Source organism: Dermacentor silvarum, chromosome 9 (assembly GCF_013339745.2).
Source record: "Dermacentor silvarum isolate Dsil-2018 chromosome 9, BIME_Dsil_1.4, whole genome shotgun sequence".
Taxonomy (NCBI): Eukaryota; Metazoa; Arthropoda; class Arachnida; order Ixodida; family Ixodidae; genus Dermacentor; species Dermacentor silvarum.
In genome coordinates this window covers 142,994,134-143,066,222 of record NC_051162.1, presented here as the reverse complement: position 1 = coordinate 143,066,222, position 72,089 = coordinate 142,994,134, and the positions used below count along the sequence as shown (strand labels likewise).

At 45.7% G+C, this 72,089-nt stretch overlaps 2 long non-coding RNA genes and 1 other non-coding gene across 3 annotated transcripts in view; 2 read left to right on the top strand and 1 right to left on the bottom strand.

Moving 5' to 3' along the window:
- Positions 1-6,129, top strand: part of LOC119465037 (uncharacterized) — a 24,943-nt gene extending 18,814 nt beyond the window's left edge. Inside the window, exon 5 of the long non-coding RNA XR_005194699.2 lies at positions 5,825-6,129. This is a non-coding gene — a long non-coding RNA (uncharacterized LOC119465037). The remainder of the gene's footprint in view (positions 1-5,824) is intronic.
- Positions 6,130-34,542: 28,413 nt separating this feature from the next.
- LOC125940242 (uncharacterized) lies at positions 34,543-51,702 on the top strand. The gene is made up of 3 exons (XR_007463473.1): positions 34,543-34,676; positions 43,675-43,783; positions 51,605-51,702. It is a non-coding gene; the product is annotated as an uncharacterized LOC125940242 (long non-coding RNA).
- On the bottom strand, positions 41,760-41,950 carry LOC119465462 (U2 spliceosomal RNA). The gene has a single exon (XR_005194883.1). It is a non-coding gene; the product is annotated as a U2 spliceosomal RNA (small nuclear RNA).
- Positions 51,703-72,089: the final 20,387 nt, after the last annotated feature.

Genomic DNA, 72,089 nt, shown 5'->3' with positions numbered 1-72,089 from the left:
TAACAGTGGGACAGTATATAGGAAGCATAAATGCCGAAAATTAGCATATATATAGATATAATATATATATATATTCGACCTTTACATTTTAAAGCGGCGTTTAACAATATTATGATTTACCATATATATATATATATATATATATATATATATATATATATATATATATATATATATATATATATATATGGCCATTCGCGTCATTGTTTGTTGGCTTCCTATGATATAGCTAACAAAACATTCAGGCCCTCGTTTTCCTTTCTCCTCGATATTGTTTTTTTTATGAGTGAGGCACAGCCGGCCGAATCTTGACCTGACTCGCACGAGCACCGACTTGCTGTGCGCCAGCAACTTGCGAGAGGAACTACCTAATCAATGCCTATACGATCTTCACGACCTTTGTGAGCATATTCCATGTACTGCGATATCGTCTCACTTTGTTATGGCACTCACTTGCCTATAGGTCGCGCTTAGTATGAAGGCATGGCAACGACAGCATGACGGTGACGCGCTGTCGATGGAATGACGAAGAAAGAATGATATTGATCGAATAACAAACACATATACCGACGATGGCGCGACGAGAATGCGATGTCGTTTTTTTGCGATGTCGAAAACGTGATGACAGAGGACTCATGACGACGATGACGTCACGACGATGGTATGACCACAACTGGATGAAGAAGCGGCGTTTACGACGACGGTATGGCAACGAATGCGTGACACTTAGAACGACAGAAAGCTGAGCTAGTTTGCAAGGATTCATAATGCAAAAAGGTAAGGCGTGCAGAAACGGACACAAGAGAAGAAAAGCGGACAACACAAACGCTGACTATCAAATGAAGGAAGCAGCATTGAGGCGAAAAAAATGATCGCCATATCCACGAAGTGAATGATGATGAGTGGGCGAAGCTCCGCAGGAAATCTGGTAAACCGTGAATCCTCCGTAGATTTTGCCCACTAAGATCATCATACAAATATGTGACACAGAAACATGGGGGTGTGGCGTGATTATATATACAGTATATACACAATGTTTTGTTATTTACATACTTGATACAGTATATACACAATGTTTCCTTATTTACACATGGGGTAGATGATGATTTTGTTCAAGAGCTCTACCGACCACAAGGAGGGGGTTCCCCTGATTCTGTTTTAGTCATATATGACATTAAGCTCAGGAGAACGTTTCCCTTTCGAGTATAACGGTATTGTGGTCCGTAAAGTACAAAGCCAAGGGATCGTGAATTGGATGTAGTCTAAAGTTTGAGAAGGCGATGTATATACAAGTTCCTCTGATGGTGGTGGGACGTTTGTATTCATATGAAATGCATCAGAGATCGTAGCGGGACATCATGTGTTGGACTAGCCAGTTGTCGTTCATGATGTCCACGTTAAAGTCTCCGGTGAGCACGAAGGGGCCGAGTTTGTATTGAGTTTCATATTGCAGCTACGCCTTCTCGAAGTACGTGAAGATGTTTCCCTTGGACAGGTTAGGTGCCAGATACATAGTACTTGCCGACAAGACCGCAGGGTCTTACCGGCGAGCGCGCGCTCCAGCCGCTTTGTGAGCCCTCCACTCCGCCGCCGCCTTGTGGACCGAATGCAGCCGCGCCATCTAGTGGGCGACATTGAAATCAAACGAGAGCACAGCTGCACCTCTAGTGGGAGCGGCGAGTACTAGCGTGGCTAAAATAGCGCGACGGGGGACAAGTCTCGACCCTAAGGAGCTTCACCCCTAAAAAGAAAGAAGACACAAAACTCATCTGCGCATGCTTGGGAATGGTGGCACCACGTGTCAATCAGGTTCACGTACCGGCCTACGTGAGAGATAACTGTTAAGGCACATGCACTTCCACCAATATTGATATGCCAAGCCTCAACCATAAGAGGTGTATCTTCATCCTTGTGCCTGTACAATATCGCGCATTCATCAAACTCGGGCATGCAGTTACAATCTTCGCATTCTTGGCAATGCAACGAAAGATTAGAAGGCGATACACCGGTTAAGGACCTTTTATGTTCCATTACCCTCTGATTGATTCACCCCCTGTTTGTGCTACGTAGAAATGGCCACAGCTAAAGGGAACTTTATCTTCTTCTTCTGATGTTTTACGTGCCAAAACCAGTTATAAAGGGAACATTATATACCACAGCCATACGACAATCAATAAATTGGTTGTTTATGTTCTTCACTGCGCAAATATCTGTTCTTTTATTGCCTTTCACCTGCTCCTTTTTTCGCTGCATGGCAGCGCATATCTTACGTAGCTTATTGGGAGCAGTAAAAGCAACATTAACACCATATCGACTTGCAACTTTCTTAAGCCTGTGCGATACTGAATGAATGTAAGGAATAGCCACGACTCTTTTCTTGCTATTACTGCTTTCTGTAATCACATCCGTCCCCTGCCAAATCGAGTGCGGATATCTCAGTGCTTCCTCCAATTCATAGTCGGCGCTCGTGTTGTCCACTTCTCTCCTCTTGCGTCCGTGTCTGCATGCCTTACCTTTCTGCATTATGAATGTGTGATAGTGCCTGCGTGACGAGCACACTGACGACGACAACGATGACATAATCACGATTTAATGACGACAGCGTGGTTACGATAGAATGACAAACAAGCAATGACGTCCACGGATCAACGAAAGTGGTATGACGACGACGACGCGGTGACAGTGGTATGTCTATAGTGAAGTGATGATAATAATGACACAGCAACGTCACTACAATGTCATGTGGACAAAGGTATGACAACGGTGGCATCACGAGAATCGCATGTCGAATTTACAATGATGCTGATGAAACGACCGCAACGGCATCCCGTCGACTGTATGAGAACGACTGTATGACAACCTGTATGACTATCATGGTGTCACCACATGACAAGAGTTTGATAACGGTGCTGGAGTGGCGATGCTGGCATAACCGCGACGGCATTATGACGGCGGTCTGACGAATGAGGCATGACAGTGGCTGTCTGACGATAATGGCATGAAATGCGCGACATTATCACAACTGAACGACGACAGTGTGGTCCAACACCATGATGAATTAAGTTTGACGTCGGTGGAACGGGAATGTGGAATGAAGACCAGTGCATGACGACAACGAGATAACGTTATTGATGTGAGGACAATGATAAAATGACAGTGTGACAACGACAGCATGAAGGCGACTGTGTGACGACGTTGGCGTGATAACGACGGCATGACGAGAGTCGGATGGGAAACCTGGAATGACGACTACGCAACAACCACATCAGCATCACCCCACCCTAAAACATACCTAATGGTCCAAGCTATTCGACAATTTGGCCCACTGGGTAAGAGTATAATCAGTGACGACGGCAGAATAACGAAAGCCAGATGACGAAGCTAGAACGACGACAATTGAACGACCACGGCGGCATCACTATGGTGGTGTGACAACGAATGCATAACGACTGTACGGCCACTGAATGACGACGATGATGGCATGACGAGGATCTGATGATAAAGCTGGAATTTTGTAGATGCAGCGACCCCGAAGACATCACGTCCCCGAGTCCATACCTAGTGGCCAAAGCTAATAGACAACTTAAGTCACTGGATCGGACTAGAAGGCTTGATGACGATGGCATGACGAGAATTAAATGTCACGAAGCGGGAACCATATTGAATTGGAACGACCACGTGGCATTACGACCAGGAGCATATACCTAGTGACCCAAGCAGATCGACAACTTGGGGCACTGGGTCGGCGTAAGAGGCTAGCTAGCTAGCTAGATAGATAGATAGATAGATAGATAGATAGATAGATAGATAGATAGATAGATAGATAGGCTCAAAACGGCTGAAGTGCCCAAATAATGCTAATCGAAAAGAACGGATACTGCAATGACGTTGGCCAGCACAGCTGATATGAAATCGCAGGTTAGGTTGTATGGAAAAAGTATCTGTAACATGCTCGTATAACCCATATACTTAACTTTTTAATTATACGGTTTTACGTGCCCAATCCACGATATGATTATGAGGCACGCCGTAGTGGGGGGTAGAGCACTGCACGGGCCGGCCCGGGCCCGTTTTTACGTTGGGCTGCCCGCCCGAGTCCGATCAAAACTTTTATGGCGAGACCCGGGCCCGGCCCGGGCCCGGAAATAATCTACGTTACCCACCCGGCCCGGCCCGCCACCCCTTTACCTTAGGCCCGAGCCCGGCCCGAACCCGGCCCGAGACCGAAAAATAATGTTTTCAGAGTTGAGACGCCGGAGAATAACTCGCTGCACGTTACATGCACACCACCAGAAAGCCTGAGCCCAGCCCGGGCCCGCATCAAAAAACCGGAGCCCGGCCCGGCCCCGTCAAAAAGCACAGCCGTGCCCGAGCCCGGCCCAAGCCCGTGAAAAACTCTTCTACCCGGCCCGGCCCGGCCCGTGCGCTTTCGGGTAATCCCGAGCACGTGCAGTGCTCTAGTGGGGGGTCTCCATCACATTTGGACCACCTGGAGTTCTTTAACGTGCACCTAAATCTACAACCCATATATGCGAAACACCATTACATAAAGAAATTAGGAAGACTTAGGCAAAATATGTTAGCACGGGGCAAAAAATAGAGTTTGATTCTGGAGCCAAAGATCCTACAAATGGACTTATCTGCGCCAGCGCAATAGCTGTTTTTATTGCAAGCTGTACGTGTAGCTCCGCCTTCCCAAGGGTAGGCAACTTAAGCTGGTATTAAATAGTAAGGTAATGACGGCAAAAGAGAGGTAGAAATTTTCAGAAGGGAATGCTGGTGAATGTGCAAAGCGGCTACAAGTGTTTATTTAATTGATGGGGGAGGTTCTTGTAAAACATTTGGCTTTAGTATATAAGCATTCATTTTCACGTGGATCTTGTGATAAGAGTTGCAGGTACATTGCTTCTCAGCTTTTTAAGTAGAATATATAATTAAGCTTAGATTTGAATAGCTATCTGCACATATTATGTCACCAACTGCAGAATTTTACACCACAGTTGCTCACCATTTTTTTCTTGCTCGCCCAAATTAACAAAAAATTGCCTGTGACACATAGCACAATTTTAATCCTTGAGCTAATTTACGCGATGAGCTGGCCATTACTTCGAGTTACGTGCAAACAAAAGGCCTAATTGAAAAATTCACCTAATTACACTAATATACTTTTTATTTATTTCTTTTAAACACATATTTTATTCTAGGAATTATTCCGGGAGATTTCGTCAGGCGCAACCACTTAGAACGAATTTTCAGGGCTACACCAGTTCCCATGTAGTAATTTTCAAAGCATTCGATGAAATGCAGTGGCGTTCCAGTTACTTTTATGCTTCAATGGATAAAGAACTATTGTGATCTAAAGTAAGTGGCACAAAAGTGCAGTTTGATCACAACGCTGACGACGCCACCTAAAGAAAGTGCCAACTTTGGATCTCATTTCAAGTCGATATGTCTTCACGATCACTAGCTACAATTCGTAAATTCAAATATTTGTCTTAAATCAATACCTTTATCATAAATTAGTGTAATAACAATCATTTTGATTTCTCGCTGATGTAATGGCTTCTTGAATAATTTAGATGAACGGTTACAGTACTGTTATCTCGCACAGGCACTTCTTTTTTCTTTAATTTGGTGCCGCTAAAAAGAACGCGCGATATTTAGTTGCCTTAAAAAGCTTGGTTTTCTGACAGCATTAAACTCACTGTGTTATACTCACTGTAAAGCTGTGTCCAATTCTATAAAACAATGTTTGACGCAGCCCACACAAGCACTTTTGCACGGATTGAAAAGTTGATTCCTCTCGTTTTTTTTTTCTTATCAGAGGCTACTACGAAAAACCAAGAGAGAAGCCGCCTTGTGAACTTTGGGTGAGCGTGAGCAGGATAACTAATGTAAGCGAAACAGATCAAGCGGGAAGATGGAACTTGTGCCAAGACTTCTTCAATCAAACATGCAACACACATAAAATATACACGGTGTATAATGCTGATCTATGCGGCCCGATGCATTGAAAGAAACGCCATCGAAAGGAAAGATGATCTGCAGTTTGCCAAAAATATATTCTTTCAGAGCAGCCATCCGACGGTCAAAACAACTCAGCTGCAATAAAATTCACTTCATCAGTAATTTTGTTCAAATATTCTAGCCGTTTGTAGTTGTAAAGCTTAGTGAAATAACATATAAATATGACAATGTGGGGCATAAATGATTTTCATAATTCAAGTCAAACCGAAAGCCACAGCTTTTTAGTAGTATCTCTGTTGTGAGAAAAAAAGTACAGCAAGAACACAGTAGTAATACAAAACATTTATTTCAAAGCACTATTTAGGTCGGCTTTTCCCAAAACTGAACCTCAGCGCAATTTTTCAGGGAAGAGATTACGCTTTCTGTAGTGGCTTACAATATATCAGCAATAACAAGGTAATAATATTGCTACGAGTGGCGCCTGAGTAACTTAATAGCTATCCCCCTCGACATCCTTCCTTCTAGCCGAGGCGTCCGACCTCCCGTGCACTCCACCGCCAAGCTGTTTTCGCGAAGACCTTCGCAATCACGTAGTTGGTCGTAACTAAGCATTCGATGTCGCAAACGGTTGCTGATGAGACTATACAGCTTGCGTTCGAAGACATCCGCGTCAAAGCTTCTATTAGGACTGTCGATGCGTTCATGCCATACATCCTATACACATGAACGCGTTCGCCAGCGCAATTTGTTCACTGCTGTGTGGACAAGCAATGTCGGAAATGTCCGCTCATAGTTCATTCAATCACTTGCAGCTTTTTTCCTGTCGGCCAGGCCTTGCGTGGTCTGACAGTGTGCCATTGACCTCTACGGCTTCTTCCCTTAACGTTGTTATGTGTGTTTTAACGTTTGATGAGCATCACAGGCCATTTGAGCTGCAAGAAAAGGTGGTCAGTATAACTTTTGCTTTACAAAGAACGCTCTCCTTGGGCCCGACTCTCTTTGTATGACATTCGCTAATAAAATCATGACCAAAAATAGCGAGCTGAGTGTATCCTTGGCGCAAAACCGTGCTGTTGATTTCAGATAATACTGTGCTCCTCTAGGTAGTTGATGACCTGAGTGTGAAGAATGAGTTCCAATACTTTTCAGATTGTATAAATTAAAGAGATGGCACAATAATTAAGCGGCAAAGAGCCGTCACCTGACTTGAAAATGGGAACGACATTGGTCATCCGCCATTCGAGAGGAGTGATGTAATGATTGAGAGAAAAGAGCGCACAGAATGGAGGAGAGGCTAGCTGAGATATTTTTAAGTATCTTGTTGAAGCCGAGATGGTCAGATGCGGAAGAGAGCTTAAGATTATTTAATTATTAACCAACTCGTCATTCTGTAATAGTTATTTCAGGTATCGTTATGTCAGTGTGAATACTACTGAGAGGGCTGGACGTTAAGTCCTCGCGTGTAAAGACAGAAGAAAAAACATTGTTTAGTAATTCATCACTTTCAAGTTCAGAGACAATGTCACCATTATGTGATTTAGGGATTGGTGCGCGGGTTGAGAACACGCCAATAGCGCAGAGGGTTAGCTGTGAGGAGGGTTGAAAGGTCATTTCCAGAAAATGTAGGTCTCGATGTTTTTACCGAAGATTGGTACGTTTTTCGCATAATTGCTAGCATTTCCATGATTATGACAGACGATTTGTGTTGGCCTTACTATACAGCCATTATTTTATTGCTGAGGCGTTGAAGCCGCTCATTGCACTAAATCGTCGAGTTTAAACACCTTATATTTGCATGAGCAATGTGCATGTCATTAAAAATGATAAGTGTATACTTTAACCACATTCAATTTTCTTCAACTGTCCGCGTTAGGTAAACGTCTAGGAATTATTACAAAAGGTCAATAACATGAGTTGATTTTGTCAAAGTTACCTTTCTCGTAAGACCCAATATACTTATTAGTAATTAGTCTTTGTTAGCTAAGCCAGAAAGGTTACCGATTATAAAGCCATGATGAGACAGACCATCCACGTCAACGAAGTTAAAAACAGATTACAGGAGCATTAGTTAGAATAAGGTCGAGAATGAATTTGAACTACCGAAGGGAGGCTGGGCCTTTGTTAGCTGCTGCAAAACACCTATAGCCCAATATTCGTCGGAGTGCAGTGTATGCTGTGAAACGAAATAAAACATTTGTAGTTTTAAAAAATGTTGGCAGGCCGAAGCCAACTTTCGCGTGGGACTAGTTTGAAAAAGACAATGCTTCTCTGTTGGGGTTGGAGCGACAGATAAGCTATTATAGAAATAAAATAGAAATAACATGTACTCGCGAATTCCGTAACGTAGAAAAATATGGGTGCTACAATGACAGTGGCTGGCACATGTGATATAAACCTGTATGTTGGGTGAAAAAACTTTCTGTGGCAAATAATGCATATTTGCGTCACACTTTCCCCAGTAGATCATAGGAATATTCTGGCATAAATGTGTTAAAGGTGGCCAGAAATGTGGGTTTCATTTTTTAGTCATAGTTTCGACAAGAAGACTTCGCTGCCCCAGGGCAATAGTACTTTTTATTACACGCTGTACGTGCGCCGTCTTCACAAGGAAAGGCAGCCTATGCTGTTAGAAAGTGGTCAAGTAATGACTGCAAATTAGAGGTAGAGGCAGAGGCAAATTAAAGGTAGAGGAACAAGATAGAGAAGCGCCAACTGTCTGCTTCACTGTCTTCTTTCTTTTATCCAATTTTCCCGACAGGTATGTCGTGCCACAATCAAATTTACCAAGCGACTCATTAGGACACTTACTAAAGTGGGATGCCTTTTCTTCTGCCAGTGCTTCCAAACGCAGGGACAAAGGAGTCCTTATAGCTGGGCGACTGCGATAAAACCTGGCAGTGGATACATCGCAAACATTTGAGAGACGTGGATGTTCAACATTTGAATCTACCTTCAGGAAGTACGAGAGAACTAAATGTATCCTTTGGAGATGTAGGGGCCTTTCATTACACAGAACACGCAGGCTTTCTACAGGACTAGTCCTGAAGGTACCTGTAGCCAGGCGGCTACCTATGTGGTGAACAGGATCCAGAATCTTTAAAGCACTAGGCGCAGCAGAGTGAGAAACTATGGTGCTGTAATAAAGACGTGATCGCATCATTCTTATACAAGCTCAGGAAGCATTGTCTGTCACTTCCCTAGGAGGCGCGTGGTAGAAGCTTCAGTAGATTCATTGTTTTCAGACATTTCTCTTTAACCTAAATATGTGCTTTGGAGATGTAGGAACCTTTGATTAGAATCGACTCACGGGCTTTCTGCAGAACTAGTCCTGAAGGTACCTGTAGCCAGGTGGATACCTATAGGGTGAACATGATCCATAACATTTAAAGCACTAGGCACAGCAGAGTGATAACTATGGCGCTGTAGTCAAGACGTTATCGTATAAGACTCTTATACAACCTCAGGAGGCATCGCCTGCCACTTCCTCAGGATGTGCGTGATAGAAGCTTCAGTAGATTCATCGCTTTGCGACATTTCTCTTCAACCCATTAGGTACCAGTGTGACCATGTAGTCCCGCTGATGCACACCAGTGAGTGAGTACGAACTTTATTTAGGTCCTGAGGAGAAAGAATTAAAGCGAGGCCGGAGGCCCCGCCAATCTATCCGGTGGCTCCACCCAGGTCGGGGCCGGTAGACATAGTCCTTCGGCGACGGCCCGGGCCCTCTGGACAGCCTTGAGCTGAGCGATGAGCTCTGTACTTCTGAGCGCTGAGTCCCAGGAGGACTGGTCAGGAAAGTCCGTGCCCGCGTTGGCAGGGCACAGCCAGAGCATGTGTTCGAAGTTGTATTCGTGGCCGCAGTGTGGGCATGCAGTAGGAAAGTCTGGATTGATCCTGCTTAGTGTTGTTGGTGTGATGTATGTCCTAGTCTGCAACTGTCTGTAAGTGACGGCCTGCGCTTTCTTGAGGTTTTGGTGAGGAGGAGGAAAAATTCTTCGTGCTAACCTATGATTTGAAGTGATTTCGTGGTATGATACAAGCGGGTCTTTGTTGTCTAAATCCCTCCAGGCTGGGTTGAAGCGAGGGGGCGGACCGCAGACGCGGAATGTGAGTTCTCGCGCCAGTTGGTGTGCCCGCTCATTCGGATTACAGTCAGGAGGTCCGGAAATGTTGCCCATGTGGGCCGGGAACCATGTGATGTGTGGGGACATGAGGTTATCTCCTCCCGTTTCTTGGAAGATTTTGTTGACCACCGTAGCTGCTTTCCTAGAGACGAGGGCCGCCGAGAAGGTTCTGATGGCTGTTCTTGAGTCCGAGTAAATGACGGAGGCTTCTTTGCAGCTTCGAAGGGCCACCGCGATGGCCATTTCTTCTGCTTCGTGAGTGAAGTTGGTAACCACCGTGGCTGCGTTGACGAGTGATCCATGGGCGTCCACCACAGAGACCGCGTATGCGCCTCGATTCCAATATCTGGCCGCGTCAACGAAGAGGACTTGCGTTTCGTTACGATTAATGTTGCCAAGGATTGCCTTCGCTCTCGCTTTTCTCCGCCCTTCGTTGTGGGTCGGGTGTATGTTTCTTGGGATTGCATCAACGGTTATTGACCTCTTGGCATTTATGCATAGTTGCGATTTCTCTGGTGGCATGAAGAGGGGCTGTATGTCTGCTTCTAGTAATATCTCGATGCCCGCCTTTGTGAGTGAGAGCCGACTAATTTGGGCGTTTCGCTGTGCTTCAAAGAGTTCTGTTGCCGTGTTGTGTAGCCCCAATTGAAGGAGTCGTTCCGTACTAGTGTTTCTAGGGAGGCTTAGGACCTTTTTCAATCCTGTTCTGATTAGTGTGTCGATTTTGTTCAGCTCCGTCTTCTTCCAGTTGAGGAAGGGAGCGGCGTAAGTTACGTGGCTGATGAGGAAAGCGTGAAATGCTTTCATGAGGTTGTCCTCTTTCAGTCCGTCCCTTTTGCTAGCGACCCGTGATATGACCCTGGTGAAATTGTGGGTGCTCTTTGTGATGCGTTTTAGTGCCTCCGCGTTGTCACTGATGCACACCAAGCTTGTCAATTTATACAGGTTCAAAAACCACGCCCAACTTGCCCCAACATTTTCAAGAGTTTAGGATACAGCTTTCAGACGCCATGTGGCAGAAATTTTCTGTTTATTTGGAAGCTGCTCAAAAAGGTGGGAAACAGTGTTTTGCAATTAGGCACGTCGAGATGCAACGCTAGCATGGGTAAATGTTATTTTTTTTTTGCGGTACTCATTTCAGAAAAAGTATGATCCACAAGTCTCTGTACACCTCATGTAATATGTGACTTCCGGTGATAATTTGTGAGAGATTAATGTTCGTTTATATTGTGTACGAGCGTGTTATTGTACGTGTTGCCATATGGACACGGCTGGGCCTTTGGGCTCCCTATATTGTCCAACGCCAGCCCCGCGGTTACGAAGAGCAAGCGCTTTCCGACGACGGTGATAATTCATTATGCGCTGGATGGGCAACCCTGTTGTAACAATTCCAAGCACCGTACACGGCATAAAGCCAATGTCATCTGCAGACAGGTATCCCCATGCACGGAAGAAGAGGATCAATGTGCCTCATCCAGATGCAGTTGTCCAATATAACTGCTTTATGGGAGGCACATACCAGATGAAGGCAAACAAGGGGCCTACCGGATTCCAATTTGTGGCAAGAACTGGTAGTAGCCAATATACAGTTGGCTTTGTGATGTGGCCATAAGCAACGGTTGTGTGCTTACTCGCCGCACATCGTCCAACATCACTCAACTTGAATTTCGGAGGCAACTTGCCCAAATCTATCTTACAAGATGCGGCAGCAAGCCGAAAGATTCATGATGTGTTGAATTGACCTGGTCTCGAAGAACATCAAAGCTTGGTGACGTTGCTTTTTGTAGTACACCATATGACAAAGTGGCCCACTTTGTTGCAGCCGTACCTAACGGCAAAAGGCGCAGGTGGTCTATAGATAATTGCAACAGCACTGTGAGTCCACTTGTCGCTAAATTTGACATTGGGATGTGCATAAAATGCTTCGAACCACACTATAATAAATAAGTGTCCAACAAATCCTGAAGTATATTTGTTATCATGCATCATGGCCTGAAATCAAATTTGTCAGTTTGTGCTATTTGCTGTAACCTAGGAGCTCAGCGTGACTGTATGGTCACGGTTCATATTTTATTAACGAAGATAACGTTCACAATGAAATCATTCACGTGACCCGTTACAATATAAAACGACATTTGTTGTGTCAAAACATGAAACAAGAAAAATAGGTCCGTAATTGGTTAAGGTATTTCAAGTGGCGAGTGAAAGTTAGTTTTGAATTCAAGATTATACCTAAGCATTTATGGTGAGAGCTCACAGATGGACGTTGCCCATTCAGATAAATATCGGGATCCGGTAATATTTCTCTCTTGTTTCAGAACAGGATGCTGGTACTTTTTGGTGTGTCTTGTCTAAAACTATGCTCATCTGCCCACTTACATTGCTTCTTTAGTCCAAGCTATACCAGTCGCTCGCAGATTACAAAATTACGTGATTTGAATACAATCTGCACATCGTCCATACATACGGAATACACATTGTGTGCGGTATAACGCGATGCGAAGAATTCATTTTTCCAATTAGGAAAGTAAAGCTCAGCACCACACCCTGTGGAAGACCTGTCATCGGAGTGAATGGTCGCGATATGACGTTGCCAACTCTCACACGAAATGTTCTATGTATGATCTTCTATGATCTTCTATGAGAAATAGATCTAGCATCGGTTTAAACTTTGCTCAAAGAGCCTACAGAGACAACTTTTTCAATCGGAAAAGCATGCGAAACGAATCATACAATCGGCCATTTCACATGGAGTAATTTCAGGCTTCACTGAACCGTTGCTACAAATGTGCCCCAAGATTCGAGAGAATAGTTTACGACATCATTAAGCACTTAAACCCGGAAACTCACAAAACCCTCCGGTCACTTTTCAATGTCATGTTGTCTAGCGGTTACATTCCGTCCGCTTGGAAACAAGCAATAGTAATCCCAATTCTCAAAGAGAGCAAGGACCATTCTTTAGCCGTCAAGCTACACGCCAATAGCGTTGACAAGTTGTCTCTGTAGACTCTTTGAGCAAAGTTTAAACCGATGCTTAGATCCATTTCTCGAAAATAACGAACTACTATATCGCCTGCAGTGCGGATTCAAGGAAGGCAGATCTACCATAGACCACTTTGTGCGTATAGGGGCGTGCATCCGCGATGCCTTTAACAAAATCAATTTTTTTCTGTCAGTATTGCTGGGCATGGAGAAGGCCTCTGATACTACGTGACGCTTTGGGATTCTCCGTGGTTTGTCTGGAATGGGGATCCGTGGCAACCTGCTGAACGTCATCGAAAATTATCTATCACATAGAGCATTTCGTGTGAGAGTTGGCAACGTCAGATCCCGACCATTCACTCCGGTCACAGGTCTTCCACAGGGTGTGGTGCTGAGCTTTACTTTCCAGAGTGGAAAAATTAATTCTTCGCATACCGTTGTACAACCCACAATGTGTATTCCGTATATGTGGACGATGTGCATATTGTATTCAAATCACGTAATTTTGTAATCAGCGAGCGACAGGTATAGCTTGGACTAAAGAAGCTGTGTAAGTGGGCAGATGAGAATAGATTTAGACAAGCGGCACACATTCCACACGAGCACCACACATTCCTATTGTGGCCAGTGTTCTTCAATCAGCGATTCGCACAACATAGGACGCCACAGGTGTCAGGACTTTAGTGAGCCGTCGATGAAGCTGGTAGCTCATCACAGAGATCTGCGCACCGGTATCAAGCAGAGCAGTAACAGGGACATCATCCACGTATACATCAAGTAAATTCCTATTCATTGGTAAGGTCAGTAGAGGTATTGCAGTCCAGGTCGTTCTAGCAGCGTTACCTCTCGGAGCTACACCCGTCAGTTTCCCGTAGAGCACCGGTAGTTGGGGACGGAGAACGGCGAATAGTAGGTGAGCAAGACAGGGGACTTTGTGGTGAGGGTGAACGACTCTGCCGTGTAGATGCGGACGCCTGAGTAGAGTAGCATGCCTCTGTGGAATATTCCGGTGGTGGACGAGTACCTGGTGAGCGGTAGTTAGGTGGGAACGCAGACTGATATTGCGATCACGTCCAGGTATTGCGGCAGTGAAGGGAAATGTGGCAAACGCGTCGGCAGTTGAAGCAAATCCGCCTGTCATCCGATGTTCGCCATTCCGCTGGGTTGCGTAAAGGCCGAGAGGGGTACTGGCGTCGCGAAGAAAGGATCGTAGGAAAGGCGTAGGTATCCGATCGGTTGACGGAACAGACAGACTGAATGCCAAGGTTCGCCAGCTCTTCCCGTACGACAGACTGCACGAGGGAAATTGTCGGTCAAGAATCGGTAGCATAGGTCTGGAAGCCAACCGGTGCCGCGGCTTCGATCTCTCGCCGAACGACACGAACTAGGCTCTCGGACGCTGGCGGCTGATGCGGAGAGTGAAGATCATCGCACGACGACATAGCAGGTGTATTTGGAAGACGCGTGAACTTGTGTGCGATGCTACGACATTTTGCTTCTTCGAAGCGTCGACATTCATTAATGACGTCGTCAGTGGTGGAAAAATTCTTATATACCAGAAGATTAAAAGTGTCGTCCGCTATGCCCTTCAGTACGTGGTTCACTTTGTCTTCATCTGACATCCGTTCATCAATCTTGCGGCAAAGGGCGAGAACATCCTGGATGTATGTCAGGTATTATTCGCTCGACGTCTGGACGTGAGACCCAAGTTCCTTTGCGCAGCTCGCTTACGGCCAACGGGCTTGCCGAATAACTCGCGGAGCTTTTGCTTCGATTGCTCCCAGCTTGTCAGTTCTTCCTCGTGGTTTCGAAACCAGGGGCACTATAACGTAAAGCTATTCCAAACTATTTTTACTCCAATCTCCTGGCGTCAAATTTGCGTATCCACCGACGCAAGCATCGGGCGGTGACCCGCAGCGTTGTCTGAACAAACCAATGAAACACTCTCCTCGTTTATAGGTGGTCGCCGTTGTTCGCTTTCAAAACCAATAACATTGCCTACACTCAGCGGTTTTTCTTATCTAATTGGTTGACATGAGGCGAGGAGGACGCTCTAATGGAGAGGGGTACGATGGGGCTGACCCAGCACAGTGAAAATAGATAACCGCATGAAGAAGGTGGTGCCGGCTTCTCCGATTAGTCCGCTTCCCCTTACTTAGCTTGCGGTGGCTGGTCGAAAACCGCGGCGGCGTGCAACGAAAGGATAAGAATGCCGCTAAAACGGGTCCTCAGCAAGGAAGAGTTGGCAGAGCGATGTCGTATACGTGCCGAAAGGGCTTGATAATGTTTTACTGCAACCAAAAAGGTTTATCATGCGCAAATAAATACATGCTCAACGGCATGAGTGAGTAGCGAAGGCCTGAGCGATCGGCGGGCAGCCAGCTTCTCTTCCTTTCGGAACGTGGCAGTATCGGGCTATTCAGAAATACTTTGTTTTATTCGGCATATTAATGCATTTTTTTCGCGCACACGTCACTTTGACGCCGTGAGTTCTCGCGGTTTTGTGAGGTCGCGTAACAGACAGGCGAAGTGGACGTAGGCCGAAAACATTGGACCAATAGCAGAGTACCTAAGGGTGAAAAGGCGTCGAATAAGGAATAATTCTTTTTCTTTTGTGCGGTTTAATCATCTACAATCAGTGTGTACACGTTAAATCAGATGGGGAGCTATCGCGGTTTTCGTGACGTCGGGTGACAGACAGACGAGGTTGTGAGTGGCCCGAAAATGTTTCGCCCAATTGTGGTGGGTCGATTGCAGAATTGGGATAGAAAAGTTTGGAATAGCTTTACGTGATAGCGCCCCAGACCTGTGCCGTGCCTTGCAAGTAAAAAATTATGTTTACCAGCATAACAGTAGGATCCCGCCTGTTATGGGCGCTGACAAGTTCCTAAATGTGGATCCAGTCATCGACGTCAAGATTGCCGGTCCCGGAAAACGTGCCTGGGTCGCGGGGCTGGGACAAGATGACTGTCGGCGTTGGGGTAGCGGTTGCTTCTGTCGGCATGATGGCGGTCCCAGCACCGGCTCCGCCGGTCATGTTACTCGCCACGCTACGTCCGCTGCGGAGCTCCGTCGTGCACAGCAGTACCCAGCACTTCCACCAAATATGAGACGGAGGGGAGAAAAACGACGGGAATTGTATACACAATATGTACACGATTGACAAGGATTGACACAACTGGCCAGTCACTGAAGCGTCGTCTTCTTCAGCCCTAAGCTCGTGCTCCTCTTCCTCGATGTTGTGCAGAGCAGTGTAACAATATATTATGAATATTTCAGGCAATTTGTAGGCCTTATTGGAACTGTCTAATCAACACATACCTTAACAAGCAGAGACTCTGTAGCATAACTACAGTAATGTGGTAAAGTATATAATGAAGGTTGAGTTTGTAATTACTTGGCGTAACATTCTTGTTTCTAGTACAGCGAATTCGGGGCGAAGTTTCCCTCTGCCAATTTGTTGCGCGAAATGCAGCATTGTTTGTTTGCTACAACGTGATATTTCAAGGTATATTTGTATTTCTTCAGCTGCTTAATTTAGAGTAATATCGTAAACTGTGCTTGCTCTTTGGTTCCTCTAGGACTACAGTTAATTCTTCTTTAAGAATAAAGTGTTAATTAGTTACAGTGTGATGTAACAAAAACTAGTGCAGGGCGTTTTTAGCGCGTACTGGCCTGGCTCATGATACTTCGCTCATGCTAAGACATATTTCTGGCCAGCCAGAATCGAAACGTTCCATATTCAGTTTACTTAAATCTTCCTTTTAGTATTCCTTCAAGACCCACATAGGCTTTTTTAGTAATTGCACTCAGCTCAATCTAGGTTTTAGCCACGTACTCCCTATCTAACCGCTAACTGCAGCAAACACAATACTAACAATCTCATGTTTTAGTATGCATCAATTTAAGCAGTCAGTTAACACGGATGTTTAAGTACATTGCCTTGAGAGTCAGAGAGAATTATGGAAACAAATGAGCAATCGATGGGGAGGGTTGTCCGACCATTATCAACGATTCCCGTGCCGACGTATATTAATTGGCTTAAAGTTTATTCACCGTTATCAAGACACATCAACCCGATGGAAATTAGGGAGTAATTACACTACATATCACATTTATATTTTTCACAGAACTTCATAAGAATATGACATATGCCCACTTAGCATCTCATCCTAACTCGTGTATTATGCAGCCAATAAACGCTGCATGCATTTGAAATTATGTGCCCTACGGTGAACAACCTTTATTACAACATGCTACTACACGTGCGACTACACGTAGCAGAGGCTGAAAATAACGAGAACTGTTCCTATCTAATTTATATGCGTGGAAACTATTTATAGACATCAAAACAGGTTTGCTTGACGTAGACACTTACATTTGGGTTGGGTCTGCATGATATTTCATTTAAATATCACATATACGTGAGTAATCGCAGCATCCACATCTACGTCGAAAAAGTAACCATCTGTTGATGTTCCTTCTCGTAAAAGTCACATTTGGTTGCTTCAGACAGAGACGTATATATGAAATGTACTTCTGCAGTGGCATTTTGATTCTGCCATGTTGTTGTTCTTTTTCTCGCGGTCTTCGAGTCTCACTTCCTGGCAGGTTTATGTGGCTGTGATGCCACAGCGAACGAACTTCAAGGTAATTTTCGGGTAGCTTGACGAAAGCACTTGGATAAGCAGTTTCCAAACTGTTTTATTACGGTATCAATTATGGCTGGGTAAAATATTTCACATACTGACTTTTCGAATATGTGTTTTAAAGAATTCAAGGCACTGCGCAATATAATGTACAAGGCATCACATCAGGATATTCCGTAGCAATGCGAATGTTCCTTACGTAATCCACCTTTTTGTACTGATTCCAGGGATATCTGAGGCTAATAGTTGTAGTGTCCATAGTATACATGCAGGAAAGCGGCCTGATCTGTGGTTCGTGAGCTAAACAGAAGTTGGGAGGAACATGCTTAATAAATTGTGGTGCGAGTTGTTGCGACATCTGTGGCTGGCTTCCGGTATACTGTACTAGTGGTCTGCTTTACCAAAAATAATGACCTATGAAAGCGGCTAATCAGCTGGCTTCATGTCTTGTAGTGTGATAAAAAAGTCGCAATTTCGCCCCAAAGTTGAAGCAACGATTGCAATAGCAAATTAGTAGACAGCTATACGAACTGAGGATATTTGTTTTATCAGCCGTATAAACTACAAACATTCACTTGCTAACTTAATTATCAAGCACGGTGTCACGCGCGCACAGGAAAACATGGACACATGCTCGAAGACCACGGAAACTCGCTGTGAAAACGCTGTAGTCAGGAAGCGCGGTGGCAGCAGCAAGTAAATTGGCCTTCGTGTTGTCTCTTGCTTCAACACAACTAAACAAAGCTCGAAAGCACAGCCCAAACGAAGTTACCGGCACTCGTCACATGCACTTTGTCCCCATCGCACATCCCTTTGCACATGAGGCCCGTGCGGGCGTGCACTTCGTACACGTAGCAGATTGCTGTGAAGATATGGCGGCCGTGCTATTAGCACCAGCCACTGCCGGATTAGACCCCCCAAGAGCCTCATGCGTGAAAGAGGCCGGCTTGCTTCCGCCCGGCGTTCTCCCACGCGTGCGCGATATTGAGCCGCGATCTTCGGCTGACCTTCGCAAGCTTTCCCTCGCACATACCGCAGTCGGCCCGCGGCAACTATGTTATCGTGTTTAGGCTTTAGACGGAGCATCACGGGGACGGCGACGGCAGAAATGCGCTTGGAGTGTCCATATAATTCCTATAGAAAGAAAAATGCCTGCTTCGCATAAAGGACACATTAGGCATGGCTTTCAAGTACTTTCTGTCAGGACCACATGCAAATATTCAAACACCTAGCTTGTTTTACTGCTCCAACAAGGAAGGGGCTCATCGGCAGTCCAAGACAAACAATCATGAAGTTGTTGCGCACAACCTTAAGTTTTTTGTTCGCTGAAAGGAAATGTTACCTTTACTGTATGAAGCAAGGCAGCATTTCTTCAACCTAAGGCATGGCGAGTGAAAGTGTTGGATGCCAGTCGGTGTTAGAACGCTTTCTGGCTAAGTACTCCAGTAGACTTGATGCTAAGACCCTTTCCTAACATATTTAGTTTAGGTAAATAAACTCTATTGTTGATAGTCATTCTTCTTGACAATTATTCACTGTATTATCGCATAAAAATATTTAATGAACTTGTAACGCCACCATCGGCGTGTCCGTTAGGTACCTTTGAATGTGTTATTTTGTTAATTTAGGTTGAACAACATGGAAGCAGCGTCCGAAGAAAGACAAAATGTGAACTGTGGATCAACACAAGCTTGAACAGTGCTCAAGCTAAAACGAAGGACGTAAACATGGAGTCCTCGTGTGCATCTTACTTCCATAAATTGTGTAGAATAGAATATGTGAGAAAGTGTTTCATCGGGAGTTGTGTGTCTAAACAAAATAAACTGAAGTACTTGCAAGAAAATATTTTACCGTTTACTTGCCGCGTATTATGCTCAATTGGCGCCTCGGCACTGGCGACCACGAATTTCGCCCCAACGGCGGCGAGCACGTTGTTACTGCTGTCAATTTCTTCAAATATGGCAAACACATGCGAGGGCTACTTACTGACCGGGCGACGAATACAATGTGCACGTATACACACCAAGATTTAAAAAAGGTATATAAAAGCAATGACAAACTAAACGAAATCAAAAAAGAACCAATCACTACAATGGGAGAGAGCGCTGCGTGTAAAAAATATTTCTGAAGAAATAAACAGCAGAACTCTTAGATTTCCTTACGTTTGCTTAGCATCAAATGCCGCCACTAGCGAGCTTAATTAATCATGCTTACACATTGCCAATGCACTCCAGGGTTCCCAATAGCTCGTTGAAACTTATACTGTGCGTCTTCCATAGTTTTGAGCAGGACATCCTAATAAACAGTGCTTGCATGATGACGCATGATGTTAAGGTCTACTGAATGACATCACGTCTGCCCCGTTTCAACGAAGTTCGCAAAATGGAACCCTGTATAAGCAATGGAGGTCTATACCGTTCTGACAAACACACCAGCTATGACGCCCTATTATGCTCTTCATTACACCATACTCAAACGTACGTCACTATCTGAGAGCAGGTAAAGTACAGATGCAAGTTGCAACTTCTCGCAAAATCGACTTTTAATGCTAGGCCAAGACATATTATTCATGCTCCCACCCAGTGCAAGGTAGTACAACTTTCATGTATAGACTGAGGCTTGTGAAGAAATGGAAGTGGTCTTGTTTAACCGATAGTAGTTCGCTACTGCAGCTCGCGTAGCCCAGCATAACTGACAGGCATGTGAGATGTTTGAGATGATCCCTCTCGGTCTCCGTGGCCGAGCAAATTATATTAGAGTATACTGGACACTTAATCTCACAAATTCTATTTTCAACGACCGACCTCTTTTGGAGGGTAAAATTGTAGGCTCGTGAAACAACCAAAGAACACCCAGAAGAACAATAGAGCTCCTGACATTTTTTTTTTTACTCAGAGTTACCTCAGCTCTAGGTTTTAGCACCAACTGAGGACGACCGTCACGCATCCTCTGCTTTGTGGCGAGTGGGTGGCAAAACATTATAGACATCGCACGCATACATAGTTCATTCTACACTCTCATCTTAAATTGGGTTCGCTCTGTTCTTTTCCTTACCGTTCTTCCTTTCCATTGCATATACTTGACGTCCGAAACCAAGCTACGACCGGTTACCTGTGCTTCTCTCAGAATAATGTATATGTAGGGGTAAACGTTCAAATACATTTATTTCCTGTGTTTCCACCTAGAAACGCAATCTCTTTCAATCAGAAGTATCAATTATTATGCTGGCTCGACCTCTTCTCAATGAAAAATAATGAAAACATTTGTATAGACAAGCCGCACCCACTTTTTTACTTATTTGCCATTGTAGCTGCTTTCAGGAAGGCTGACACTCTAAGACACTGACATTCAGTCGTTGCATAGGCGGACAGTTTTCATTTTTCCGGAGGGGGGGGGGGGGGCTCGACTAGCTTTCCGAAACCTGCCCATATATATATATATATATATATATATATATATATATATATATATATATATATATATACCCTCTGCTAACAATTTTATATTTCTAGCTTTATAGCGAAAGCCCTTATATCTACACTTCAGGCAAATTGTCGCGGTTGTCGTCGCCGTGATGTTCCGCATTAAATCCAAAGGCCATATACATGAGCGACCCATACCGTGTGGGTTCGGGAAAAAGCACGTCACAGTGAGCCGAAAAGGATGGCGGCTTGATGGGCATTATTTCCCACGCGCTCAATATTCGGGTTAGTTGTCGGTCACGTAATCCAACGCGAATTGGAAGGAGAGAACGCGTCTTCTCCTCCAGCCATGCCGTAACTGTGAATGACTGTGCGCGGCTGTGCGCGGCCCGCGCGCCATATCAAATTGTTGGTAATCATTGGTGGGTGCAATGATAAAGGGCAACCAGGAATGGCTGCTAACTTCATGCGCGCTCTCTTCCTTGCCGGGCTGTCTTTCTGCGCCCCTAGTGTTGCAGAGTTAAGAAACAGAGGTCATCGCAGATCAATCACAGAGGCCGTCAGTAGTGGACATAAAAATAGGCAGATAATGATGATGAATCTAATTTTCAGAGTTGCGGTGAATCGCGCGGCTGTACGAACCGTTGGCCTCCAATGCCGGCGTTCTTCACAATGCTTGCATTGGGAAAGCGAGTGCTCGAGGTCATCCAGTGAGGTATCTACAGGTTTACATGGTCCGTGCTTACTATGTCCACTATTTCCACTATGCTTACTATTTTAATTTTAGGTGAATGTTTATTACAGTATATATGGCCACTATAACTAACGTATAGACGACTCGTGTAAGGGCCACACTTTTCTGCCCGCGATTTTGACGAGCCTTTCATGGGACTGGACCATTTGAGCTCCTTTTTCCAACTAGGAGTATGAAATCCGCCGTAAACTCCCGCGTTCGCCTCTTCGCGACATCCAGTAGCGAAGCGCGAAAGTATGCTGCGCGCGACAATTCGCAGTTGAGCCCGATCAGAATCAGCGCACGGAATGCGATTGCTTCTCGGTTGGATGTCTTTTTTTAATATTGGCTGTCAAGTTATGGGTGCGGCCCTTACACGTGTGCGATCCTTACACTGTTCCACACGGTAAGAATCTTCCTTCGTGTAATTGTCTTCTACTTCGCTATAACTAATACTGCTTCGCCTTCCCGGCCAAACTACGCTCTTTTTTATTTTTTAGTACTTTAAATCCGAGAATAAGCGCTGCTGCGCGTGACTTCTAGACTACTATTTCTTCTGATTTTGAATGAATCCGGCTTGTCATCATTTCGGTTACTGAGTGAGTTCTATATACAAGGTGTTTCAGCGAACCGTTTCCAAATGTTTTAAAGGTGGCCTGAGGCAGATAGTACAATTCTACTTCATGAGCTCGTCTACTCGAAGAGGCGGGCATTACTTGCAAAAAAATTAAAATGCATAATCGACTAATTAACAAATTTAACCAATTAAGTTTTAATTACCTTCTAGCCCATGATGTAATTTATAAATTCTAGCCGTGAGTGCGGATCCACCTTGAACTAAATCTCAGGCTGCCACCAGTATGGTATGGTATGATAAATCTTTATTACAGTCCTTCGGAACGCGCGTCAGCACGTAGCGGGCCGCTGCCACGTTGGGACAGAAAGGCCGAGCCTCTCTGCTGCGTGGATGGCCCGATGGACACCAGTGTCGAGATAATAATTCTCTAACTTTGCGGAGAAATACATTGGCGTGCCAGTCACTTTCTCAACAAACATCGTTTTATGCATCAGAGCACAAAGATATGAAAATAACAAAATATGGGATTTTACGTGCCAAAACAATGATCTGATTATGAGGCACGCCGTAGTCGAGGACTCTGGAATAATTTAGACCACCTGAGGTTCATTAACGTGCCTCTAAATCTAAGTATACGGGTGTTCTAGCATTTGACCCCATCGAAATGCAGCTGCGGTGGCCGTGATTTGATCCCGCGAACTCATGCTTAGCAGTCCAACACCATAGCCACTAAACAACCACGGGGGTAGCGCAAAAGTAATTGGAACGCCAATGCATTTCTCTGCAATGTTCAGGAATTAATATCTCGAAACTGGTGCCATCCTGAGAATTAGTTCCTAGTGCATCCGCCTTGCGAGTTCCACGGCTGTAATTTGTAAATAACAACACCGGCCATAAGTTATTATGTTAAAAACCTAATTGGTGATTTTTTAATTAGTTGATTAGGCATTTCAATTTTTGTGCAAGTATCGTCTACCTCTTCGAGTAGACCAGCTCATGAACTAGAATTGTGCTATCTGCCGCAGGCAGCCTTTAAAAATTTTGTGAAAGTGTTTGCTGAAACACCCAGTATTTATGGACTCTGCATGCAAGAGGCGATGTTTCCATCCCTAATGCGTAAATGTTGTAAATAATTAGAAGAGCTTTTTTTGCTTTTATTTTGTCGCCAGCCATTAGCATTGCCTACTGGAAAGAGAACTAATATTGAGACACATATCACTGACGTGCTTTTCACACGCCGTTGATAGAAGACACTGCCGAAGGGGTCACTGAAGTCTGCAGGTTTTTTTTTTTTTTCAGGGTGAAAAAAGCACGCAAAGTAATGTGAAGCGAGGTGAACATACATCAACGTATTCATTCTCTAAATATAGGCTATCCATTTAGTTGACTACCTCCTTCACTTCAAAACATACAGTAAACTTTGTCTTTTGTATATATTTACATATATTGTGTTTGTGCGTGGTGTTCTCAGCGGAAATTTAAAAAAAATGTTAAAGTGAGGCAACACGGATGAGGTAGCCGCTGCTGGTGCTTCGAATACGCTCCTGCTCTTATTGTCAAGATTTGCCGAAATAAAGCGAAAGTATAAATTAAAAGCCGTGCACGTCGGCGCCAACAATAGTGCCGTAAGCTGTTAGCTACAACAAAAGTGAAAATGTGGAGGCAACGCAAGAGAATCCTCAAATTATGTGCGTAACCGAACTCCGGTAATGACATTTTAGGGGCGGGGGGGCGGGGTAGGCTACCGATCTCCGGGGGAGGGGGGGGGGTGCAGCCCCCCCCCCCCATAGTCGGCGCCTATAGATCTTTGTATAATAAATACATCTAACGTTTTCAGGCCACCACTAGCAAATCTTTTAGGGAATAAATAACTGTCCAGACGCTGCCTATATTGCCTTGACCACGCTGTCTATCCGAACACCCTCTATTCCAATTCACTAGAGACAGTGTTAATCCAGGCCCTTGTACTGTTATACATTCCAGCGGATGTTAATATAAAAATTAAATGATTGTTTCAAGAGTGCAATCTTCGTGTATATTATGTCTATGACTGCTCAGGAAACCTTCCAACCATCAAGTGCCAGATACAACAATTTTTGAATGTGCTTGATCCGCGCCATGGTAACAATAATTCAATGCTTCTGACCGCGGATAGGCACGTAGTCTAAATTAGGTGTCATCGCAATTGTTTCTGTCGCAGCATGTCTTCTAATAACACGTACATCATTGTAGACACGAGGCGGTTCTTTGAGCTCAGAGTCACAAAACTATGCCGATCTTTTTTAGTTTGTGAACCGATGTTATGGGAAGCTTTTTCAGGAAGCTCTTATTTCTGGATGTAAAAACAGCTTTTGCATAGCTAGACCCCCATAATTCAGCAAAAAAAATCGATCCGTTATAGTTACCTACGTAATCACTGCCCAATTTTTAGACAGGTGGCAGAGGACGACTGACAACCGGACACTGCAGAAACCTGAACTGTATCTTGCATCACCGTTTATAGGAGATTTACAAAAGGTATCTGTGAAGCCCTCTATTAAGTGCGTTGCTTGACACACGACCGCTCCGTCGTTTGCTTGAAGACACACTCAGTGGGTTCCGCCAAACACCTAGAGTTTTGGCACACAAAGCCTCGCTTTAAACACTCAATTTCCCCCTCACTTTTCCGCCCTGTCTGCGCCTCACTTTTCTCCACACACTTTCCCACACTTTTACATTGCACCGCCAAAACTTATAGCCCAATCTGTTGCTTGATGTTAGGAACGCCATTCCCAACCAATGACCACGGAAGGCCGCTGAAATGGCAAAATCGTTATTGTATAAAGCTTGGTGGTGCTCATGAACCCAACTGCATGACTGTAAAAAGAATACGGTCCGCTATTCATGCCACAAATTCCTACACACGTAACGTTGCGGAAGCACAAATACGAATCCGTACGTCAATTCTACCACACCGCCTTCAGTTTCCATAACAGTGTCACCTAAAGCGAGCTAGGAAACGCTTCTCTGTTTCACCGTTTCTATATACCTCACAACATTACATAAGTTTCTGACCCATCTAATGTAAAATGCTCGCGAGTATATTACTAATATGCCTACATTGCCCTGTGCCACGTTGTAAACCCCTCTAACAGTGCTGTGACTTTCTATGTAACCGCAAACTCGTCTTAATTTGCATATGAGGTAACTGTCAAGTCTGAGGACCTCGCTGTCCGGTAGACTAGGCTTCAAGTACGGTGAAGGACAATACACCGGAAGAATAAGAGCACAACCTCTTACTCTGCCATTTATTCCAGCACGAAGACGAACTCCCGTGCCACGCGCGCTCGTTCGCCGCACTTGGCGAGAAACTTCATTTTGTTTATTTATTTCTCTCACTCTCTCTCTTTCTCTCTCTACACATTCTCTCCTCCTATGCTCTCCTTTCACTCTCTCCCAACTCACGCTCTTCCAGCTCAGAGATGCCGCGCACTACAGCGAGACCAACCTCGAAACATACGCGACAATCGTTGAAAAAGAACGACCTCAGCTACGCTGTTTCAACCGATTTCACTTCGTGCCACTGGCTGCTTTTTTTTTTTTTTTGCTTTCATCTAATAACTTGCAATGAATAAAATGTATGTGCATTAACTGTTTGCATATTCTTAACACCACATGGCTGTAACCGGTGAGACAGTACAACGAGCAGTACATTAACGTCACACAAACACCTTTAGTCACACTAAGAAGTAGAAAAGAAAAGCTAAACACCTAGTCTAAAGTGCGTACCGATCTGGCTGGTGTTCTTGGTCGTAAATGTCGTTCAGTTGCGTTAACCTCTGGTTTAAATGAACTGGTGACGAAACGAAACTGTTCGTTGCGTACTTCGCTCTTGCAAACAAGTTTTCCATAGGATTTCCGAGCCTACAAGCGTATAAGTAAAACCATATCGACTGGTGCGTTAACGCACGGTACAACACGATATCAGTTTCCGCGAACATATTAATAAAACATTCTTTTGGAAACTTCTCTAGGGGTACAGCCCAGTGCAAAATATCCTCTCCTCTCCTACGCTCCCCCCTTTCTCTCCTCTAGGAATCCAGGACGGGGCGCTCGACAGGTGGTGCGACCGCTGCATACTCCGCTGGGGGCGCCACGGTAGTTCCGCGGTATGAAAATGACGGAGCGCGCGCGTCTCATTCTCTCTCCTGTGTAGCGCCGCGATGAGCCACTGGCTGCACGGTGAAGGACAATACACCGGAAGAATAAGAGGCACAACGTCTTACTCTGCCATTTATTCCAGCACGAAGACGAACTCCCGTGCCACGCGCGCTCGTTCGCCGCACTTGGCGAGAAACTTCATTTTGTTTATTTATTTCTCTCACTCTCTCTCTCTTTCTCCTCTACACCTTCTCTCCTCCTATGCTCTCCTTTCACTCTCTCCCAACTCACGCTCTCCCAGCTCAGAGATGCCGCGCACTACAGCGAGACCAACCTCGAAACATACGCGACAATCGTTGAAAAAGAACGACCTCAGCGACGCTGTTTCAACCGATTTCACTTCGTGCCACTGGCTGCTTTTTTTTTTTTTTTTTTTTTTGCCGCTTCCGCGAAGCCATATCCTGCTCAAGCTAACCATATCCCCGCTGCTTCGCATCCGCACATGGTTCCCTATAGCGGGGATGGAGTAATTTTTTTCTTTATTGCTACGTTTGTTCTTGGTGGCAATTGCAGCAAGGTAAATATACCTGGTAGCGAAGCTTCCATAGAAGCCCATACGTTCAAAACATGGTGGTTCATCGACGGTCATGGGGCTTAGCACCATCTGTGTGAGGAGGGAACACTTCCTGCGGAAGAAACAATACTGTGACGTCATATCCGTTAAAACAGAAGTGACGTCATTTTGTTCTCAAAGGCGCGAAAGTTGTTTTCGGAGGCCTGCCATTAGAGCTGTATATTCAAATGCCACACCATTCAACTTTACGGGCATTCCAAGCTTTGAGCACGGAAAGCCATGCAGGAAAAGGTCAGCAGTACAAGTGTCGAAATCGCATCCCTGCACAGAACATACATTCTTTGGAGGCCGACAAACGCTTTGGGCGTAGAGTGCTCGCCCTTTCGTCGGATGCCAAGCCCGTCGGCCAGAGCTGTCGCACGAAAACAACTAAAGTAAACACTTATCTGGCGGTCGCAACTCACTACTTCTCACTGAACAGGTTAAGAAACAATTAAACTACCCGTGTCACCAAGTTCAGACAAGCGTCGACAAGCAAAACAACACAAGATGTGACGGGGGCGTATTGTAACAGGTGAATTTTACGAGTGCGCCTTTCGGCACACTTGAAGAGCTGCATTGCATTGCAGTTGATAGCGACGTCAACGCCCGCCGCTATCGGTGGGCGCTCTTACGCCAGGAGCTGAAAAAAAAGGTATTTATTGATAATGATCAAGAAAAATAGAGTTGTCTCTTCTTTTCTCGCCGTGCGTACATAAAACTGCTTAGGAATTTTGTTTTCGTTGAATGACTTTACCTGTGTAACGGACCCCCAACGAAGAGACGGCAAGCACAATTGCAAAATTAGGTCATAAGACCCCTCTCCCACAACTTCCCCATCCGGCTGTAACATTAGTTAGGCATGTATGCTTTTTTAATTGGCGAGTAAATGTAACTAGCGTGTTTGCATACGTCATTTCTTCACCCTACTGCATTACACTCTCTGCGCATGGATAAGGCGTTTCATGTATACCACCACGGCAGCGTCCTTGATGCAGATTACCAGATTTTATAATACAAGTGATGCGCGTAAGAACTTCACCTTGCATTTGAAACGTGTGGATTACTCGGGCAGATAGCCCGGCGCATTCGCAAGACTTCATGAGCACGCAGGCACCTTGATAATTTCAATTAGGCAACGAGCCGACTGGCCGATGCAGGAAATTTTATTGCGATAGCAATGATATGGACACTCCAAGCGGATTTCTGCCGTCGCCGTCATCGTCGTCGCCGTGAGGTTCGGTATAAAGTCCAAGGGCGATAAAGTCGTCGCCGCGCATCGTATACTACATGCGCGAGTGATAGCGCACGTGGGACGCACGCTTTCACGGAGAGCGAATGCCGCGGCCGAGAGCAAACGCGACCATCGCGCGATAGGCCGAGGAGGATGGGAGGGAGGGCGGTGAGGGGGGGCAATAGGGAGCCTACATGCAACGCTGCTTTGCATGTAGGGTCCCCAGTGAGCAACGTTGTGCTGCAGCACCAACGGCGCAAGTGGAACTGGCGACTGAGTCCCGCACGCGAAAGGAGGAAAGCGGGAAGGCAGGGAGGGTGGGGGTGCGGCTTCTACTCTGCCCACAACTGCGTACTTGTGCTTTGCGCGGCAGCGGCAGTCGCCCGCACCGTGTCTTGAAAGCGATCTGCAGACGGCTCATGGCTTTGTATGCGCTGTACTTTGGCCGCTCAGTTTCCGTTGAAGCGATAGACCGCACGAACCTTCGCTCGCTGCTGCGGCTGGTGCGCTTGCTCGTGCCAGCGTTTTGACAACGGTTGTCTGCGGACGTCAAGTGGGATCTGTTCCTTTTTACTTGTGCGCACTGACACCATGCTTGTTGATTCAGTTAGTAAGCAAATGTGTTCAAGTTTATACAGCCAATAAAACTACTATCTTTACTCCGTTTAGCTCTCTACTAATTTGCAATCGCAATTGATGTCTCGCATTTCGGGCGAAACTGCGACTTTCTTTAGGAACTCTTTGAGTGCCTAAAAAGCAAATTATTTTGGTGTTTGGCCGATGACAGAATGCGTGAGACCTCCTTATTGTTTCTGTAGCAAGAAGCAGTCAGTCTGACAACACGTTGGGTGCATCAACATCACTGTTTGTACTGTTTGGTGCCCCGTGGTGCAATAATAAACGATTTCGATGTCTAAGATAGATCACAAGTGTAAAATTAGCTCGAATGACGACTCACGCTACGCTAGTTCTAGCGGCAACTGCTCCGCTAGGTTGCCCTTGGATGAACGCGAGTGTCACGGTGCGGCCACTTCAGGCAGCAAGCCAACTTCTCACATACCCTCGAGCTTCAATGCGCGTTCGTCATGAGCACGCGCATTCACTTCTTCGTGGCTTCCGTTGGCTTCTTCCAGGTTGCCATACTTGTTTCTTACTACACTCCCCCCCAACTTCAATACGTTGAACACACATTTCTAACAGTTCCTGGACGTGCGACACAAGTTCCAACACAAACTAGCAACACATTACAAGGGACGAATAATCACACGATCATTTAAAAAGAATAAAACAGTATGTGTACAACGGCAATACTTCACAACTGACACCATGCTTGTTATTGCAGTTGGTAAGCGAATGTGTTCAAGTTTATACAGCCGATAAAACTACTATCCTTACTCCGCATAGCGACAACTGCATCTGGTGGTAGTAGCTTGAGTTAAAGGTCACCTTGCCTGGCCCTATTAGAAATTTTTCCGTTCTATTTCTCTCTCTCTCGCTCTGTGTCTTTCAGTGCCGTAGACGTGCTCTTGTGCATACCATGCATTGCCTTGTTCTTTCGTCCTTTCTTGCGGTTTACTTTTGGAGATATGCTCTTTAGTTTTTCTGGTAGCCGAAAATACGTCAAGACTGCTCGCCATTGAGTGAGGCCGTTACTATTTCGATTGCCTTGCTTGGTCTTCTGACGATCTTGCAGACCTTTTTTGTCTGCTACAGACGTCGAATTTCTGCTACAGACGTAAAGCAAATTGTCGTCATTCCGAGCGACAACTGCATCTGGTGGTAGCAGCTTGAGTTAAAGGTCACCTAGCTGGCCCTATTAGAAACAATTTCCTCTCTTCTCTCTCTCTCTCTCTCTTTGATTGCCGTAGATGTGCTCTTGTACATACCGTACATTGCCTTCTTCTTTTGCCCTTTCTCCCTGTTTACTTTTGGAGATATGCTCTTTAGTGCTTCTCGTAGCCGAAAATACGTCATGAGTGCTCGGCAGTTTATTTGGTTTGCGATAAACGATGATTGTGTAGAAGTACGCTAGAGATCACTGGAGTTTTTTTATCTTTTTTTCATTTTGACCATTACTCTTTCGATTGCCTTGCTTGGTCTTCTGACGATCATGCAGACCTTTTTTTCTGCTACAGGCGTCAAGACTTTCTGCTACATACGTAAAGCAAATCGCCCGACATTCCGAGCGGCAACTGCATCTGGTGGTAGCAACTTGAGTTAAAGGTGATCTTGCCTTGCCCCATTAGAAATTTTATATAAACATATTTTTAAGACATCGTCAAGGATGTGTTTTCCGACAATAATTTTGGAAATTGGAATAAAGAGGAGATATTGAAACGTAGTGTCAGAGTCATTTAATACATTAGTGGTCATTAAATTTCCACGTAAGGCGCTGTGTGAGAAGTTGGCATGCTGCCTGAACGGCCAGCACCCTGACACTCGCGTTCATCCAAGGACAACCAAGCGGAGCAGTTGCTGCTAGAACTAGCGTAGCGGGAGTCGTCATTTGAGCTGAATTTGCCCTTGTAATCTATCTTAGACGTCGAAATCGTTTATTAGTGTAGCACGGGGCACCAAACAGCAACGTTGATTCCCCCAACGTGCTGTCAGACTTACTGCTTCTTGTCACAGTAACGATAAGGAAGTCTCGCTTACGCTTTCTGTGATCTGCTAAACAGCAAAACAGTTTGAAGGATGCTATACGTTGTATGGAAGTTGGTGCTCCTTATTCAACTCACCAATCGCCGAGGTGTGCGAAAAGCACGCCGACAAGACAGACATAATTCTACTTCGTGGACAAGTGGGAAACGGAATTTTCTGACTACAAAGCAATATATATCCCAGAACTCACTGCTGAAGTTCTAAGAACATTTGAGGGGCTTCCATGCTACTTGTCGGAGCAAAAAGAACATTCTCAGTCTCTATCGAAGTAGGATTTAAAGTTGGATGAATTGGTAGAAATCTATATTTTCTAGCATCAGCGCAAGAAGGCACCGACTCATTACTGAATGAAAACTTCACCGACGATTACGATACCTCCTAATGCGAAATTTTGAGTGCAGGGATGTGCGTGTTTTCATTTCGCGATATATTAGGTGGCGCGGACAATCTATATGGTCGACATCGCCGTCATTTTATGCAGGCAGTCACGTCACACTTCGCTCCCTTTGCAATGTGCCCCATTATCTGGCCATGTTCCGCAGCGACACACACCATTAAACACAGCACCAATCCTACACCTAAAATCACCACGCCCGAGCAGTGGAAGGCTGTGCGGCTCAGCGCATGCCCGGAGGACCAACTCTGGGAAGTCCGGTTGGCCGACGTCGCCTCCAAGACTCAAGGTCTGGCCGCCGCCTGAGGAAGAGGGGCACCGGTGGGGCTACTCTCCTAGCCCCCACCTCCCTTATCCCCAGCAAGCACAATCAATAAAGTTGTCTCTCTCTCTGCCTTCCTAATAGGGAGATCGCAAGAGACAGCGTGTTGGCGACGCGTAGGCGTGATTCACAGCAGCCGCCGCAGGCAGACCTCCACTCATGCAGCGCTTTGTTTCCTTATTAGGTATCGCTAGTCTGGCGCCAGCTCGTACGCGTCGTTGCCGCAAAGCCCGTCTTGCGCAGCACTACTCTTTTCTTCTCATGCTTTTGCCATACCCTCCTCCTCCACTTTCCTCCTCGCGTTCTCTTCACTATTACCGTCGTTCATCCCCACTCGTCGTGCCTCGCTCGGTGGCGAGGGACGACGCCGATGCTCGCCGCAGGAACGGGAACCTAAGAGTTGCGCTCTAAGAAAAGTATTTCATGGAAACAAACAAACCATGTACTTGTACAGCTGCTAAAGTGTTGATTTACATCGATTTGCTTTGCGTTGTTTCTCTTTTAGTGTTTTTTTTTTTACTTATGAACCATCGCGGCCACTCTTCTACACGCTCGTGCGAGCAAACGCTGCTGACGAGCAGTGAAGCATAGATCGCACGCGCAGCGAAGCATAAAAAGAATCCGTGATGTGATAAATTTTGGTGACCGAACTATTGCGCATCTTCCACAGTGTTGCACCTGGTGTGTGAAACCTAGTATAGTTGCATCAGAAACTCCTGACAATCGCGCAAAATATCTCTACTCGTTCAACCCGCCGTGGTTGCTCAGTGGCTATGGTGTTGGGCTGCTGAGCACGAGGTCGCGGGATCGAATCCCGGCCATCGGCGGCCGCATTTCGATGGGGGCGAAATGCAAAAACACCCGTGTACTTAGATTTAGGTGCACGTTAAAGAACCCCAGGTGGTCCAAATTTCCGGAGTCCCCCACTACGGCGTGCCTCATAATCAGATCGTGGTTTTGGCACGTAAAACCCCATAATTTAATTTTTTTTTCGCTACTCGTTCAGCCCCAAGCGGGTAGGCCTAGACGGCTAAGGTGCTTCTATTTCAAGTGATGACGTAATTTTTGTTTTACCGGGCAGCACAAGTTTTCACGGGACCTCCGCGAAAACCGCTTCCGTGGCTAAAACGTTGTGCCTCAGTAAACAATACGTGCAACCGCAAAGAATCGCTTTCGAATTAAAACCGCATAAAGGCACATTTTGTAGTGGCAACAGAGGTGTGATAAGTAACTATTCCAGGACGTGTAGTCGAAAAGTGTACTGTGATATTTTACAGGGGTAACAAGTGACGGACAAATATAGCCTGCCTAAAATGAGTTATGGAGAAATACAGGCAGGTGGAAATATACCTAAGAGTCGGTTTAAAGCAAGTGACACTAACTTTACAGCTGGGTATTGATTCCATAGTTTTGGCATAATTGCATTATTTTGAGAGAACCTGATTTTAAATTTACGATCGCCTGATCATAGCTTTTGTATACTCAGGCTCATTTCTCTTTCGTTTCATTTTCCTTTATATGTTTTACAATTATGCTAATAAACTTTTTTCGTTTGTTTTGTTGTGGATGCTTTAGCTACTGTCTTACTTGTACGAATAGTTATTGACTTCGAATTATTTGCAGTTTGTACTTCATTTACTTTGGCTAATACTCCACTTAGTGATTACGACATTGCTGTTTTACGCTATATATTCGCACAAATGTACATTTTCTGACAGGAGGTCCCCTTTCAGCACTTGCTCTGGGACTTTCTTCTGTATACTTAAGTAAGCATGTATTCCACTTACAAAAAAAAATAAACTGAAACAGGAAATCAGCACTGTGTCTTCAACGTATAGTTATATGGTTTTATAGTTATGAAATCTTATCGCTTTGGCCTTCACATACAATATATAATGATGATTTTTTAAGCATACCATCTGCACGTTTTACTTCCGTGCTTCTTCGTTGATATAAAGCAACAGGCTGGTTACAATGGCCGATAAGATTTCTCCGATGTAATGGAAAAACACATGTTATACCATAGCACAAATTTTATTGTGTAACACATGAAGGTCGACTGAATGAAACGCAGTGAAAAGGTAAAATAATCAAAAACAAGTTTATTGTCAGTAATATCACCATCCGTCGAACCCGATTATTGTCTAGAGCATATGCTGCATTACGTCCCTTATTAGAACCATGCTCATTACTGGACCGTAAATTAGGAGCGAGTACAAAGTTGCTCATTAGCGTGAAAATCTGCTTTTTCAAAATGAAGCCAGTAAAAAGGACTATTGAAAAATCTGTTAATTTCCTACTTCATTTCTTATATGTGATAGTACGGAGAAATAACGGTTCATTTTTATTTACCACGAGAAACTACTTGCGTTTTTCATTATAGTGTTTCTGACTCGAAGTAGTAAAATGCCGGGATTAATTTTTATCTATTCATGTTTTTTTACGATTCGCAGTGGGCTACGAATGTCATCAACCAAAGCCTCCGCAGGAATGCAGATTCGAGAACTAAAGAAAAACGAACGGTCGCATCCACAGGCAGAAGTTCATTTCAAATGACACGTATGACGATGGTGAAGCAACACAGTCGTTCTGCAAACGACTTCCTTATCATTCCAGAAATTCTTTTTTCATTGACGTTCTCGGAAACATCGTTGAAGGGGAATATTGAAAGACAGGAAATGCGCACTTTCCTAGACATATCAGCGTCCGGACCACTGACATTTTCTGATATAAGTCTTGCACTCGTAGAGTTCAAAACAGAAAGAAGTGAAGATAACGAAGACACAGAAGTGAAGACCACATATTTCTGCAGTGTGAGTAATATTATCAGCTTTGTAGAAAAGAAAGTTCTCGCGAAGGTAGGTATCGCTATTTAGGAATCTGAAATAATACCTTAAAGCTGTAGTGTTCTTTCTCAGTAGTGTGGTTGATTTGTTAAGTTGTTTTACTCAACTATTGGCTCCCATTTTAGCACGTTAAGTTACAGTTGATGCATAACATTTTTGTCCCTTATAGTAGCACAGTTTGCATTAATAAGAACTTTGTATAGTGGCGTTGAAATTCACTTCTGACAACCACTAACATAAACTTCCCAATTTTGTTTCGTATATTTATGTCTAAAATACAATTATTTCTCCAAGTACAAATGATGCTTCAAATTTCTGCATTATATAGGTTCCAACTGTTTCAAAAAACTTTAGGAATGGGACCGAGGTAGTTGAGGAGGGGAAACCACTCCATTTTTAGGTATGCGACCACACTAATGTCCTTTCGCCGAAGAACCGACCGAGTACCTCACCTTTTTCAGGTGTATCGCATGCGGGCATGGTAATATTGCTGTACCTCTGATAACTGTTTTTCCCTAGGAGCGCCGGCTCATAGTCGCAGTGTCAGAGGCTGCTGTGCAGCGAGGAACTGATATGTTGGCACTGATATGTTTGCACTGATATATTTGGCACTGGTATGGCATGGTACAGCCGGCGCAAGAAAGTGCATAAGAGCAATTACAAAAAACATGCATGAACGCTCTCTTTTGGACTTGTTCTTGTCGCCTTCCTTTATGCCGGCTTTACCATGGCGAATTTAAAATGTACACAAGCTCATGTGCGTCAAAGGTATTCAGACATTTCTGCACTTGGGGAAGTCCGGCACTGGGAACTAGAATAAGCTTGTGTGTTTATAAGTTGAAACATAGCTTGTAAGAATAGCGTGTCTGTATGAGGCCGCACAAGGAGTGCCATCTCTGCAAACCTAAATGCACTATGTGGCACGCGGTAATGTCTTGAGGCGTTTCCGAGATATGGGTGGCTGCTGCGGCAATAATAATGTCTTAATTGACAAGTGTATGTATCATTCATGGTAGACAACCAGTGCTTGCTGAGTGCAATAGACGACCATGCAGGGGAAACGTATAGGCGCAGTAAATAAAAGGAACTGAAGAATGTCTTCTATACGAGAGACGGCATCTTAACGTGCATGGACGTGTGTGGCAGGAGTCATAGCTTTGCTACTACGACAGCAAGTGACAAGTGTATCCACCTTTGGAAGGGTGGAGTCCCGGTAAAACTGTATGAAGCTACCGTGAAGATGTTTTCTGGATAGTTGCGCGTGGCGCTTCGTGGCTGATTTATGCAGGGCTGTATTTATTGTGACAATGTTCTTCGGTAAAGATATTGCACCAGCTAAGTAACGACTTCACATGGCGAAGCAGGTAACATGAGTATATCGACGTTGTCAGTCGAACAGCCACAGATTTGTAGAATATAAATGTGAGCCGTCGTCATTGACTGATCTATGCGGTGCGCTGGCATGTAAGTACTGATTTGACAAATCTGGATAGAAATCTATTCTACTGCGGGACAGTAGATGAGCTATACATGTGTATTGCTGCAGTCAGGTGACGAAGAGAATTTCTTTTCAGTTTCTTTTATAGTACAGATCTTGCGCACGCCTGGTGTCCGTGTAAGCGTGCATAGTTGCTCCAAAAGGACGAAGGTGGTGAAGGACACCCCCTAGGTTGACTCTCCATGTAACAGAAGTTTTGACGCGTGAGACTTTACTACTGGTGGCAGCTGTAAATATTAGCAAACTGGTTCATTAGTTGACTAATTTGGACTCATTTATACTCAGGCCGACGCGTGAGTCTTACTCATTGTTTGTACCACTCGATGCAACCTACGATCTTCTCAGGACACTGAAAAAAATTGCGAATAATGGTCGCATAGCATGGCACCTTTAAGCACTTCCATGTTAAATGTTTTTGGAAGTTCGAAGGTCGCACCCTCATACACGCACATGCACACACGCATTAGCAATGCACTCGCAAAAATGTACCACTTATATTTCGAAAGCTTGATCTCGGTGGAAAAATATCTATTTCAGAAAAGCGAGGTAAATCCTGCGTGGTTCGAAAAACAGACGCATCCCTGTGGAGCGCACTCATAAGCTAACCATATTCAACTTACAAACTGACAACTTACAAACTTACAAACTTACAAGTGACAACGCCCATTAAGCAGGCTTTTAGTTTCCACCAGATAGATTTATTTTGCCTCGCTCACTCCACTGAAGAAACAGTGGGCGCCTCGTATAACACACAAAAACTGGCGTAGGAACGCGAGTGTGCATCTCTCGATTGTAAAACTGACAAATGTGCTAGAAACGTAAAAATTTCACAGTAATTTATACATAACACGTCTGTACATCCACCAAATATTGTAAAACTGATAAATATGCTAGAAACGCTAAAACGTCACAGTAATTTATACATAACACGTCTGTACGTCCACCAAATATCAATTTGTGACTCATTCAGTTCTTCCCCAACAGTGGGAAACATTGCGCAGAGTGACCGTATGGCACCTTCCAGGTTATTTTTTTGGCGCTAGCACCTAGCGACATTGAGCTTCTCAAGGAGCACACCGGAAATCGGCCTTAGGCAACCGGAATTTGAGGTCTCTCGAAAACCGTGAGAATAATAAAAAACATCTAAAAGGAGGTAATGGTTCAAGTTAAGCGTTTAATAGGATAGATATATGATATAGGAACATAAGTTGAGTTAAGGAAAGGGCCAATTAACCGTCTCGTATTCCTAATCATTATGATGTATAATTATCATCATCAGCAATGGCTCGAGTGTCATCGTCTTCTACCACAGCTGCCTCGTTGGCACCCCTCGACGGAACAGTCCGAACGCGCTCGTGCCACTGCTCTAGCGATGACCGTCGTCGTCTTCTTCCACAGCTGGCTGCGTTTCCGCTCATCATTCCAGCGTAGAATTTCACTTGTCTGCTGTCGTCGTAATGGGGAGGCCGTGTTTACGGGGGCACGAGCCATTGTTTAAGGGGGTATGAGCCATTCAGTGTTCTGTCCTAAAGCGCGCTCCGCCGGCGCGTTAGGAGACGTCGTAAGTTAATCCTCTGGGAGTGGTAGGAGAAGGACGTGCGTTAACCTGAGGTCTCGGGCCAAGGCCATTAACGACACTTAAATGGAAACATTATAGTCGGCTATAGCTTTTTTGTAACAGCTAGTGCCGACAAGAAATTATCAAGTGAGCCTTTTTATTGCGATATTAATTATATGGACACTTCAGGCGCATTTCTGCCATCGCCGTCGTCACCATGAGGTTCCACATAAAGCCCACGGACGATAAAATCGTCGCCGCGCGCCGTACGCTGCAGGTGCGAGTGAAAGCCTGCGACACTGAGCCGGCAATTGTGGCTCGCGCACACAAGGGCTGGAAGCGGGAAGGAGGCGCGCCGTATTCCTGTCGCGCGCAACGCTTCGCAGGGAGGGTAGAGAGGTTGAGGGGCCTCGCTTTAATGCAGCCGCTCGCTCCCGCCGGGCAGAAAGGCTCCAGGCATAAGGTTGGCACGTGGAGGGGCCTTGCTTTACTGCGACCGCAGGGTACCGCCGCGCTGGAAGGCTCCGGGGGGAGGGTAGGGAGGGTGGAGGCCGCGTACTACGCCCCGCGCTTCCGCCCGGGCGGCTGTACCTTGAAAGCCGTCTGCGGCGAGGGCAGATTCCACGGTCGTCGAGTGAGATGCGTTCATGTTTGCTTGTGCGCGCGTGACACCACGCTTGTTAATTGAGTCAGTGTGGCTATGTTTACAAGTTTATACGGCCGATATAAATACTATCATTACTTTGTATAGCTGTTCACTAATTTGCTATCGCAATAAACTAAATGTCACTTCATATTTGCTATGCAAAAAACTGCATGTAATTTCCTGAACGCTGAGATGAACATGGAATTACGTGCAGTGCATTGTCATGTTGATGCCGCGTCCCGTAAGTTCACGCAATCTTAGTGATTTCGAAACACACATCAATGTTGCTATCCACCATCTGGCACGACACAAAGGTATAGACAAATTGAGTGTTAAATTTCTCGAAAGCGGATGACAAGAATACGAGTCAACTACTTCTTTACATCTACACGCGCACCGTAATTCATACAATTCTTTGCGCAGTCACTTCCGAGTGAATTCCAAAAAAAGTTGAAGGCAATGAGCAATGCATTAGACAAAGGGTTTTAGGAGGCTATAGCATAACCTTTGCACGCTTATGATGAACGCCTTCAGGTACTATGATATATAGGGGACGGCTTAAAGTTATTTATTGAAGTTTTGAACTGTAGAAATTAAACGTGGCTACCTTCTCCGGGCCCGTCTCGATAGCCATCATGAAAAGGTCATCATGAAAATTCAGTGTGACGTTAAAGACGCTGGTGACGACGCATCTTCAGAGCGGCTGAGCGTTTGTTTGCACAACATGGCAGGCAGACGCAAATGAGTCTGCCGCAGTAAAGCGCGGCCCCTGCACGTGCCCACCCTCCCCCTGGATCCTTCCGGCCCGGTGGGAGCGCACGGCTGCAGTAAAGCGAGGCCCCTCCACCTTCCTACACTCCCTCCGAATCGTGGCGCGCCACTGGAATACTGGCCACCTCCTTCCCAGTTCCCGCCCTTGCGTGCGCGAGCCGCGATTGCCGGCTAAGCGTCGCTCGCTTACACTAGCACATACAGCGTACGGCGCGCGGCGACTATGCTATCGCCCGTGGACTTTATAAGGAATCTCACGGTGACGATGACGACGGCAGAAATGCGCCTGGAGTGTCGATATAATAACTATCGCAATAAAAATGCTCACTGGAGAATTTGTGGTCTGCACTGTTAAAAAGTGTAGCCTACCTTAAAGTTCCCTTTAAGTGTCTTTGATGGCGCTAGTCCCTAGACCTTAGGTTTGCGCACGTCCTTTCGGCCGAAACTGTGACTTTTTTTTTTTACTCTTGCGCAATACACAGCGCCAAGGGGTCCGTAATAGCGGCCAGCAAAAGTGCGATCATGTCCTCCAGTAATTTAATATAAAACGATTTCCATCGCACAATTCCGGTTTCAAAATTCACACCATGCAATAGGACTGAATAACCTTTGAGTGAAGTAAAACGTGAGGACCCGTCCTCATGGAGTTCATGTGAGCCACAAATGTCCTTAAGACTACGAACGCACCCGTCGTCAGCGCAATTTCAGATATGTGGCCACGTGTCTCCCTCAACCAGCGAAGAGGGAGACATGCACTTGCTTCTGCCGACCGCGTTATGCAAACGAACGTTAACCGCTCTGAAGATGCGTCGCCACTAGCGTTTTTAACGTCACATTGACAGTTTAATGATGGCCTTTTCATGGTGGCTATCGAGACGCGCCAGGAAAAGGGAGCCACGTTTCATTTATAGATTTTCAAACTTGAACAAATTACCTTTGTGCAGCATAAGCGTGCAAAGCTTGTGCTACAGCCTTCTAAGATTCCTTGTTCAATACATGGCACTTTTCCTTCAACTTTTTTTTTTGAATTTACTCGGGAGTGATTACGCAAGATATTCATAATGGGTACGAATTACGGTGCACGCGTACCTGTAAACAAATGGGTTAATCATATTCATGTCATTCGATTTCGAGAAATTTAACACTCAATTGATCTAGACCTCTTTGTCGTCCCAGACAGCGGATAGCAACCTTAATTGTGCTTCGAACCACAGAGATTGCGTGAACATATTGGACGTGGCATCAGTATGGCAATGTACTGCACCTAGTTCCATCTTAATCTCTGCGTTGAGACAATCAAATGGAGTTTTTGCCATAGCAAATATGAGAAGATGATTATTTTTCTTGCGATAGCCATTATGTGGATACTTCAGGCGTATTTCTGTCGGCGGCGTCACCGTCGCCGTACATGTGCATGGAGAGGCAGCCTTTGCCATCTATCGGTGGTATTTAAATTCTGAAAATGTATTTCACGTTTGTACATAAGAATACACAATAAAAGTCACCTTGACGAGGAATAATGTCCAATAACTGTACTCGCCTCTCAGGAGGATAGCAAATTAACCTCTAAATTTGGGTCTACACTCCATTAAGGAACTTCAAGCGAAGTCTCTAATCGGCTGACGCTCTTAAACACTTTGCTCGAATTCATCCTTAAGGCGCCTCCAACTGGCTCAAAACCCTTAAGGCGCCTCGAACTGGCTCAAAACGTCAACAGGGTTTCATTTCAGTATTTCAGGGCATTGCGAAAACTTTTTGCGCTTTGTGTAAAATACGTTTGTGAGCCACCGGAACGCTTTATTAGGCATTGTTTTACAATGACTGTTATTATCCTCCACAACTTTAACTTTATTAGCACATCGAAACACAGCATGACCACAATCTCAAAGCAAATTGAATCTCGGTACCATCGTTAGCCTGATGTACCATCTCGGTACATCAGGCTAACTAGTGCCCGCTTCGTATAATATTCTTGTATCGCAGGAAATGGTTGTTCAAAAAAATATTTCCAAAGCCACTAAATAACCCAAAAAGTTCAATATTTTAATGCGTATAACTTATATCACGGACCCCATTCATCTACTTAATTGCTACCTGTTGTGGTTTCTTCAACGACATCTCGGAAACATTGTAAGCCTTTCATTCAACATTCAAAGGTGAACATTCGACAGATATCTTTCTCGTTGGTTGCTGTCAAACCCTGTTCTTTCACAACCAGGCAAGAAACAAGTGTTTACCCATTTTCACTAACATTTATTAAACGATCTGAGTTCACAGTTTGCACGGGATTGACGCCTAATATGCGCCCATTCCCTACAAATATAAACATCCCGCTTGGTGGGGCAGTGTATTTTGGGTCACGCTACTAAGCCTGAGGGCACGGGATCAAATACCAGCCGCACGAGCCACAATTTAATGGGGGCTAAACGCAAAAAACGCTCCTGTACCATGCATTGGGTGCACGATAAAGGAACCCACGCGACCAAAATTATTCCGAAGTGCCCCACTACAGCGTGCCTTTAAATGATATCGTTGTTTAGGCAAGTAAAATCATCGAACTTATTTTGGTTACAGCAAAACTGTATATGGCTAGATTCCAGCGGATCGATTTCTGCAGACCAAAAACCGTGGGCCGATCCCGAAGATTGTGCAATACCGGGCCGACACGCGGCGGAGGTGAAGCAGGCTTCACGCACTCCGCCAACTTGCAAAAATAAGTTTTATATCTTGGGTCCAAGAACAACCTGTATCGGATATTAAGCTGAAAAGAACAGACACTACATGGTCACCCGCGTCGGCCATGTCCAAGTTCGCCCCATACACGCGTACGCCATCCCACGTATTCAAACTAGTGCCTAACAATCTGAATTTCTTCTGCCTCCTGGCGTCATGCTCTACGTAGGCTCATTTCTTCAGTGAAATGGGTAGGCCGCGTTTTCTACGGTCTGAATAAGGACACCGCGCGTACGAAAAATTGATAGTCGCTCTAGCATACGCCAAAGATGGTGAAGGCGAAAAATCTGGGTGCACAAGAGACTTTCATAAGTTGACATTCTCATCTGAATGCGTTGTCAATTCTTATTGTTTTTTTCCGACCAAAGGTTGCGCATTTAATGCCTTGATTGAGGCTACCTTAATTAACTGTACCTTAATTCATCTTGCCCTAAATAACACCAAAGTTCGTGGGTTTGACTCACACATAAGCACGAGGGTTCGACTCCCACCGAAGGTCGTGGGTTTGAGTGCCTAAATTTACTCTATCTTAATTAACACATTGACGACGGTGACCCGCGCACCATCAAAATTATTGCGTGAGCGTTGCTTGCTTACTCATAGAAGACAATGACGACGGTGACCTGCACTCCATCAGAGTTGTTTTGTGAGCGTTTGCGTAGAGGTAGGACACGATGCCGGCGCGGTGTAGTAAGTGAATTACAACACCGAGGCGTGACCGTGTACGGTTTTCACTTCGACGGCACGGTTTTCGCTCAAGGACGTTGAAGGTAGACTGAACGATGATAAATATAAGGCTTTCGCCTTAATAAATTCGAAAGGCAAGAAAACGTTGGCGAGTTTGGAACACACGAATCCGCGCTCAGAAGGCGAGTGTCGTACTCACTGGTCTGAGCACCCACGCGTGCAGAAGGTGAATGCACCTGAACCATATGAATGTGTTATACCAGCGCTACAAAACAAGTGTCAAATGAGAACAGTTTTTATGAGTGCTTGGTTGAAAGATATGATTATGGTGGAATAAAAATCGTCTCAATGACCGCCTTTACAGCCTCCTTAGAGCCATGTATAGATAAGGAAAATTCCAGTTTTGCCAGAATTTTATGCCAAACACGACATATACCCGATGCCTTTGCCACATTATGCTAATGGATAAGATGGTAAAAGTAGGAAAGGGCTTATAATGGTCTCAACAATTCTGATAAGGTTGATAACAATGCACAAGGGTTGATAAGGCTCGGATCAAGTCCGATGAAGTTGATATCAACCGAAAAGGGGTAATATGGGTGGAATGCTGTCGGATGATATTTGTAAGGGCATATAAATGTTGATAAAGATCGCATCAATTGGGGTAAAGTTGATAAGGACCAATAAGGGTTGTTAAGTGTCTGATCGAGTCAGATAAGGTTGGTAGCAACCGATAAGGGTTGATACGGGTCAGATGAAGTTTGATAATGCTGCTAAAAACCGATACTGGTTTTTACTGGTCGGCTCAATTTTCATGCATCAAGTTTCGCGCAGCACGGTGTCATTGATAATGCCATCGGGCTGCGGGGAGATGAGCAAGTGACAGAATTCTTGCGGATACTTAGAAAACTCCATTGGAGTTACTGCATAATTTTATTTCCGTTCCGCGTACGTCTACATTTCCTCACTCTCGTCTTGACAGCTCTGTTCGGTTCTTCACTTAGGATGTCTATACTATATAAATATTTTTATAACTGTCAAATGTTTATTGATTTCTTTTTAAGGGCAATAGAATTACCCACTGAATAATTTGCATGTACGATCGCCTTCTTTTCAGGTTTAGAAAATGTTACTTTCTATGATAAATATGTGGCTGTGTGCAGGAATATTTACTTTTACGTGTGCAACGGAAGGAGAGGTTCAAGTTCCAGTGAGACTGCGAAACAGTAAGTGAAGTCTTCTTTTAAAATAACTATGGAAATTTTTGACGGCTTAAAAGTGCCTTTCTCCTTTCAAACTTATAGCGTTAAGTTAGAATATGCTCTTACATATAATAACACTTACCACGCAATGTAGTAAGAAAACGTTGCCGATCTGTCATTACCAAATATTACTGCATGGCATGCAGCAGGAAATCTTAAATCTCGTGTAAACAAAAAAAAATGCCTGTCTCGCTTCCGAAAGGCCATCATGCAGCGTCATCGAAAGCAGCTGCACCCACCAGGGCCATTGACTGATTTCGGTATCGCGAGAGCATTCTCAGTAATACATAATCGCTACTTTTGAGTTAAATAAATAAATATACGCATGTGTCTGCTACCTAAAAAAAGGCAAAAGCTTGCATTAGGCCGCGGAAAGCTCAAGACACAGCGAAGCTGGCCGATTGATTGCGTCTCTTGGTTGTAGCTAGGTTACCTCCCTCTTTCTATTTCTTTCTTTCTCTCTCTCCTTCTTAATCTTTTTCTCTCTCGCGCGCTCTCATTTTCTCTTTCTCTCTCCCAAAGCAATTTTCTCTTTCTCTCTCCCAAAGCTTTAAACAGCTTCGCTGTTAAAAAAATGAAAATCATTTCATCTTTGCAGTACGCGTAGCTGCGCCGGCGGGGGGTGCTAAGTAGCGTAGTCTACCGCGACCGCCACGTGGTTCCGCGACGAGCCCTTCCGCTGTCACGAAACTCAAATTTTGTCGGTGACTTTACACTCTTGGCTTTTCCGGAAAATGGAGTGAAAGCCGGGTATTGGTGTGATAACTTCACGTATAGTTGAAGAATCCGAAAGAGCTTTGCGGCATAGCATTCGCACGCCGACCTCATTTACTATTATTGAAGTGTCGCTATTTGACAGAAGTGCACCGCATAAACTTATAACTTATCGTAAATTCATTGTTTCACATTTTACACAGAAGAATGTCGGCTACAAACGATTGTGTAATGTCGTGGTCAACTATCTGAGAAAAGATAGAACACTAACAAAATGTGGGCAGGCAGCCTGTACTTCAATTATGCATTAGGTACCAATATACGCTCCTACAACAGTGTAGCGTTCTTCATTTCGTTTACATAGGCTGCATTCTCAAACTTTCGAACCTGCCGGCACATGCCGTCTACCATATGTAGGATTCTAGTCTATTGTGATCTCCGTCAAGGTGCTTTAGCACATTTTTCATAGAGCGTTGTGATGTACGAAGTAGATCCTTGTTTGAAGCGTTTTTCTGGGCTGCCAATTTTATAACGCGAATTATGTCTGTAAAAGTCGTTGGTAGGCTGGACACAGTTCGTTGTCAGATCGCTGGTGACTCTCGCGCAAGCGTGGTATCTACTGGATGGCAATCATTCTTGCTACATAACTTCGTAGTAGGCTAATAACACGCTTCACATCACATGAGCTTCCACTAATAAGAGGGACTGAGCTTGGTCAACATCGCGAAAACTGACAAGGTTTTAATGTATCTCCGTGTCTTCTGACTCTAACCAGATCAAATTCACAGTTCGCGGAAATAAAACCGATTTAAATGATAACAGGACATTGAAAATTATCTTTGCGCACAATATAAATGTGCTACAAAACCGGAAAAGCAGCTTATTTATGATCACGTAAACGAACCTGTTTCCTGTTGCCTTTTCTCATACGGAGAAAGCGAATAAATAAAACAAAACGCACGTTCTCAACCCCGTAGTTTCTCTCGTATCATTTCACATTATTGAAGAAGTGTGCTCCATTACGACCTCTGTGTGTGGTTGTTAGACTCAGAAAAAAAAGTCACAGGCCGGCGCGGCACACGCAACACAGTCACAGCATAAGCTGGTTGAGCGGCTCAAGAGTAGCTACAATTTGGGCACCACGCACCACAGTCTTCACCTCGTTTTGACGAGAACGATCTGAACTGTCCGCACGGCGTCGACGGTGAGCTGCGGCTTGTAATGCTCTCTGCACAGCAGTCTGCTGAGCCCGATCATGCCTAACAACTGCAACTTACATGTCGGGCGCGCCGCGTTCGCCGGCACCTTAACTAGATGCCGCCACCATACTGGCAGAGGCACGGCAGCTCGGGAGCGCGTTGATTGCGCACCTCGTCTGAATCGAATATCGTCGTCTGTTCCTGCGCGCGTTGCGTTTGCAAGCGCCTTACCTAGATGGCACCACCGTACTGACGGAGGCTCGAGTCGTCTGCCGCTGCGCGCTTGCCTTATAGGGCATTTCCGCTGGCCGATAGCAAGCACTTGCGTGGCTCAGTGGTAAAGTATCTGGCTCCCACGCAGCGGGCGCGGGTTCGATCCCGGCGGGAAACGCGTACTTTGTTCGCTTTCCCAGCGATAGCGGTTACGGCGGCTAAACGCCGGCGGCGGCACCATCATCGCGAACCCAAACGGCATGCAATTGGAATGAGCCCATAACAGCTAATCGCAGAAAGAGAACGACTCAGCGAGGCCCCTCAAAAACCACCATGAGGATCCCATCACGAGCAGGCAGATTTTGGAGGACCAACGCCTGACCAGACGGAAGTACACTCCTCCACATCCCAAGTTAAGCAGCCAACAAGCCAGGGACTGGTGTCGCCTTCATACCAACACTTACCCGCACATATCGAGATTGCACGCAATGTTTCCAGAGGTATACACCACCAGGGTATGCCCCTGGTGCGCCGACCACACAGCCACACTGGCACACATTACTTACCAGTGTACGGAGCGCCAAGCCCAGGCAGTATCCAGGCTGGTGAGCTCATCACAGGCACTCACAACGTGGTCTTGGGAGGCACGGCTTTCCGAGCTGGCACTGGGAAGCCAACTGGCGACCCTGGACCAGGTCCGGCGAGCCGCCGCGGCCAGAGGGGGCTCTACAAGAGGACTCCACCCGAGATTAATCACACCACTCTTCGTACAATAAAGTTTATTCATTCATTCAGTTAGCTAAGGCGTTACGCTGCGGATCACGAGGTCGCGGGATCGTATCCCGGCCGCGGCGGCCGCATTTCGATGGAGGCGCAATGCAAAAACGTCCGTGTGCTTGTGTTGTAGTGCACTTTAAAGAACCCCAGGTAGTCAAAATTAATCCGCAGCCTTCCACTACGGCGTCCCTCATAATCAGAACTGGTTTTGGCACGTAAACCCCAGAATGAAGAAGTATCTGATAGTTTCTACGACGCAATGTGAATGACAGCAGGAGAACGTATGGACACAATACAAATACAACAGTGTATGCCGATGCATTTGCTACTATAGCTCCATAGCTTGTTGTCCAGACGCACATCGAGATTCCGAAAAACTGACTTTTGAGTCACTACTGGGTGGCCACCAATGAGCATGCGCTGCTGTGAGAGTCAATGAGTCCTATCGGCCATGAGTCAACCTGAGCGAGTCCCAGTGAATCAAAGCTGGTGCGAGATCGTGACACCTCAAGTAAGTTATATGTGCATGCGATTTAGGATCTTTTATCAGTCCACAACAACATAGGCGAGGCTGAGTGCGCATAATTTTGAGCCAGTGTAGTGTTCGTGGGCAACAGCAAGTTGGAGGGAAGTAATGCAAGTGAAGGATATTTTTTTTTCGCATAAGCGCAAATATCGCTGATTTATTAGTGCAGCAAGTTGACCGAGCTGCATTGCGTTCAGGATGAATATATAGAGCTCATAAAAGACAAAAAGAAATGAATAAGCGGGAATAACACTCGGTCACAAATGAAAGGTCATTACGAACCAGATACCTACCTATGAAAAAAAATTATGACGAGGCAACAACTATCACATCACCCTATACCTAAGGCTAACATCAAGCCAAGTACATTCACTGGGAGCTACAGTGTACACATTCTCACACACGTAAGCGTCGATGGCACCCGACTAAATAGTACGTTCATCCTATGAACGAAAAATCGTTCATAAGATACTAAGATACTACTACTACTACTAAAAAAAAGCTCTGGGCTCGCACGTGTTATATTGATTGGGTGAATGAGTCTTCGACTTAGTCTGTACAATCTACTTATATTCCTGATCCGTAAATTACCCCTCGTCGAGTTTGGTCGATATATACATTTGCTCACACTAGCGGAAAGCGAAAGACCATGACGTACAGAATAGGTCACTTGCAGATAGATTGGTTTGTAATAAATTTTCAGTTCTGAGTGAGTACTAGTTGTGTCTTTTGCCTTGCGTTTTTTTTTCTGCTCTGTAAATTTATCAGTTCACTCGTCTAAGGTTCCAAGCTATACATTGAGCTGTTCAAGCAATAAAGAACTACTCACTACCTGAGTTCAGAACTTTCATTATCCGGTTTAGTTTTGATTCCGAAAGTGTGTGCTGTCCTCGCCCGTCAATCATGCTCACATTTGACTCTGTTAGGGATACCATGGAAGCGCTTTAAGTCTTTATCAATGTTGTGCGGCAAGTGTTTACCTGCTGTGCATTCATATAGAATCGCTTTCAGGTTCTGAATTATAGTTGGAAGTTTGCGCCTCTCCCGTGTACGTACCTTTCTTCGTCTTTGTTTTTCGTGCTGCCCTGTTATGTGTTCAAGGTAGTGAATGCTGTTGGCTTTGAAAGCAAACAAAAAGTGACCTATAAACGAGGAGAGCGTTTGACTGGGTGGTTCAATGTTTGCGTCGGCGTTTACATGAACTTGATGTCAGGAGATTGGCATAATAGTTTTAAGTTATAGGAAACCAGGAGCAGCTGTTGGACGGGGCGAGCGGCACCCAATGTCGAAACATTAACTCAATGAGCGCGCAGCTCCGCACAAGGTGCACGGAAAATGTGCGCGTGGTAGCGAAACTTCCATAGAATCTCATGCGTTCAGAAAATGGCGGTTCAACGGCGGTTTATGGAGCTTAGCGCCATCTATCTAAGGAGGGGACACTTCCGTCGGCAAAAATAAAATAAAGCTGGATTCACGCCATATTCAGTAACAAAAACGTGACGTCATTTCCGCCATTTACACTTTTTTGTAAGCTTGGAATTAGGGCAGTATTTTTAAACATCCAGCAGCTCGACTCGCTTCTATTGTGCACTAGGCGGTAGACACTTCACTGTCCACTCGATGGCTGCATTAGGTCGATGACGGCTTTTATTATCTAAAGCCTTATCAAATGCTAACTGATGTCTAGTGACGAGTCTGTGAAATTTAGGCGTATTGCCGTGCCGCTTTGGTTTCGCTGCGAGAATTATTACTTTGCGTGTTCGTGACTTTGCAAATATCTGGCTCTTAAGACATACTTCGCAGCCGGCGAAGAAAACCTGCTCACGTGCCGTAGGTTCTGGCATTATCTTATTGTTTCTCTGGTATGTAGTGGACTCTAAAGTGCAAACTGATGCTCAACGTTTCTGGGGAGCTCGCGCTGATGCGAGCGTACGGCTGCTCGCGCGCGAATTTCTGACAATAGATTAGTTTTATTCGCGCAGCCGCCGTGGTGGCGTAGTGTCTAATCCCGAGGGCGCGGGAGCAAATCCCAGCCACGGTGACCACATTTCGATGGGTTTGAAGTGCAAATACGCCAGCATACCAGGCATTTGCTGCGCGTTAAAAAAGCCAGGTAGTCAGAATTAACCCGGAGTCCCCCATCATGGCCAGCCTCATAATAAAATCGTGGTTTTCGCCTTTCATGCCTCAGAATTTGAATTATATTAGCTGAAAACCATTAAACAAGAACTATACACTGCAGTGTGACATTCAGTGTGCAATAACTGTGTCAAAGAAAAAAAAAATACATCGGCACTATGCGCTCCCCGAAAGTTTGCGCATATTGATGCCAACGTGCGATCAGCATTGCATGACGGTTTCAATTCAAGTGGGACTGGAGAAGTATACGTTGGTGATGTAACTTCCAGTAACAACGTTAATATACAGATTGCCCGCTCTAAAATGCACCAAGATTTAAAAATATGCAAATGCCACGCAGCTGGACAGAACCAAAGAATGGTTGCTTGCCAGTCACGTATTTAGCCTAATTACTTAATTAGACTTAATTATTTCTTGAAATCCTCAAATATTATAATTATATCAAAATTTTCAATTAGAAAATTGTACACCAAGATGCAAAACTCCCGATACAGCTTTCTGTCGCTCAATATGTGCTACATAAAAGTGTTTTCCCGAGCGTGAAAGCAGACCGCGAATACGGGCAAGATTGCCTCGCGACTGGCTGCTCGAGGCACTTTGCGTGTATCGCGGGCTTTTTCACGCTCAATTACTTGAAAAGTGACAGCCAGTCTATTCTCTTGAACTGTCTAGTCTTCTAATCTAGTCTATGAAAAAGTCCACCAGCCCATACTCTTGAAGTGCTATCCCTTACAGTATTCGAACTGATTTTGAATACTGGACAATTTAAGTACTGAATTCTGGAGGAAATGCGAGTCAAAAAGCAACGGCAAGTGGAATCGCGTTGTAAATTTTGAATACTCGTACACTGGTAACAGTGATAGAAAGTTACAAACTTTCGCCACCTTTACTAATTACCGCGTGTTTTATATGGCAAGGGTAGAATAGTTCAAATGAAAAAATCTTCAGGACAACCTAGGCGCGTCAGAAGGGTAACGGCGGCGGCCAGAACGCTGGTGCTGTCTTTCCGGACTCCCAGGTAAAAGACTGTGGCCTTGAGAGTGAGCGACGGCTTCAAAAAGCACATTTTGAAAGGCCTGCAAGGAAAAGTGAGAAGGAAAATTGATAGCATAGGAACCACCGCTGTAACAATCGCTAGTCACGATAACGGTCCCAAGACCAGCCATTTTATGGTTTCCATTTTACTTCGGCCTCGCTTGACGTTTGGAACCAATTTACCGCCCACACGTGGAACCCTCTACGATGTCTCCTGCGAAGCGGTCACCAGAAGTGGTGGAATGCCCGTGTAGTCATGGACAAACATTATTATAAGATGCATTGCAGCTTGCATAATTAAGTATGAAGGGAATATTCGCTTAGGTGTGCCAAGTGCGATGTGTGTAGAAAAGTACAAGTGTGTGACATAATCAGATTCGTTTGGGAATATACGAAAATCTGTTATAACTGTGATTTTTAGCTAATGCAGTATTTAGAAATTTTGTATTTCTATGTGGCGTTTGAAGTTGAGGTTTGGTGTTAATGAAGTTGCGTTAAATAAGGCAAGACGGAACTACTTGTGTTGCAGGAAATTTGTGGCCGCTATAAAAAGTGTCAAATTTTTGCTGAGTGGTGCTCTTGATGCTTACTGGGGGACTAAGACCTTTGGTTTTTGGGAACTGCTGAGTGTTTCCAGTCAAACATTCAGTGGATTGCAGTGTTCATATTGTGGTACACTTTGAATAAATTGGGAATTCATCCGTGTTTTCTCCGTGGTATTGTTCCCTGTGTTTCGCGTCAGTCATCATAGCTACCTTTAAAATATGAACCAGCACCACCTCACCCAGTTAACTAGTCTTCCGAACAGAATTTATCGGTGTTTCTAGGTGCGGGAGTGAGAGGTGGTAAAAATTAAACGGAACTCACTGAGGCCCAATCCCCAAATATATTTTTGCATAGGGCTCAGTCGGACTAATGCTCAGCAACATTCTACTCAAACATCCTTACACGAGCTACGACACGAGCTAGAAAATACTACACACCCCGGATTAGTCCACTTCAGACTAAAATGTTTACACTCATTCGAACTCACTCACTAAGGCGAAGACTCACGTGTCGGTTTAAGTAGGAGTGACTTTTAGAGAGCCAGCCTATGCCTCGGTAGTGCAAAAAAAAATCAATTCCGCTTGCATTGTGGTGCTTGTAGCGTAGTGCATTATTTTTTGTTCGTGGCTATTTCAGGTACTTGCCTGTACCGCGACGTCCAAGTCCCCCACAACAAATCTCTAACAAGCGAGTGGCCATGTGAAGAACTCACCTGCAACGCAACTGCGGGCGAAGTGACAGTAAGAGGGTAAGCTGCTAGCTGGGACCAGTTTTTGAAGTCTAGTGCAACATAAAGCTTCCCTGGCGAGAATAGTTTTGTTGAATAATGTATTTTTTGTAAGAAGTAAGACTGAGATCACAATTACATCGGGATTTGTTATTTACGGAAACACTCAAAATGTTTTTCCATGTAGTCAATGCAGTCCTGCGTTGACAGCACAAAATTCATTTTTATTTTCTCCACGGCTATGCTAACATAGGGGCCAGAAACGTTTATCTAGGTCAATTATTCACAGGGGACCCTCATCACGAGAAAGAAATTTACAAAAGAATAAAATTGTGTTTTAGTGCATACGGCAGGCATTGCCAAATCCTGACGTGAAGCTCACCACTGTTGTTGAAAAGAAAAGTTTACAATCATTGTATTCTACTGGTGCTAACATATGAGGGAGAAACTTGGAGGTTAATAAAGCAGCTCGAGAACAAGTTAAGGACCGCACAAAGAGCGATGGAACGAAAAATGCTAGGTCTCACGTTAAGAAACAGGAAGAGAGTGGTGTGGATCAAAGAGGAAACAGGGATATCCGATATTCTAATTGACATTAAGAGAAAAAAATGGACCCGCGCAGGCCATGTAAGGCATATATGGATAACCGGTGGACCATTAGAGTTACAGAATGGATACCAAGAGAAGGGAAGCGCAGTCGAGGACGGCAGAAAACTAGGTGGGGAGATGAAGTTAGGAAATTTGCAGGCACAAATTGGAATCAGCTAGCGCAAGGCAGGGGTAATTGAAGATCGCAGGGAGAGGCCTTCGTCCTGCAGTGGACATAAGTATAGGCTGATGATGATGCTATTTTGGCTACAAAAATAAAATATCAAGAAGGCAAAGCAAGAAAGATGCAACCTGCTTACAGAATGTGTCTGAAAAGGCCTCTTTAGAAGACCCTTTAAATCAAGACTGGCAGCCTTTCAAAACAGGCATGTTTATTTTTTTTACATTTCTGGGCAATTTTAACACCAAAGATAGGTATTTGTATTCTCAATGAACATTAAAAACGCGACGTGGTATAGAAATTAGGTAGTGTTTACAAGGCGCAATATTTTCATTCAATGGTTAGCACTCATTGCTTTTTGAAGTTATTTGTTCTACAGTCAGTGAGTAAGGAGTGAAAGTAAGTTGCTATTCTATTATGTAAAAAGAAGTGAAAGTCTATATAATGATTAGCGATCCCTACCACAAATAGTTGGTACTGGAACAAATATTGCAGATGTCTTAAAGGGATAGAGACACAAAAGTTGGCGGGTGGTTTTTTTGCATCAGAACAAAAGTTGAACTGCTGGAAATGAAAACATCAAGCTGCTTTCAAAAGAAGGAGAAACATCTTTTTTTGCGATTTTCTGTTGCACCTTGCCTCCAAGCGGCCGCCGGCAGTAGCTGAAATTTGACGTCCTGACACCTACCCGCGCGCGCGCGCGCACGGCCAAGGTCGACCACAGCCATCACAGTGTTTCCGGGGGTGTCGGACCCTTGCAGCGTTTGTTTAACCACTTTCGGCGATATTCGCACGTGGTCCGTCTGAAACATCCGCGTCGGCGCTTCACACTGGTGCTGCGTCATAGATGCGCCTTCCCGCGGTCGGCGCTCCGTATTGACGCGTTCGTCGCGGCGTAAGGAAATGCCCAGACATTGCTGTTATAACAGCATCGTCGGTCATGACACGCCGTCGTACACGTTTCCCAGAGACGAGAACGTGCGTAAACTCTGGATACCAGCTTGTCAGCCACCACGCCCAGCCTGGAGACCTCTAAAAAATGACTTCATTTGCGCGGACCACTTCGTCGACGATGATTATGTGACCAGCCCGGCTGTGCTGAAAAGCCTCGGCATGCCGCTCAAAAGGCAACGCCTTAAGCCTGACGCTGTGCCATCGGTCTTATCACGAAAACGCAAGGCAGAAATGATCAGCGGCGGGTGTGAAAAGAGGACAGACAGACAGACAAAGAACTTTATTAAATAGGTCCTGAGAAGCCCTGCCCTAGGGCAGAGCTGCGGGCCGCTCCCACGTGGGGACGGGTAGGCCGAGCCTAACCGCGGCATCGTGGGCTCTCTGGACAGCCCAAGTTTGTCGTGACAGTTCTGAGCTCTGGATGGCAGAGCTCCATTCTTCTTCCGTGATGCGATTGGGCCCCTGTAACGAGGGGCATCGCCAGAGCATGTGTTCTAGATTGCTAACAGCCGCACAGTCGGGGCAACTAGAGCTAAAAGCCTCTGGAGTGATCGAATGAAAAAGGGCCAGGTTGGGATAGGACTTGGTCTGAAGCATGCGTAAAGTGGACGACAAAGGTCTAGCCAGTTTTCTATGAGGTGGAGGATAAGTCCTCCTGTTCAGGTGATAGTGCTTAGTGATTTCGTTGAAAGTAATGAGAGTGTCCCGAAACTCGAGAACCCCGGCCTCTGAGCTCGCCCCTGCTCCCGCGCGGTGGGTTAGTGTGCGCGCTTGGGAGTGGGCGATGTCATTGAGATTGGGCAAGGAGTCAAGCTGGGGGCCGAGGTGCGCCGGAAACCACGTGATGGTATGCGTAGAGATGATCTTGTTCTTGAGAATCTTGTGAGCCTCCTCAGCAATGGACCCTGAACGAAAGCCCTGACTGCCGATCTCGAATCAGTGAAGATTTGCGTTTTGCTGCTGTCTAGGAGTGCCATAGCAATTGCGACCTGCTCCGCTCTGGATGGAGTTGAGCACTTCAGGGAAGCAGCATTCACTATCTGTCCGTTGTGATCAACGATGACAGTGGCGAAGTTAGACGACTGTCCATATTGGGCTGCGTCGACAAAACATGCCGAGTGGGGATCGCCTTTGATACTCTTGAGGAGAGCGAGGGCTCTTGCCCTGCTTCTGCCTAAGTTGTGTTGAGGATGAACATTACGGGGAAACGGTGCGACTCGTATATTATTCCTTTGATCTTCTGAGATTTGATATTTCCGTTCTTCCATGAGTATAGGGTTGATACCAAGAACCGCCAGGATCTTCTTTCCAGCCGGGGTGCAGGATAGACGGGCCAGTTGGGCCGACTCCTGGGCCTCAATTATCTCGTCTAATGTGTTATGCACTCCTAGTTGCATAAGGAGGTCCGTGCTCGCCCGTAACGGAATGCCTAGTACTCTTTTGATACTCTTTCTGATGAGCGTGTTAAGTTTTTTTCTTTTCGGAGTTATACCAGTTGTGCATGGCTGCCACATAAACTATGTGACTCATGAGGAAGGCGTGGAATAATCTGAGGAGGTTTTCTTCTTGAAGGCCTCCACGCCTATTCGAGACTCTGTTGATGAGCCTGATCATGTTCCCGGTTTTGGCTGTGAGCTTGTTGAGCGTCGTATTGTTACTGTGAAAAGAGGAGACGAAAAGATATCGGTACTGTTCGCGTTCACTTGCAGCCTTCTTGAGCAGTGTGAGGGCGAGGCTGGGGAGAGATGCCCGAGGCTGGGCACGAAGGCAGTGGTGTCTTTAAAAATGTTGGCAAAGTATAGTAAAACAATACAAGGCTAGCGCGTGCGAGCACGACTCACGAGATCAGTCCTACACGGCAGCGGGGCAGACACACACACAGCTCTGCTTATCCACAGGATAAAAGCAGGGAAACTGGGGAGAGTGCCAGACAGGTGCTGCCATCTGTCGGGCGGCTGGCGAAGTGGACATGAGAGTCTCGGAGGTACTGATAACCACGGTCTAAGAATAAGCAAAAGAGGTGGTGACACTCTCCCCACAACGCGCGCGAAAGCGCCGCCCGCTCGCGTCCAGATTATGTTCGGCTCGGTTACAGCTCCGTCGGCGCCGTCGTAGAGGGCGCTGCGGAATGCGGTCCCAGCCTCGGCGGCAAGGCGCGTGCTACCGCTGCTTCGTCTTCCTACATGCATGTGCGGCCGCGCTGTTTTGAAGGCACGCTTTTTGTTCGCGTGCGTTTCATGAGCTTGTGCTTGGGTATTGTTGCCACAGGCCCTCGAAAAAGGTGGAAGCGGCCTTCTGAGGGGCGTATGAAATGGCTAGAAAGTGCTTCGTTTCGAACTGCAATTCTGGATACCGGATGTGTGCGGAGCGTGTGCCTTTATTGAAAGCGCCGTCCGACAGCGGTCGTCTAGAGCAGAGGCGCCATGCAAATCGGAGGGCAGACAGAACTGTAATGCCTACCGACCATATCTGCGCCAACCATTTTTCAGAGGATACGATATCGACGGCACATTACGCGTAGCCCGATAAAAGGGTTCCCACCTTATTTCCGAACTGTCCAAAGAGCCTCACACGGTCAAATAAACCTCGAAAGCCACTGCGGAAGAGAGAACCTCCTGTGTGCCACAGAAGTTTCTGCAAATTCTGCTGCATGTACAAGATATATACTGGGTGGCATAACTATCATGCAGCAAGATTTTAAAATATGCAAATGTAATGTAGCTGGACAGAACCAAGGTAATGTTGTCTGCCATCGCTTGCAGATACTCCTATTATTTTTTTTGCATTCCGCCTAATTACATAACTATTTTCATAATTGAATAATCAACTTTTCTATTGCTATAATTAGATAAAAAGTGTGAACGAGAGAATTGTATAGCAACATGGAAAACTCCCGATACAGCTTTCTGTTGCTCAATATTTCATACATAAAAGTGTTTTCCGAGCGTGAAATTTTGCGCGAATACATGCAAAATTGCCGCGCGACTGGCCGCCCGAGGCACTTTGCGTGCATGCGTGGGCTTTTCGCGCTCAGAAAAACACTTCTACGTAGCACGTATTGAGCAATAGAAAGCTGTATCGGGAGTTTTTCATGTTGCTCTACAATTTTTTCATTGACACTTTTAATCTATGAGAAGTTGAATAATAAATTAAGAGTAAATATGTAATTAGGCGGAAAGTAAAAAAAATTATCTCAGTATCTCCAAAGGACGGCAACAACATTACTATGGTTCTGTCCACCTACGTCACATTTGCATATTTTTAAATATTTGTGCACCCTGTATAATACAGCTGTTTTATTGTTCCATCCTGGCTACAGATTTTCTTTTACAATGCGCGTACGGTGTATGTTACACGATTGCATGTTCTTATTCAACATTTTTCCATTGTTTGAGTGTTGAGAGCGTAAGCTACTGGGATGGTTATCCCCTATTAAAATTATCGAGCTGCTTCATGCAAAAGTTTTTTCGTATTGTGTCTTCGCAAAAACAAATAAATAAAAGGTCTATGGGATTATTCTGTGGTGGGTGTAAGTGTATTTGTTGACATGCATTGGGTTATAGCATGCATTGTCAAACACGCTTACATTGGAACATTCTCATTTGCAATTTAAGAAAAAAGAAAGCCACCTCTTTTTTTTAGATCTTGCAAGAGCCACTCAGTCCTCAATGGGCGAAAGCCAAATGAATAATATACACGGTCTATGTTAAGTGGAATTGAAATAAAAAAGGCATTTGCTCAGGTTTTCATCATTAAACTGTATTAGTGATGCTGTAATTCAAGATAAAACGCCTGCCTTTGTCCCGCCGAATAAATTCCTCTGAAAGAGCTTTTACATAGCTGATGCGTGCATTCTCTTCTTAAGTTCTAGCCATGAACAGCCACTTTGCTCCAGTGCGTTGCATATCGCAAGCTTGCGCCATTTCATTTCTTAATTTATATCGTGACCACACTAAATTCGCGCAACGATGCTTGAACAGTTTGCTGAGTGTGAATGGAAGCAGCGATAAGCATAAAATGCAACATTTTCCAGTGCAGTCACTATTTTTGTCTGATCGAGGGGTAGCACGTGGGCTAACGCTTTTATTTTTTTTAGTGCTTAAATGAACGGCTGGACCGGACGAAAGAAATTGTGCGCGCGAGCCTAACTTAACTGGGCTTTGAGTGCTGCCCAAACGATCCGTGTTCACGTCATTCACGCCCTTCATGTTTGCGAAGCATTAAACCTCGTATACATATGCTTTAAATGAAATAACGAATTTCCTTCGCGCTTTGAGTTTTACCCACTTCGCTATGAACGAAAATTTAGGGGAAGCAGAGCAATGTCAAGCCGTTGGCGCCGCTAAGCTGGGACCGCTGACCGTGGCGCCATCTATCGGCTCGCAGTTGAGCTTCTCGGGGCCCCCGCGCGCTGCCGAACATATTCTGGACGCTCTCGCGCGCGCAGTGTCAACACCTAAATGTTCTTACACCGTGCAGATAACTCACAGCAGTTGCTCACGCCGACGGCATAAACAGTCATCCACGCAGTGCTGAAGTACCCCGCAGTTGCCTCGCCTGCGTGCGCTCTGGAAAAAGCAAGTTTACAGAGGAAATAACAAATAATTTTTGCACAAGTGTCTGCTGCCGAGCGAAATATTCGCGCTACGGTTCGCGAAAATCTGACTGGCACTTCCACGGCCGCCTGCTCTTCTTCGCTTGATGCGGAAGGCTCGTAACCGTAAGCGGTAATATTTCTTGCCAAATTGGAATGGTCCTCGTATTCAGACGTGTACTCATCGCTGGTAGAGGCACCAGAACTTGAATCCATGCTCGCGATGGCGCCGTCGGTGCTCTTCGAATGACTGCGGCCGACCGGCTGGCTATCCGATGAGGGTGTCGTGACGTCACGCCTTCCAACTCCTTCGGGTCGGGCGACGAGGCGTGCGGCCACAAAAAACGCTCACAAAAACTTATCCCTTTAAGCCGGTACGCTTGTGCAATGTAGTGGTAAATCACGTGATTCAAGGGGGATTAAAGTGTGAGGGCTATTGCTGGGATGCCCTTTGTTTGGCGTTTCTCATCGAACTTAGTCACGCAAAAGGATTACCGCAGAAATCAAGTGTTAGCACGTATTTTGACAAATTCTACGGCAACGCTATAGCTTTTGGTAAATTACCATAGCGCTATAAGAGACACCCAAAGCTACTACTATCGCTCTTATAGTCCCTGGTGTCAAAGACTCTCGCGCCACATCACTAGCGCAACAGTCCGGATGTGGCATATACTGTGATAGCCGCTGTGGTTATCACGTCTAGTTTCGGTTTCTGTTTCACGTTCAGATTTTTGTACGGGGTGCGCTGGCGCATGGTATAGGGTGATCTGCATCCATGCATGCATTTTTGCAACTTATATTTTTCCTTCTTCCCGAGCTCTTAATGCTTCACGAGCTGCTTGCGACCGGTACAGCTGGTTTTTGCATTCATATATATTTATTTTCCCGCCTTTGATTTGTATAATTTAACTTTATTCGACGCGCATAATAAGTGTGAATTATGTAGCAATAAAGTATCAGAAATGACTAATAATGGCATGACATAAAACCATGCGCTATATATTAGAAAATGTGCTGCAAAGAAATTTATTCATTAAGAGCGAGATAAAATTGTTGCACAATTCGCGTTTATAATCTTATTCACATGCGTCATCCGCCATGGTAGCGGAGCGGCTTCAGCGTGGCGCAACTAAACTTGAGCGCGCGGAATCGAATCCCGGCTACGGCGGCGGCATTTCGGTGGGGGGTTAAATGGGAAAAGGCCCATGTACCGTGCATTGTGGGCTCATTGCAGAACCCTCCATGGTCAAAATAATCCGGAGTCCCCCACTATTGCGTGCCTCATAGCCATACTGTGCCCTTGGCACGTAAAAACCCCAACGTTTAGTTTTATTTGACATGCGTGTTACAAATACAGGAACATTACCTAGTTATGCTGGCATTTCTCATCATGGCTCATTTATACATTTATTACGAAAACACTCAATACATAAAAGGCAGAAATAACTTGCATGTAACGCGGGTATTCGGAGCATATATATTGATCTAAGGATGGTCGACAACATTGGGTTTATTGGAATAAGTGCCGAGGCCGCAAAATACTCCCCGCGTGTGGCAGTGATTACAATTGAAACAGAGGACAGTAATATTAACTACTTTAAAACAACAAATTACATGTAGCAATTTGCTCTTAACTTATTACACTTCTTAGTAATATTGAAATTTAACGATTCGATTCCTTACTCGGTAAGGCTCACTGTATTTCCATAACATTTTAGAGCACAGCTTTTAGGCGTCCGTGCCTGCGTTGAGCGTCGGCGTCCCTCGGCGCAACTGAGCAAACGAGCACACTGAAGGATGAAAGAGCGAATGCGAAGCGCAGCGGAGGATGAAAGACGACGATAGCAAAGAGAGCGCGAGGAGTAAAGTGGAGGTGGAGGCTGCAGTGGAATCATGAAGCGAAAAGCGGAGGAGGAGAGTGCGTCGAACTGGCGATAAGGATAGCGGAGCGTCTCAGGAGACGTGCTCTACTGCGGCGACCAGGCATGCAGCGAGCGCGTCCACCTGTACTATATATGGAAACAAAGCGTGGACGTGGGTTCGTACCCACTGCGCACGCGCTACTTAGCCTGCGCCGCCACTGCTAGAGAATGCGCTCCGCGCTAGCGACGCAGTCGTGTTCACGCTTTCTTTCAGAACAATGAGCTGCGCAACCGGTGGAAATGCTTCGTCTGCCACTGCTGCTAAACGAGCCACTCGAGTAGAGGCTGCGCCGTAGCCGAGACCCTGTCGTTGAAAAGAATAAAAAAAAAGCATATGGGGACGGATTACCAGTGAAGCTGTCAAGGCTGCATACATGAGAGAGAGAGAGAGAAGAACTTTATTTATTTCCGGCAGATTGATGGGCTGGGTTCCCACCTAGGAGACAGCGGAGAGACCGTGTCTCCCGGCAGCTTCCTCGGCCTGCTGGATAGCCCAGAGTTGCTGGTCCAGGCCTGAACTGAGCAGCGCAGTCCCCCAACGCGCCCGAAGGCCCTCATTGGAGTCCGCGACCCCAGTATTGCTGCTTAATGCTGGACATGCCCATAGGATGTGATCTAGTGTGGTTCTGGTGTTACAATACTGGCATAGATTGGTTGTATATAATTCGGGGTATATATGGTTCATGATGACTGGGTTCGTGTATGTTCGTGTTTGTAGCTGCCGCCATTGAACGTACTGGGCCCGATTGAGCTTGGGGTGAGGCGGTGGATACTCACGCGTTTGCATTCGATAATGTTGAGTAATGTCACAAAATTTAGTGAGCCGATCGCCCCATTCCCCCACCCCCGCGGAGGTGTCCGTTCGGGTGGCTGCGTCTTCGAACGCGGTTCGGAACGTGAGACCTCGAACCACGTTGTGCGCCACCTCGTTTGGACTGAACTCCGGTTGATCAAGAGGTGTGTGGGCTGGGATCCAGAGGATTTGTACGCATTTGTCTGCCTCATAAGTTTTGCCTGTATTAAGGATCCGCAATGCCTCAGGGGAGATTCTGCCGTTGGGGTAGTTTCGCACGGCCGTTTGAGAGTCGCTGATGATATACGAGGCATTGGTGTGAGCTATCGCCAGCTTGATAGCCACTTCCTCCGCCGTTTCTACGTGTCTTGTGGCGATTGATGCGCTTGCTTTGCATTGGTGTGTGTGGTCTACGACCGCAGCTACGAAGCGGTGACGGTCCCGATAGCGTGCTGCATCGACAAAGACCGCTTCCTCGTTGTGACCAAAAATCTTAGTCATAGCTTTGACTCTACTGACGCGTCTGCCCTCGTTGTGCTCGGGGTGCATGTTCTTGGGTATCGGCGGAACTGTGAGTTTAGTTCGGATATCGCGTGGTATGTCATGTTTGTCGCCGTGTTCGGTGTGGTAAGAGCTGCCGAGATTCTCGAGTATCTGGCGGCCTGGCTTAGTCTTCGCCAATCGCTCGTATTGTGATATTTGTTGTGCCTCGATAAGCTCCTCGAGGGTATTGTGTAATCCCAGTTTAAGAAGGGGGTCTGTGCTGGCGTGTTGCGGCAATCCTAGTGCTTGTTTATGTATTCGCCTAATTAGGCTGTTGAGTTTTTCCTTTTCTGCGACGAACCATCGGTGATAGGCTGCCGCTTACGTGATATGGCTGAGTACGAATGATTGGATGAGCCTCTTTCATGCCTTTGTGTTTATTGGTGATGCGTTTAATAAGACGCATCGTGTTCGATACTTTTGCGTCAATGTTGCGAACTGTCTCGCCGTTTGTTCCCTTACTCTCGATTATCAGTCCGAACACCTTAATTTTATCCACGGTTGGTATGATGCTACATACATTATTGAAATCATACATGTTTTTCATACGGCACCAAACAACGCTGCCACAAGCGCCGCCGCGCGGTCACCACACCTCCCATTCATCTGCCGTAACCGCTGCTGCAGCCGCGCCGATACCTCCGACGCACGCGATGTTATAACCACAAAAGCGCAGGCCACGTGCACAATTGGCTGCATCTCTGCCTAATCGTATCGTCTCCATTCCTTTCCACGATACGGATGCAAGCCGCCCAAGACGCCCAGGGACGCAAGCCGCCCAAAGAACTACAGCTTCGCTGTAATTCTTTGCCACAACACATCGCGAAGTCAGAACACCTAAACAGCTGCGCTCAAAATTTGCATTAGGGAGTACTGTAGCCATCGGGGATTTTTTTCTCTCTTTTTTTACAGCGACGCTGCCAGCTTCTCGGTGGTCGGCATTTTACGTGTCCGCGTCCCTGTGAAAAAAAGTTCGGCCAATCCCGGCGGCTGTGCAGGGTAGGAGCAGTGGCTCGTGGCCCCGTAATACAGAAGTTTCAAGCAGTCTGTGGCTTGGTCCCCGACCTTTAGAATGGCTTTTCTATCTGAGAGGAAATCTCTGATATAGGAATACGTCCTGGCCCCACAGCCCAGCGTGTTTAGCCTCTGTAAGATTGCTGTATGCTTGACGTTATCGAACGCCCCTTTAAGATCCAAGGCGAGGATAGCTGTGGGGGAGTTGCGTGTCGCTGGTACAATCACCTCCTCTTTCAGCTGAAGTAGGATGTCTTGAGTTGAGAGGTGTGCCCGAGCTCAAGGCATCCTGGAATGAGGACGCCTCTCCAAAGCTGCATTTATACATTAAAGATGTTTATTCTCTCTCTCTCTCAAGCAGTCGACAAAGTGAAGCGAACAGTGCATACATTCTTTTTAATCACGTATACAACTTACGGTCACTTAGCCCACAGGGGTGATTCCCATAAGCCCACAAAGCCACTCGAGCATATCTATAGTGCCTGAAGGCAATAGACTTCTGTGCACGGCTATCAATACACTGTACCTGGTTTAGGACATGTGAAAATCTGACCAAGACTCATACTTTCTCTGTCTTTCTTTCACTCCCCTATCCCCTTCCCAACGCGTAGGGTAGGAAACATGACAAAGTCCAGTTAACCGCCCTGGCTTTCTTTCCTCCTCTCTCTCTCTCCCGTTCTGTTCTGAGTACTGCCAAATGACGGTTATATTTTGGATTATTTTACTTGGTATTACAGGCGTACGAGATGGTGTCTATCTTTAATGAATAAACATTCGTGCTTTGAATGCCCCATTCATTACATGGAACAAGATTTATCCCTGTTTTTCTGCGTGATCAGTGTATTCGTCAAAAAATGTCACAGTTTCGCCCTAAGGGCGAAGCAATGAATGCGATAGCAACACAGCAATGCCATACGAAGTAAGGTGAGCGGCTTTGGTAGCAATATGAATTGTAGTAAACATGAGCTGATTAAGTAAGCAGGTGTGCTGCGCCGTAAGTAGACCGACATGAAGGGAGACTCGATGACCACGAGAAGGCGCCTGTGAAACGGTGGTGTTGATGAGAAGCGCTTCCCGTGGGCAGCGCGTGCGAAGGGACACACCTGTAGCGCTGCACTGCCGATCCGGGCAGCATTGCATGTGTAGCGTGCGTTGGAAAATGTGGCGCGACTATTACTAACTGAATGAACAAGCGTGGTGTGAGCGCGCACAAACAAACATGAATAGATCACACTGAACGACTGCAGACAATGACTGGCAAAACGCTGGCAGCAAGCAGCGGGCGAAGGTACGTGCGGTCTATCGCTTCAACGGAAACTGAGTGGCGAATGCACGGCGCATAAATGTCAGAGCCGTGTGGAGATAAGCGACGGTGCGAGCGAGCGACGAGCGCGGTTGCTGGCAGAAAAGAAGTGCGCCCCCCCCCCCCCCCCCCCCCCGCTTTCTCCGGCGCTGGCTACCCGCTTCCTTGCTTGCGCGTGGGAGATTGAGTGCGTTCGCTCTCCGTGATAGCGCGCGTCCCCGCACGCTTCCGCTCGGGCATACGGCGCGCGGCGAAGATTTCATCTATAGGGAACCTGACGGCGACGGCTACGACGACGGCGACGCCGACGGCAGAAATCCGGTTGAAGTGTCCATATAATTGCTATCGCAATAAAAATCGCCAAATAAGTCCTCATAGTGAATTCCTGCATGGATGGCAATTTCTCCTGTAATTATACAAAGCACTACATAAATTGCAATACACAACCTTTCTTCCGTCTGCATACACAACATTTTGCTTATAAAGTATGTAGGGTTGCGTGTGAGACGCCAGTGTTTTTCACCTGTGCGATTTGTGCAATACATAAGTGTTGCTTGTTGATTGGCATGAAATGAAAATAAAATCAAAGGCAAAAGTGTTGGACCGCACGGCGCCATAAAAAAAATCGGCCTAAAAATTGTGAGATCTTCGCATGCCTGTAAGCGCTTTACCATAAAACACACGTCACTAAGGCCAGAACTGAACTTTCAAATGATACCGACAGAAGTACTCCCAGTAAGGATATCGTGATTATGACGTTATGACACATGCACAGCTCAAGTATGGCCATGTATAACGCCAGGGTCCAGTATAGTGCAAGCAGTAGCGCACTAAGTTACTAAATAGCCCGGGAACCACATTCCTTAATCACGCTCCTGCGACCTAGCAACACCACCCTGACATCGCACTTCCTTTTTACTTCTTGTGGAAGAACAATAACCCAAAGCAGAAGCGTCCTATCCAAAACATCATTAGGACGTTGGCAGAGAAACCAACACACAACACCTCAATTGTTCAGCGTTGGAACAAAAAAATCCAAGAGGTGTTGTAACCATGCGAGATGTTGAACACGTAACAATGCTTACCGCCGCAGTGTGTTTTTTGATAATAAGTAGAGCAGTAGTGCTGCCGCAGGATAAAAATTATTGTGCCTTTTTGTCGAGTGGCCAAGGCACTGGCGTAAAAATTTTGCGTGAATATTGCGTGCAAATCGGATCTCTCGCAGTCTCGCGAAGATTTCATCTATAGGGAACCTGACGGCGACGGCTACGACGACGGCGACGCCGACGGCAGAAATCAGGTTGCGTGCAAACACATTCGTGCTTTGAATGCCCCATTCATTACATGGAACAAGATTTATCCCTGTTTTTCTGCGTGATCAGTGTATTCGTCAAAAAATGTCACAGTTTCGCCCTAAGGGCGAAGCAATGAATGCGATAGCAACACAGCAATGCCATACGAAGTAAGGTGAGCGGCTTTGGTAGCAACAACACGCAGAACTGTTGTCGACGCCATCGGCGTTGAGCGGAGTGTTAGTTACTCGGGAAGACGTACTCGCCTTTATGGAAGCCCAATGGTGCACAACACACCGAATCGCTGTCTCAAGACGTCACACCTCGTTGTACCGTTACTGTTATTCGCTAGTACGAGAGTGCAAGAGGTACGGCGTGCGTACTCCGTTGAAGCCCGCTTGGCGCGACGTTCTGCCGGTCACGGCCGCTTCCATCGCATTGCATTCTGCACTTCGCGATGGGAGCGCTCCCACTTCAGATAGTGTATTAGCGAATTCCCATACTCCTTGAATTATCACTTGCCTCATTCCTGATGTCCTGAAAGTGCAAGAAAATTTTCACCTTGCTTTACCTCTTCTGTACCTTTTTTTTCGTCTTAGAAGCGGTATTGTCTTCATGCGAACACACACTTCCATCCTAGCTATACAAACCTGCGCTCTCATTTCAACATGCATGCTGAATACAGGAATCCATATATTCACATCGAATTCAATTGAGGAAAATTAGTTCTAGAAGTTCTGCATTATCCAGGGGTTTTAAATATGTTCAGTTATCCAAGATCGCATCTGTGTTGCAGTCGACTTCTTCAAACCCTATGTTGTAGGGGTCCTTATCATACTTCTTTGAATAAGGCGAATCATTGTTTTTCATTATATATACCCAGTTATATGAAGAAACATACTAAATAAATTATAGATATAAGATAAAAATTTTGTTAGGAATGCTTATCTTATTCGTAATTCACTTCATATGAGCACTCGTGATGAACACGTGTGAAATAATTACCCATCGTTCTTTATGCAGATGTCCACCACCAACTGGCTTTACAACACCTGAAGGCTACCAGACATATAAGTGGCCATATTGCTGCAACAAAACCCGCTTTCAATATCCACCAAGCAGCAGCCCCATTGTCTAATTCGTTTGTAGAGATTCTGGTACATTAAGTGCCGGAAGGAAGACTGTGAGAAAGTAAAATAATTATGAAAGCAAAAGCAGGCGTACTTTCTTTTGCAATACTTAAACTCTAATGAATGATGGTTGCTTACAGTCAACAGATTTTCCTCGATGAGCCGTTTTTCAACAGACTGCTTTTGGCTAAATGCCCGGTCACCCAGGGCCGGCATGCAACCAATGCCAACAAAAATTCGCCGCCGACGATCGTCCGACTAGTCGGCAGACTGTTTCGCTGAGAGGCATTTTCTCGTGCTACTCTGATGATGCGGCTGACGCCACCATCAATGGCAAGTAGTTGTAGTGTGGCTGGCTTTCGTGCCGAGCAGAGTGACCAAACAAGTTTGCCGAAGGACGTTCTTCTAAATAGCTGAAGGTAGGTCGTTGAGCGAAAAAGTAGCCACCATAACGCGAGTGTCACATCTATTATAATAGGCTACAACTTAAAAAGACCACACAGGCCACGGCCAGATGACCGAAGCGCGGCCGCCTATTGCCTCCACAACTAAAGAAATAGTCCCGCTGACGCGACTCAGCCGAGTTCGAAGCGCGGGCTGCATTCTCTCCGTCGGCGGGGTCACCGGCCACCCGGCTGACGACGTCAGTCTAGCGTGCGCGCCCATTGGTGGAGGCTTCTGTGCATCCGCATTTCAGGGGCAAATGCCGCTGCCTTCTTAAGTTGTACCCGACTATAGGCTCCGATATACCGGACGTGTTTATTTTTATCGTTACGCTTTTTTAATTACCTGTAGCATTTAGCCCAAATCTACTTTTTGAGCTGGAATATTCGAAACGGTATAGATTATTACACGGGAAATCTGTACCAGTTATACGTACGAAAGGACCGGGGCAGGAAAAACGCAATATTTTGTCCCTGTTTCGCTGTCTCCGTGTTTTCGTACATAGGTGAACAACGAAGTATGATGCTTACAGCTCACCTCAGTGTGATGCGGTATCGCTTAAATGCGTGAAGTTGCGTGAGTTTTAACATTTCTTTGTTCTGTTATGCTAGCGCTATAGCTGCACGGTTTGCAATTTACTGTAAGCGAATGAAAAACGTTGATCATACATGCTAGTGTGTGCAAATGTGCTTCTCGGGCAAATCGGTTTTCAAAAGCAGAAAATTTGCGCTGTTGCGTTTCATGCCATGAACGGGAAACCGTCTTTTTGAGAATCTGATAAGTAGATGAATGAGCGAGCTGCACGGAAAAAAATTAATTCAGATTGCGTTATAAGTTCTGCGGCAGCCGCTTCGCTTCGGCGGGATATTCGGTCGTCCTGGCGTTTTAGTCTCAATGCGAAAGATCGCCGACGTTTACGATGATCGAAAGTTGAGTGCAGCTGTATACGTATTTTCATTTCGCGATATATCGAGGCAACACCGATCACCACACCGACTGGCAGAGCCATGACGCGTGGCGCTATATATACACCGGTCACACAATTGCCGCTTCCCTGCAACTGCAGCTTCATCATCAGCAGCAGCAGCCGCAGTAGCATACAGCTTGATAACGTCCGTCGCTGCAGTTGGCTTCCGTTAAAGTTGAGCAAGTGAAACCGAAGACATTTGGCGGTCATCCCGAGCAGTGACTTCCCCATCCCAGTAGAGGTCAAGTCGTAGCTGTTGCAAGTCTGGGTGAGACAAGAACAACTGATATTTTTCTCCATCTAGTACGACTTAGTTAAGGTGCTTTTTCCTTTACACGTAATCAATACTTCCGCCCACTCATTATGCGTCTGTTTCCTTCCGTCGTAACCATCCACCGTCACAGGACAATCTTCCACGATGCTTAGGTCCGCAATTTCACTCTTGTTTACAACTGTTATCGAAGCTCCACTATCCACTAAAGCCTTGACGTCCCGCCCATTTGCTTGCACAGTTATGTTCACAAGCTTGGCACGATCGGTAAGGAAGATGATCTCTTGAAATGAGAGAGGGGAACCTACAGTTGTCTACTTGGGGACGTTTTTACACTGCAGTCTGTGATCTTCATTAGGTGAAGTACTGTAGTCGTTAGAAGCATTCTCTTGATGCTGTAGAATGCATAAATCTTTCATATTTCTAAGCAAGTCATCAACAGTATGCGGTGTTCGTAGTTGGACATTGTTCTGCATGCTGTTAGGCAGTCCTAATGTAATCAGAGGTATGAGTGACGAGTCCGACAACATCGAGTCCGCAACATGTAGCAGTCTTCTCAAAAATGTATTCTACGAGAGGGCCGGATTTATATTTGAAGGCTATATCTTGTCACAGCGCTGGAGCGTATTCTCTGAGAAAGATGTCACAAACTGTCTCTCCACTCAGCCCAAGGCCGCTGCGCTTGTTCTGCGATTCTCAAGTCATGCCAGGTTTTCGCAATGCCTCGTAGGTACAAACGCATATTCATAACCTTGTTAAAGTCTTGTCGCCAATTATTCTGGTCGTAAGCGTACTGAAAGAAGCACAGCCAGGCTTGAGCGTTTACAGTTGAGGAACATTCATAAAGATCCGGCTTTACTGTTTCCAACGACGGCCTCCGAGAATGCTGGAGCACGTTTGTCGTCACCAGCTCCTAGTATTTCTTGCTGGTGTTCACTATTTATCTGCTCTAGTTCCTATATATGATGAAAAATGTATTTTACACTCATATATTTTCGGCCTTGTTCACTCATGCTGGTCGTGCGCAGTTACGTACCACCCCCAATCACAAAAGGTCGTGTTCGTGAGCGTTCTGAACAAGGGATCAGTGCTCACCCGTAACACCCGTAGCCACCTGCCCCGTGCTAGTCGATACTCCCGTCCATCGGAGCAGCCGCAGGATCCGGGGACTGCCTCCTGAAGACACCGCAGCGCTTCAGACCACCTCAACCGGTATGGAAAGCGCAATAACGAACCGGTACACACTTCATAACCCACGGGTGCCAAAGTAGCTCCATGGCGATGTCTTCGAAGACGTCGAAGACTGGATGGCCGACTTCGAGCGAGTGGCCGAATACAACGAATAGGACGACGCGACTAAACTTAGGGATGTCTACTTTTGCCCGGAGGACGGCGCGCGTACATGGTGAGTTCTGCCGTCCGCTGCTAGACACCTACGCCAGTGCTGAACGCCGCAAACAAGCCGAACGAGCAATCCAGGTCCGCATTCAGCTTCTAAACGAAAGTGTTACCGCGTTCGTAGAAGATATGACACGCCTCTTCAGAAGAGCAGACTCAGGAATGACCGAAGACAAGAAGTTGCGTCACCTGATGCGAGCAGTGAAGGAGCAGCTTTTCGCTGGTCTTGTGAGGAGCCCTCTGAAGACTGTAGACGAATATGTATCCGAGGCTGTAAGTATGGAGAAGACGCTTGAGCAGTGCTCTAGCTTTTACGAGCGGCAAGTAAACGCGACTACAGACATTTTGACGGCCATCGGAAGCAACACTGACAACCTCCTAGAACTCATTCGCATCGTTGTGCGCGAAGAAATACTAAAGGTTTACGGCACGCCACAAGCCACGGTGAGCTCCACTGCGAGTTGTATAGAAGATGAAGTGCACCAAGCGTTCCGGTCCACCTTTCCGTTTGCCAAAACTAGACCTACACTGAAGCCTTGAGACACCCTGCTTCGTCACCTCCGCTGTTTGTTCAGGCCGCTCATCCAGTTGTACTTCCACCAGCCGAACCGGTACGGTCCATTGAAGAATGACGCACGCCTCCATTTTTTTCACATGCCGCTCCTCCGGTTGTGCTTCAGCAGCCGGAGCAACCGGTACGTTACGCCGACGATCGACGCATGTCCCATCGGAAGTCAGATGTTTGCCGCACACCAGATCGCCATCCTCTGTGCTTCCACTGTGGTGAGGCAGATCATCTTGTACCGCCAGTGCCCATACCGACACCTCGGGTTGCGGGGCTTTCCCACCTACTCGCCGCCACTCCGACTGGGCCAACTACTTCGGCACAATGAAGATTGGGGCTCAGCAGCGAATGCCACCTCCTACCGAGCGGCAGTCGTGCTCGCCGTTGCCAAAGCGATTTGAACTATCGCCCCAGCGGTATTCGAGCCCACGATCGCCAAGTGAAGAGTGTTCTCTCCGACGAGAGCGTGCTCGAGTTCGAAGTTTTTCTGGAACTGCTCGATCTTGGTGAGAAGATAGCTCCAAGGTTTTCTATCGGCCAGGTGATAGCTGAGCAGGTTCTGGGTGACAAACTACATGCGTTGATGCAACAGATGAAAACACTAGATGAAGGCACCAGATGTTATAAAAAATATTTCCCCATACTCCCATAGACAACTCGATCCTTTGTAGAAAATTATAATTTGAACCATTAATCATATGGGGATTATTCGAAATGTGAGTTAAACTCCATTTACACTGACTATTAACTCATTTTATCAGTCTGAAGTTGTATGTGTTTTACCTTTAGTATTAGCTGCGCTCCTTTGTCACGAAAAAGGAAGATTACGAATTTTGGAGATAAACAACCAAGGACTCTGGCGCGAGTGAGCGAGAGAACGCCAGTAAACAACCATTTTTCAGTAATAATTCTAACATAAGTTTGTTTAGGTAAGAAAATAGGTAAGCTTTTACTAGTCACGCACCCTACAGGTTTCCATGGCAGCTTTCATATCTGCGATTGAATTCAACAAGATTTTCTTTCGCAAATCTTGTTTATACCTTAATTATAATTTCATCAGGATTACCTTTGGCTTACATTCGCAGTAACCAACCATTAGGCTGCGAAATTTCTTTTTGTTTGAAAAGGTGCTGAAGATTTATTGGAATGTTAAGAACACCTCACAATTACAAATGGTAAAAATTATGCGGAAACATGAATTCCTGTAAAAGTACTGCAAGAAATTAGAGTTAAAAATGCCCATGTACATTTTAAGCACTGTTTCCGTCTTGTCTAAGGTGCACGTTTACAGCATTGATGCCTACTGCATCCGGCTAAATTTTGTAGGATTTTACGACAATTGTACTTAGTTCGAGGACGCTCCACCATGCCAGGCACAAGCCAACCTAGGCGGTACTGTTACAGCTTTCGTTGTGTCCCATGTGCGACTGGCATTGTGAGCAGTGACTATTTTCTAAGTGAATGTTGAATATTGGCTCTCAAGAAAACATTAGAGTACAGCGATGTGTGCGACACAGTGGCGGTAACGCGTACATAGAACAGCTCACCACTGCCGTCAGAAAAAATGGTTTAAGTTATTGGCAACTTAGGTGCACTAAGAGTAACAATAACACTTTTCACCATTATCGTCATCCCAATCGTTGTAGTTGTGGCTATCGCGCACATTGATCAATAAAGTCCGAACACAAGACGAAAATGCGTATTTCATCACTGCTAAAAACCAACATATATATATATATATATATATATATATATATATTGGGTACCTCGTCGTTTCTGGGTACCATGCAGAGCCTTAACCACCAAACGGATACGTGTCAACTACACGTACCTTATCTTTAGTAAAGAACAAAGAATACGTTCGCGGTACCTGGTGGTCATCTCTGAGTTGAATACCAGTGAAGAGTTCCTTAACAGCCTTCTTCAGCATAGGCGCGCTTGATGCAGCAGTGTGAGCAAAAACTCGAGTCGGCATAGCCTTGACCAAACTTTTCCCGCAGGTACTGGACGGTGCCCAGGCACATCATGCGGCCTTAGACCATGATCGTGAGCCGTTCGCAGGAAAACTCACACTCGTCCATTATGCGTGTATGCAAAGTCCTACATAGCACTTAGTTACGCAGGCAACTCCGTTCGAATGAAAAGACAGTTATGTTTTCAAAGCGAAGCTTTCTTTGGGAATTGGCCCAGATTTTTGCATCCATGGCTGCGGATGCTGTGCCGCATAGCACTTGTGTTTTTGTTAGATTTTGTTTTTATATTTACGTGCTCGATGGCAGCATCAAAATTCGGTCCCTAGCAGAGCAGCCGATGCACTAACCATAAGGCCTCAATCACTTGTTCTTCCGTATTGCCTTGCTTAGAGCATCACAACTGTCAAAAATGGTCAAAATACGGGTGACAACCACTCCGAGGTGGCCAATAGTCTAAAATTT